Source organism: Microcaecilia unicolor, chromosome 3, assembly GCF_901765095.1.
Source record: "Microcaecilia unicolor chromosome 3, aMicUni1.1, whole genome shotgun sequence".
In the NCBI taxonomy this organism is placed as follows: domain Eukaryota; kingdom Metazoa; phylum Chordata; class Amphibia; order Gymnophiona; family Siphonopidae; genus Microcaecilia; species Microcaecilia unicolor.
In genome coordinates, this window is record NC_044033.1 from 129521467 (window position 1) to 129593555 (window position 72089).

General features: G+C 43.0%; 1 long non-coding RNA gene across 1 annotated transcript; it reads left to right on the forward strand.

Annotated features, from left to right (window-relative positions):
- The first annotated feature begins 23168 nt into the window (after window positions 1-23168).
- Window positions 23169-39919, forward strand: LOC115465279. Its single transcript, XR_003941381.1, has 3 exons — window positions 23169-23181; window positions 39109-39112; window positions 39828-39919. It is a non-coding gene; the product is annotated as an uncharacterized LOC115465279 (long non-coding RNA).
- The last annotated feature ends 32170 nt before the right edge of the window (window positions 39920-72089 follow it).

Consider the following 72089-nt stretch of genomic DNA (forward strand, 5'->3'; position numbering starts at 1 on the left):
GCTAGTTGGTATGGGATGGATAGATTTAGGTGTTTGCTTGACCTTAGGTTCTTATACACTGGTAATTTGAGAAGAAGTGAGTTGTGAGTATTATGTCTTGGAGAGGGGTTTCATAACAGAGGTACAAAGTTCGACATGTACTCTGGAGCTTCCCTGTTGAGTGTTTTGACGGTGGCGATACCCCCTTTAAACTGTATTTTTTCTCTGATAGGTAGCCAGTGGAGTTTAGAAAGGTAAGGTTGAAGTGATAACCCAAATATTAGTCTGACTACAGAGTTATATACTTGTTGCAGACACTGAATCACTGATTTGGAACATACAGCTAGCACTAGGTTACAGTAGTTCAGTTTGGGGAGGATTAGGGATTGGACCAAAAGTCGGAAAGTTTCTAGAGTGAAATATTTTTTGAGGGTCTGCCATTTTCTCAGAGTAATGAAGGATTGTTTAATAGTTGACTGGGTGTGGTTTTGCATGGTTAGTAGATAATTCAACTCTACTCCCAAGATTTTTGAATGGAGTTCCAGAAAGAATTTGTTTCCATCCAGTGTTAGAGACTTGACGTATCTGGGGTCTGATTTGGAGCCTAGTCATAGGAATTTGGTTTTACTCTTGTTTAGTTTAAGCTGTGGAATGTGTCCAGTTTTCTATCTCGCTGACACAGGTTCTGATGGCATCTATTGTATCGGACCACATTTGGGAAACAGGGATGATCACGGTGATGTTGTCTGCGTAGATAAAATGTTTTATCTTAGGTAGTTGGAGGGTAAGGTCTAGGGACTGCATTAGTAGGTTAAAGAGTGAGGGGGAGAATGTGGAAACCTAGGGGACCCCACTGGCAGGGCTCAATTTGTCAGAGAGCATCTTGTCTTTCTTGACAATGTAGTGTCGGTTTGTTAGGAAACCATAGAACCAGGCTAGGACCCGGCTGTGAATGCCGAAGTGATTCAGAATTTGTATCATCAGTTCAAAATCTACTAAATTGAAAGTGCTACTTAAGCCAAATTGAATGATGATTGCGCATTGGCCAGTACAAGGTTATCAGGGCTGACACCACAGTTTTGGTGCTATAATTTTTTCTGAAACTGGATTGTCATGGGTGTAAGATATCAAATTTATGGAGGTAGTGGGCCAGTTGTTTGGTCACACAGCCCTCCATAATCTTGACAAATAGTGGAGTGAATGCAAATAGAAATAAAACAAAACAAGGAAAGGAAGACACTGTTGGTACTGAGAAATCCACCAACTGGGATCCTTTGAATGATATCTTGTGAGTGAGACTGTGAAATTTATGTGATGGAGGTGACATTACAGATGTGCTGAGACATCTTAAAAGTGTGCTTTGACTACAGCCAGTTAGGAGAGAAAAGGACACTGCAGATACTGAGAGATCCACCAACCAGACTCGTTTGAATAATATCTTGTGAGTAAGATTATGAGATTCGTGTCACAGAAGTGACATCTTGAGACATACCAGGACATGCTTTGACTGTGGTGTGTGGCCTTTGGAGCCCCTTCAGAGCCCATGGGGAGCCAAGGAGCCTGGAGACTTTATAAAGTCAGTTGATTTGGTGAACTAGCCGAATTGTGAGTACCCATGTGACTTTTCTTTTTTTTTCCCTTGGCTGCTGATTAATTATGAGAAAATGTAAAATTAAGAGTAAAGTGCCAGTTGCCTCTTCTCCAGTTATAGCTGGCCTTATGTATAAACATCTAATACCTGCTAGATTATAAGCCTCTGAAGCTGTTCCACCAAGAGTTGATTTGACTGTGGGTCCATCACTCAGTTCAGGTGGATGTACTCACCCACCTCTGCCTGTTTCAGCTAATGATGTAGATCTTCCTATAAACTTAGCCCCTCTAAGCTGGGTGAGTTAAATTCACCTGTGAAGGGAAAGGCTTCTATTCCAAAAGTTGTCTTGATGCCTGAATTTTAAGTTGCATTAGATTCTGTTTCTTCATCTGAAATTACTTTGTTGGATGTCTAGAAAGTGATTACATGAACTGAGAATTTATTGAAGAATATAGTTCAGCAACTGTTCACTCATACCGAAAAAGCAATGACTAAATTTCAAGAGCTGGATTCAGAGAGTGATTTAACTTCCAAAAAGATAAATATTTTGGATCCTCAAGTTCAATCTTTGTATGCAGTTGGAGTCTTTGGTATTAAATATAGCCTTAATATGCATTCTGAGCTTGAAAGATTAGAGAATGCTATGAGAGGGGAAAATTTGCGTTTTCTGAATTTTCCTGTGACATGGTTGATAGCGCCTCAGATGCTTTTACCTATATATTTTACAGAGATTGTACAGCTTCCTAAACTAGACACTATTGCTATTCAAAATTTATGTTATATTTCTAGGAGGCCTTGAGTAGAGTTGGGAAAGGGGGGGTGGTTGGATAGACTCGAAGTAGTAGACAGTTTGGATCTTTCAAGATTCTTGGAAGATTTGCAGGATACAATTAACACTTGATCCACCCTCCTTGTGTCTTTTTCCTCTGAAAAAGATAAGAACTCTATGCTTCAAAATAAAACAAAAGGAAAAAAAAAGATGATGTTGTTTATTGGACTAACTTATTGTCGACTAGCTTTTGAAGGCCAGAGCTTTCTTCCTCAGGTCAGGCCAATGACTTTTTTTTTTGTCTTATTTCCAGTTATTAACCTTTAAATGGACTAACATGGCAACCACACTACTTTCTTATGTTGTAATTTCCTCCTGCAATATTGTAAACACCTCTGAAACCTGGGCTGTAGAGGGTGCTGGGAGAACTCTTCTGCCTTACACTGGTATCTGTCTAGGGTTTTCTTGGCTGCTAGGCCCTCTTTCTCTGATGTAGAGCAACTGGTCTGCATAGATTCTTAGTGCCTCTACTAAAACCAGTGTAATTTAACCTTTGTCTAACATCAGTTTTATTCAGGCAGATCTCTGTGTTCTACACTTGGACATTCTGACTTCTTCAAAAAAGAGGGATTGGCCAGGAGTGCAGTATTATAATCAGAGGGAGGTAGCTGTGTTCAGAAGGAAAATTCCTCTGAATATAAAATACTGACACGCCTGTGACTAACTGTCTTTGGCTTTTACCTTCCCAATCTCTGATCATATACATTAGGGAAGAACCATCGAGCCTTAGTCTTATAGGCCAGAAATTGTACAAACTGTATACTGTGCTGCTCAAGGAGTGAACCAGAAGTGTAAAAGTGGCAGTAGCCACTTAAGAACTGCTCTATTGGTTGTTTGAGGGATCAGGAAACACTCTGGATTCCTCCTGAGATACTGAGGAGAGGGGAGAGACTGACCTATATGTGTATTTCTTCCAGCAAGGTGACCTGGATTTCATGGTAATCCAGCAACATCCACAGGGCTAAAGAAGAAACTTTATCATCTATAGCTACAGTGTTCCCAAGGAGCAAATAACATCCCAGTGGGACCTGCATTAAAAGATCTGCAACTGAGCCTCAAAGCCCCTGAGTCTTATTGCAGATTCCAGTTTCAGCCCTAGTCTCAACCTATAAATATTGGGCCCAATACTCATCAGATGGGAACCTAATTATTTGATATTCTGGAAATACCTTAAAACCTGTCTGTTTAAGCAATTTCTCATGGATGATCATAATTAATTTAAACCCCTAATTGTATAATTATTCAATTTCTCAGTTCTATTCTAATTGTTCTTATACATGGATGACTATAAATTGTTACCTTTTTGCATCTACCGAGGTGGAAAAGGTGTCCCATGATAATCACAGAAGCAGATAAAGGAGTGGGAACAGAACCAGGCTCTTCAGAAAATAGACCGGAGATGTCCGATATTAGAAGTACACTTTATTAAGAGGAGACTCAACAACGCGGGGTACAAATGTAACAAAAATAAAAAAAATAAAATAAAATAAACAAGGTACCCTGTTTCGGCACTGGAGTGCCTTCTTCAGGAGTCTACATGAATATGAAATATATATATAAACATATGACCAATGGGTATAAACAATAAGTAAAAACATAAAGTGAAACAATAAAAGGGTGAGTTGAATATTTACAAGCTTATGAACAAAAATACAAAGTAAAACAATGATTGAGAAAGTCAAAATTAACATTAGACAAATGTAAAATACAATGAAAGAAAGGACGATTTTGTACGAATGGCTTTTAACGTAAATGAATGAACAAGTGCTTATGATGTGTAGGTTGTGTTTACCAATCCAGAAATATTGTATTGCAAAAATTTGAACATTGAGACATATTGAGTAATAAAAAGGTGAGCTGAATAATAAACTATGGAGATATACAAAATGATGAGTAAAAGTGAAGAACACTGTCAAGATGACCTTAAATTTGTGGTGTAAATACTAACCTGAATACTTTGTCGTAAAAAGTTAATGGACAAAGCTTACAGGATGAAGTCTTTTGTTAGTGACGTGTTGGTCTGAAAACAGTGTAGGTAAATGACTGTTAGAAAAGGTAGGAAGCAGGACCTTACAGTGAAGAGGTGATATTTTGGTGTGTATAAAGTGGAAGGAAAAAAGAATATGAAATAAAAGGAAATAAAGGAAAAAATAATAAGGAGGGGTCCAACATAATGGAAATAAATTAAACAAGTGGGTACTATGATGCAAAGAACATGTGCACTGCAGACAACTCAAAACAGAGAAAACAATGGCATAAAGTACGGTGGGATTAGAAATTACTGCACAGTGTAATATGGTTTAAAAATATATGAATAGGGGAAAAGCCGGCAGAGTGAGATAACGAGAAAAACAGCAGGAAAAGCAGCGATGTGGCAAATTGTGAGAAAAACTCAGGTGTGCAAATGAAGCATAAGTGAAGTTGGGGTAGGGGAGAATAAACATGCCTAATTGAAACATCCTTACCTTAAGAAAGTCTTTTGTAATGTTGTAGAGAGTATGGCTGCAATGCGCCGCTAGTATGCTATGAAAAAGCCGAGTGCTGTGTGGAGAGGGCCAAAAAAAGGCGCCAAAAGGGAGGAACATGTGCCGTGAAGTATGTTGTGGACAGCACAGTTGATAGCGGTGGAAATACAGCATAAACAATGGAGTGAGGCCAACATTTGGGTGAAGGATAATGTAAAGGAACAATAAGAATGTGGGGAAGGATTATGTGGATGGTGCGATAAGATAATATGTGCATTATAATACAAAAATATAGAATACTTAGGTCGAATCGTGAACTGAAACAGTACTTTTCAATATTATGTGGAAAGGGTAAACAATATAATGATAGGACTAAGAGTAACTCCATGTCTGGGTGATTAATGGGTATGTCTCCGGATTATTTTCTGAAGAGCCTGGTTCTGTTCGCACTCCTTTATCTGCACCTTTTTACATCTAGCGTTCATTTTCATATTACATATTGTAATTACTCAGTTATTTAATATATACTATCCTACATCACTTTTTGTACTGTTAATTACAATAAGTTGCTAGCCACATTGAACCTGATCTTTTGGGATAATGTGGGATATAAATGAAATAAATAAATAAATATGCAAAATGATTTAAATAGTCAGGAGAGGCTCCTGGCTGTTTAAATAGCCTATCGGGGCTAACTGGGCATTTTCAGGTGCACTTAACTGGATAGTGCCACTGAAAACACCCAGTTAGCGCCTAAGCTGAAACTGGTGATTTTGGTGGTTTTCCAGGGGTGAAGTCGGCACTTAGCCAGTTAAGTGCCAATTTTAAGCACTGAACCAGCTAAGACAGCTGCATAACTAGGACCACGTAAAACTCAGTCCTGTCTTTTTGTGTTTCTTCATAGCTAGTTAAGTGCCAAATATTGCACTTAACTGGCTATGTTTTCATTGGCTTTGCATACTCAGAAATTTAATGCAGGAACCCAGACATGGCCCAGCATTGAATTTCTGGGTATAATGCCAAATGCTGATCCCCACCGGCTGAATATTGGGCCTATTATTTATATACAGGGGTATATGGCATTCAAAATTGTCTGTGCAAATTTGGGTGTGTGCAATTTAATTGAGTAATGAGCCAATGAGTGCCGATAATTGGGAGCTAGCAATCAATTATTGGCGCTAATTGGTATCAATTTGAATTTACATGAGCATCTTACAAGGCACTATTCTATGTGAGCACATACATTTTTCAGCATGCAACTAACAAGGGGGCGTGGCTATAGGAGGGGCATGGGTAGGTCAGGGGCATTCACTACAGATGTGTACAGTATTATGGAATATGGGAGATCTGCATCTAATTTAGGCATGAGGATCTACAAGAGGTTTCAGCTGGTATAAATCCTCATGCCCAAAATTGGGCATGGAACCTGGCGCTGAGCACTAGTTTATAAATGGCACACGACTCGGAGCGCTCTTTACAGAATAGTTCTCGGTGCTCATTTTTTTGACACCATTTATTGAATGTAGTCCTTGGGGACCATCTAGGACAAAACTACCCCCCTCCCCCATTACACTGAGACCTGGCCTGCCCTGCTCTTCTATCTGCAGCTGCAGCTTCCCATTCTCCAAGTACAGATTTCTTAGGGGGTAAAACCAGGACTTAATTAGCCTGCTTCATTTAACATAGAATCACCTGGCAAACCTGCTGTGATCCTGAGCATAACAGTAGGTTATGAGAAGGCACGCAGCCAGACCTCAATTTATTTATTTTTTGGTGAAGGAGCCAGGGCCGTGCCTAGGGTCTCTGGCGCCCCCCTGCAGACTATCAGTTGGCGCCCCCCTGCAAAACACTATACACAAACTTGTGCAAAAACACACTCATAACCTCACCAAACCATAACAGCACTAATTCCAAGGATAGGACGAGCTACAACCTTATGCGTGAAAAGGCAGAACTGTAATTACACCGGGCTCTAAAACACGAGTACACAACCTAGTGAAACAAAAAAAAAAAAAAAAAACCAACACCAAAAAGGGCTGAAAATGCTACACGCTAGCAGAATACTGCACCTTGATCGCACATGAAAAACACATGACACAACAGATATGAACGCAAAATACAGACTCAGCATGCAGCAATACTAGAAAAATTGAAACTTACATGCAAAATATCACAGATGCACATTTCCAAAAGCTGACATATTCCAATTAATAAATTCTGAATAAAATACTTTTTTCTACCTTTGTTGTCTGATTATTCAGTTTTTCTATTCGCTTTGGTCCCAGTGTCTTCTGTTTTATGCAGTGTCTTCTTTCCATTTGATATTTTTTCTCTCACCATGTCCATCATCCTCCTGTGTCCTTATGCGTACTGCCTACCATCTGTAGCCCTGTCCCTATCCTTCATTGTCCCGATCCAGCTCTTAAATTCAGCAGTTTTCCCTCCATCCATATCCAGCATTTCTCCTCACTCCCCTCCATCCATGTGCATATACTTCCCTCCCCTCCATCCATGTCCAGCACCGTCCCTGTTTCTCTCCTACCCTTCCATCCAGTGTCATCCCTCTTTCTCTCTCCATCCTTCCACCCACTACCCTCTCCCAATCCTTCCGTCCATTGTCTCCCTCTATCTTAACCCTTTTCCATTCAGCATGTCTCTCTCACCCCATCCTTCCAGTGTCTATCCTCTTTCCCTCCCTACCAGCATCTTCCCTCATTCTGCCCCCTCCTTCCAGCATTTTGCAAATCCAATACACTGTAGTTAAGCTTCTACATGCCTGTAGGAAATTTGATCACGTTACCCCTCTTTTGATTTCAGAACATATGCTCCCAATATCTTATAGGATCTCTTTTAAACTTAATATTCTCTTAATCTTCGGGCCTGCCCTCTTTCTTAGCTAGTCTGTTGGTTCCCTTTCTCCTGCAAGGGCCCTGCAGTCTGCTGCCCAAGGACTTCTGACAGTTCCATCCTTCTGTAAGGTTGAGCTCCACTCATCCATTACCAGCAGCAAGCATTTTTTTTCACTGCAGTTCTCATTCAAAACCTTCAAAATCAGTTACAACATCCATCAGTCACCACTCCCACCTTCCTTTAATCGCTGTCCATTGCAATGATTCTGTTAGGAATTACCACTAATGGAACCTAAATGCTAAACAAATGAAACAATACATTTTACACTGCAAAAACTGATTTACCTGACACCACCAGACCCTTGTGTTTTACGGTAGCTGGTCCAAATCTCTGGAAATCGTGTCAGAGGGGCACTACCTGGCAGAGGAAGGCGCTAGCATAAGAAGAAAAAGCAGCGCGGGGCCGCAGCAGCCTTCAGACATGCGCTGTCGGCTCTGCCGATCCTCTGCTCCGAAACAGGAAATTGACGTCAGGGGGCAGAGAACCGGCAGAGCATGTCTGAAGGCTGCTGCGGGCGGCCCCGCGCTTCTTTTTCTTCTTTTGCTGGCTGTGGGAAGAAGCGGCGCCGGCGGCAGCAGTGGCTCAGCATAGGTCAACAGCAGCGGCGGCGGCAGATTTCGTCGGGAGTCTAGTGCTAACATGGTAAGCGGGGTAAGCGCGGCGCCCTTGAAGGCAGGCGCCCCCCTGCGGCGCTTACCTCGCTTACCGTGTTAGCACGGCCCTGGAAGGAGCTGAGTCCAAAGTGTGAGGGCATATTTTGACCCACCTCCCCACTGCTCTCCACCCCCCCTGCAACTGGTTATGAGTGCATGGAAGAACTAAATCACTCTGCACTTACAGAATGCAAAGTGGCCTCTCCTACTTATGACTTCTGTGTGGGATGCAGGACCTGTGAGTATGTGCTTACTCAGGGGCCAATGTACAAAGCTTATTGAACTTTCAATGTTTGCTTTAGACCCATTGTAGTCAGTCTAAATCAATTGTTATTTAGCAAGTAAAGTACAAAGGGGTTTTCCAAGGCTCTAACATGTGACTTTAGCAGGTACTCAGAACCCTTTGCAAATGCATTGCAACAAGCTCATTGGTATTAAAATAAGCATTCCAAGCAATGCATAGACCATAAGCACCTACCTTTAATGTGCAAAATTTTACAGCAGGTCTGGAGGAGTAGCCTAGTGGTTAGAGCACTAGGCTGACAACCAGAGCCTGCTGCTCCTTGTGATTTTGGGCAAGTTACTTAACCTTCCATTGCCTGAGGCATGATTAAATTGTAAACCCTCTGCGGATAAAGAAATATCTAAAGTTTCTGAATGTAACACTCATTGAGCTATTACTGAAAAAAGTGTGAGATAAAACTAAATACACATAGGCGGTGGCCCAACTGTTTGGGGAGGCTAAAGGGGGCGGGGTTAGGGGGTGGGGCCAGGGGTGGAGCTTAAATCCATAATTGTCTGATAACACAGAAAAAAAAATAAATAAAAATAAAAATCACAATTAATACCTTTTATTAAATTTAGATATTAGATATGCTGTAATTGCCTATTGCTCATGTTTGTTCTATTCTTACTGTACACCGCCTTGAGTGAATTCCTTCAAAAAGGCAGTAAATAAATCCTAATTAATCAATAAATAGGTTTCAGACCTTATCCCTAAGACATCCTACTACAGAGCACACTCCACTCCTCCTGGTGTCCATATTAGGAAGAGTGATTAATTCAGGAAATAAGCGAATATTGCAGGTAACAGAAGGAAGTGAAATGTGGGAGTTTTATTTCACTGAACTCTAATTTTATTTATTACTAGTAAAAAAGGCCCATTTCTGACACAAATGAAACGGGCGCTAGCAAGGTTTTCCTCGGAGTGTGTATGTTTGAGAGAGTGTATGTGAGAGTGACTGTGTGTGAGAGAGAGTGAATGTGCGAGTGTGTGTGTGTGTGAGAGAGAGAGAGTGAGTCTGGGTGCGAGTGTGTCTGTGAGAGAGAGAGTGTGTGTGTGAGAATGAGAGTGTGTGCAAGTGTGTATGTGAGACACAGTGTGTGAGAGAGAGAGTGTGTTTCACACAGATACAGTGTGTGCGAGAGAGAGAGAGTGTGTGTGAGACACAGACTCTCTGTGAGACTGAGTGTATGAGACCAAGAGAGTATGTGAGTGACTGTGTGACACATAGAGAGTGAATGTGATATAGTGTGAGACATAGAGTGTGTGAGAGACAGTGTGTGAGAGTGAGAGAAAGACATTGACTGTGTGAGAGAGAGAGAGAGTGTGTAAGAGAGAGAGTGTGTGTGTGTGTGACAGAGATACCTCCCCCCCTCTCTGGTGTCAGGCCCCCCCTCTCTCTCTGGTGTCTGAGCGTTACTGTGCAGGACGCTGAGCTCTGGCTGTGCTTCAAGGAACTGACCAATCCTATTTAATAGGATGCACTTCCAACATTCTGAAGCCGAGAAACCTCGTGTGGTTGGTCACTTCTGCTTGTGACGAACCCGGAAGTATATGATGTCAATTCAGGAGATGGATACAGAGAGCAGGAATGCCTCAGCCATGCAGTCAGCTTCAGAATGTTGGAGGTGTGTTTTATTATATAGGATATGTGATCAACAATAAAAGAATTTGCAGGCTCAATGTGGCTTACATAGTTTAACATTGTCATTACAGGATATCAGGTATAATTAGTAATGTGTAACGATTAAGTAAGGGAAGAAAGAAGAAGGAAGGGAGTGAGTGATTAGGGTAGTTCTAGAAGGTGGGTGTTCATAATTGAGTGGGTTGGTGAGGTGGCACAGTGAGGCTTTAGGTTCTAATTGTAGGCCTTGTTGAAGAAAAATGTCTTAAGAGATTTTTGAAAGATAGTTGTTTCGTTGATTGCTTTTAAGTCTGTAGGTAATGCAATCCAAAACTGTGTGCTCATGTAAGAGAAGGTAGTGGCATGCATCAGCTTGTATTTAAGTCCTTTTACTGGGATCTATATAGCAAAAGGAAAATTCTATCTATATACCAAAGGAAAATCCTGCCAAACAAATCTTATTGACTTTTTTGAATGGGTGACCAAAGAAGGTGCGCTAGATGTAATCAACTTGGACTTCAGCAAAGCCTTTGATACGGTCCCCCACAAAAGACTCGTGAATAAGCTGAAAGGGTTGAACTTAGGACCGAAAGTGGTGAACTGGAGAAGAAACTGGTTGACCGACAGGTGGCAGAGGGGAAGGTGGTAGAACTAGAGGACATGAATTGAGGTTGAAGGGGGGCAGACTACTAATGTCAGGAAGTATTTTTTCATGGAGAGGGTGGTGGGTATGTGGAATGCCCTCCCGTGGGAGATGGTGGAGATGAAAACGGTAATGGAATTCAAACATGCGTGGGATGAACACAAAGGAACCCTGTTTAGAAGGAATGGTTCCATGGAATCTTAGTGGAGATTGGGTGGCGACGCCGCTAATTGGAAACAAAACGGGAGCTGGGCAGACTTCTATGGTCTACGCCCTGATCATGACTGAATAGATAGGGATGGGCTGGAGTGTAAATTTTAAGGGGCTTCGATGTTAGCTTCAGAACTTAGTACAAGAACAGTACTGGGCAGACTTCTACGGTCTGTGCCCTGAGAAAGGCAAGCACAAATCAAACTCGGGTATACATATAAAGTATCACATCCATGTAAAATGAGTTTATCTTGTTGGGCAGACTGGATGGACTGTACAGGTCTTTATCTGCCGTCATTTACTGTGTTAATCCTTCAGCAATCCTAAAACAATCTTTTATTTGGAAACATATTGCTCCTGAAAGGAGACACCCAAGTAAGACCAAAGAAGGCACTACAAGAGCAAAAAAAAAAAAAAAAAAAAGCCAAACACGTATTTTAGAGTTTAGCATGAGTTCCTTTCACTGAAGTTCTGAGTCAGACCCTTCACAGTTAAGAAGCTTCACAAACCGATTTGGCATGGAGAATTAGAAACAGAGAGGAAGCTTCAGGACGTTAGTAAGGAGCAGTGGCGTTCCTAGGGGGGGCGGTGGGTGCGGTCCGCCCCAGGTGCACGCCGCTGGGGGGGTGCCACGCGCGCCTGTCCTTCCTTCGTTCCATGCTCCCTCTGCCCCGGAACAGGCTACTTCCTGTTCCAGGGCAGAGGCAGCATGGAACGAAGGAAGGACAGGCGTGCGCGGCACCCCCCCCAGCGGCGTGCACCCGGGGGGGGGGTGTTTTTTCGTGGGGGGGGGGGGGTGTCCTTTCACCGGGGGGGGGGGGGGGGGTCGCGCTGCACCCGGGGGGTGGGGCGCATCGGAGATCCGCCCCGGGTGTCAGCTCCCCTAGGAACGCCACTGGTAAGGAGGGAAAGCAAAAGAACCATTAGAGGGTGAGATTGCAAAAATTCATTACACTGTACCTTTGATGCTTCATTTCCTGAAACCGCTGTGATGATCCTTGTTAGAAAATCAGAATAAAGCTTTCTCTTCGCTTCTATCCCCTCTAGTGGCCTGACCCTGAGACTCCCAAGAGCAGCTGGGCAACTGGATTGCTCGCAGTCGCATTCAAAAGCACAGCTGCAGTTCTCAATCTCTGCACTCACTCAGCCACAGTTTCTTCACATGGCTGAGTTGCTAAGGAAGCGCAGCTGTGATTGGTCAGGGAATCCTGTTTGGCATCTAAAAAGGTGCTCCTGATTGGTCGGACACCACGAGTAATTCAGAGAACTCTGAGAATTACTCCCAGCATCCTCCAGACAGGGAAGGACTTGTTTGCTGCTTACTGAGGGAACAGGCGAGGCAAAGTGGGACGGGTTACATTTACATTCCGAGGTGGGTTTGGCATGACGAGAGACACATAATTATGCTGATGCTGACTGCATCCGGGGCCACATTTGGAGAAGGAGGCAGGCGGCGAAGGTCACAGCTGGGCTGGGGAGGCTTAGCCTCCCCAAGCCTCTTATACGGGGCGCCTATGTAAATACATTTATAGTCCCTGATTCTACCCCAGTGAAATCAGTGCTACCTGTTCCATAATGCATAAAATATAGCAAAAAGCACCAAGAGCTTATTGATCAAACACTGGATCAATAAAGAACTGTGTCCTGTCTCTGAAGGCTCTTGGTGCTTTTTGCTATATTTTGGACTTGGTTCTGTAGTCTGGACCCTCTCTGTATTGCTACTTGGTCATAATGCATAAAATCCAGCACTGAGTAACTTGAGGCCTCTAAGCATCAAGTCACTCCAAATCCAGTGCTTATTCACAAATTGCAGTCACAGAAAAAAACAAAAGACAAACTAAAAATCTTCCACAAAAACCTGCAAGCACAAGCCAAAAAAGGGGTGGAAGCCCCCAAAACCACGTTCAAAGATTACAAATTCCGAGGACATATAATTTAATGTTTTCGAGCATTTGTGATGTGAAACTGTTTGCAGTGTGTCCATTGTTATCGAAGTGCTTTAGGATTAAGCATTCTGTATCTGTTTTACAACAGAGGAGTGTGTTCAGTGATTCAGCTGTGTTTATACTGGTTCCATACAGGACCCCTGATGAAGGCCCACTGTGCCGAAACATGGCCCGTGTAAGGTTTACTTGTATGCACATTGATAAATAAACAATTTGGAACAATAAATTACATGTCCTCGGAAATTGTGATCTTTTGGACTTGTGGTTTTGGTGCCTTCCACCCCTTTTTTGGCTCGTGCATTCACAAATTACTACAGCTACAGTAGGCTCTGTACTTTTTTTTTTTTTATTGCTATTTCTGGAGAAGTGAAATGGGAGAAGGCCATGAATGAAGGTGGGGGGGGGGGGGGGGGGGAGAGAAGGGGAAAGTGAATACAACTTGGGGGGGGGGCATTCAGAAGGAAGAAATAGGACTTCATGGCAGGGGGCCCACAAATGGATGTTTGTATAGGGCCTAATGGTGTTACTCCAGCCCTGGGAGTGGCCCAGTCTAAAGCTTTTCCTATGAAAAGGAGCTAAAGCCTATTTAACTCTGCTCTGTACTAAACATCAGTGGATGTGCATGAAACCACTGAACACAATTCATAAGGAACTCCTCTGATGCTTCTTGGGTACCCTCATACTTTTTAGAAGGCTCCCCAAAGGTTACTAGAGGTTTCCAGGCACCAAGGTTAATTGCAACCTTTATTTCAGAGGTGCCAAGTTGCTCAGGTCTAGGCTAGAGATTTAGGGATGGTCCTAGATTTCTGAGCACTCCATCCTGTTGCATTATGGGACTTGCAGCACTGATTTCAATGGGCAGAACCAGGCACTACAAATCCCACACTGCTTTGGGATATAAGTTCAAAAGCAGAACTGCCCAAAATCATCAGCCTGGAACTGGGTAACTTGGCAGCTCAGTTGTTTCTTAGACATATTTATCCAAGATTTCAGAACTGGATCACAAGCAGGATCAGGAGAAGGCTTGGTACGAGGCTCTTGGGATTTTACAAGCTATAACAAATTTTAACAGGAATTCTAAAAGTGCAGGACTAGGAACAGGACACAAAACATCTTTGGAGAGTCTCTGGTGGACGATTCAATAATGTACAAGGCTAGAAATCCAGGGAGGGCTTTTCAAAGAACTTAGAAAGAGACAGGGAAACTGAGCATAAACTCTGCAAGCCTTCTAATTAGCAATCAGGTAAGAGCAATTCTTTACATCTGTATACTGCTGGCTTTGCAGAGGGAGAGAGAGAAATAAAATCCAGAAACAGTCAACAGATGCATCTTTCCCTTTAAACTGCTCTAGGCAATCCCATTTAGCAGAGTACTTTTCAGCCTTTTATTTCAGTTGAGTGAGTCAATTTATCAGCAGTTTTATTTTGCTAGTTTATTTGAACTCAGAACTTTATGGCTTTATGGTGCTGGTACATCTCTCAGCACCTTCCTTTGGCTGGTTCATTTGTTACAACTTTCCTGGTCCAGGGGTGACTGCTACCTAATAGGGACTCCTCACTGGCTTACAGACAGACAAACAGGAATAAAGTAGTAATTCTTAAGGTAGTTTATTGTTACTGTACCTCAGAAGTGTACTCAACAACAGAGAATGACAGGGGGATGAGGACGCATGGTAAATCGATGGTAACAGTAATATTTTAATGGAATTACCATGGGGACAGAGGTTGAGTTTGTGGGGATGGGGACAAACTTTGTCTCTGTGTCATTCTCTAGTTCTTTCCTGCATGCAAAGTCACATCATCTCGCCTCACCTCTGCTTAACCTGTTTAGGTGCATGAAAATGAAAAATAAGCAAAACTGGTGGCTAAAACTAGCAAAACTTGCATGGGGGATCCGTGCATTTCTCCATGTGTTCTGAGAGGAAATTTTCTATTATGGGAAGGACTATGGAAGAAAGGAGACCTAGACCGAATCCTGAGATTGTTGATGACTTATTATTCATCCAGGGATTAAAATCATAACAGTATTTTAATTATAATTAAAAATATGTTTTAATTGATTATAGGCCTACAAAAAGCCCTACATAATATATACAACTGCAAAACATGCAGGGGCAGGGGCAGGGGCAGGGGCAGAGCTTGCGAGGATGGTGTAGGGATGGGGTCAAAGCTTGTGGGACCATGAGTGGGGAAGCGGTTTGAGTTTGCGGGGACGTGGTGGGGATGAGGTCCAAGCTTGCAGGGACGGGGTGGGGATGGAGTCTGAGGTTGTGGAGATGGGGACACCCTATGTCATCCTCTAGTCAACACAAAAGTCAACAAAAGAGCTAGAGAAGGTGCAGGAATCCAGAGGCAAGGGGAAGCAAGGAAAATACAGAACCTTAGGAAAGCAGGGAGCCCTTTTACTAAGCCATGTAAGCATCTAAGCGTGCCCAACGTGCACCAAAATGGAGTTAACTTACAGCTACCGCATGGCCCTAGAAACATAGAAACATGACGGCAGATAAAGGCCAAATGACCCATCCAGTCTGCCCATCCTCTGTAACCCCCCAATTCTACCTGTTCCTAAGCGATCCCACATGCTTATCCTACTACTACTACTAATAACATTTGTATAGCGCTACCAGGTGTACGCAGCGCTGAATATGAGACACACAGAGACAGTCCCTGCTCAAAGAGCTTACAATCTAGGTAAAAACAGACAGACAAGACATCTTTTAATTAACTTGTATTAAATTTAGCTGTTGATTATTGTCAGTCTTACTTTCATTGTCTGGCCATTTTATTTTTCTAATTATCTTTCTCCCAGTCTCTGGTTTCTGCTTTCCTTTGTCTGTCTTAACTTTCTTTCCAGGGTCTCCTGTCCATTTGTCTTTTCCATAGAGCAGAGAGGGAATAGGGAAGGTAGGCTCTTTCCAATCAGTCCTAGACTCCACCACCTCCACCGGGAGGCCATTACACGCCTCCACCACCCTTTCTGTGAAATAATACTTCTTAGGTTACTCCTAAGCCTGTTCCCTCTTAACTTTGTCATATGCCCCCTCAATCCAGAGCTCGCCTTCATTTGAAAAAGGCCCTTGCAGTAATTTCATTTTTGGTAAGCGTCCGCTACGTGGGCCCGAAAAATATTTTTAATTTTGAAGTGTCATTTGGCGCACGTAGGTCATTACCGCCTGGTTACCATGTGAGACTTTACCGCTAGGTCAATGGCTGGCGGTAAGGTCTCAGACCCAAAATGGACGCACGGCAATTTTCATTTTGTTGCACGTCCATTTTCAGAAATTTTTTTTAAAAAGGCATTTTTTACAGGCGCGCTGAAAAATGATTATGTGTGCGCCCAAAACACGCGTCTACATTACCACAGGCCATTTTTCTGCACACCTTAGTAAAAGGACCCCCAGGTGACTTGCCAGGAGTAACCCAAGCCTGGAATAATGATGAACCAGCAGAGGAGAAGCCCAGAGGCAGGGCAGAAATACCTGAATCTGACCTGGACTGGTCTCTGCTGATCCAATCAGGAAACAGAAAAATAACAGAATTACAAGACACCACTAGGTTGCAGGAGGAGGAATAGTTGCAGTTGTTTTGGATGTTTTATTCTACTTACTGCTTTAACAAAAGCTACTGTATATGGCAGAGAACATGCCTTGAATATAGGCACAATCGGTTGTATCTATTCAAGAGCTGGTGTAAACGAAGGTGCATATTTTATGCACTTCTGCCTGTTGACTAAAATAGTTCATCATCTATGTACGAATGTGCCAAATCCACCTGTGCTTTCTCTAAACTCCATCCCTGTGCATGCCCATCAGCAAAGTTTGGACCATCATATCAAGATGCATATTTTTATGCCAGTTGGTATTTTATAAGAGTTCATTTACACACTATGGGGCTACATATGTGCTGGAATGACTATATAAAATTACTTCCTGTATACTTATAGTTAGGTGCATTACTTAAAATTTTCCCTTGAATCTGTTTACTATTTGTATTGGGATAAAAAGGAACTTTAATCTGATACCCTTCTTTACCCACATATATTCAAGTTGGCAGGAGTTCAAGACTTTGTAATTCAGAAATATGTTCATGCATACTGAGTAACTCAGAATGGTGAGACACCTTAAAATGTCTTATAAAGAGATTTTGGGGCTCATTTTTGAAACATAAAAATGTCCACAAAGTGGATGATGGGTGTTTTTCTTGCAAAAACATCCAATTTGCCAATTTTGAAACACATTTTAAAGACATTTTTCTAAGTAGTTCATCTGCAGTGCATCAAAATCACAAGGGGGCAGGATATGGGCATTTCCACAACTTGGACGTTTTTCTGCCATAATGGAACAAAGCAAAAACATCCAGAGCTAAAAGTTGGGCATTTTGGTCTGGACCTATTTCAATCATGACTAAGTCATAATAAAGTGCTCTAAATGATCAGATGACTACTGGAGGAATTAAGGCATGGTTCCCCCTTACTCCTCCGGTGGTCACTGACCCCCTTCCACCCCCCCCCCCAAACATGTGAAAGAAATAGTATATTCCAGCCTCTATGGCAGTTTATGTTATGGCCAGTCCTATTAGAGCAGCAAGCAGGTCCCTGGAGTAGCCTAGTGGTCAGTGCAGTGGACTGTAAAGAAGGGGACACAAGCCCATATCATACTCAAACTGTTACATTTGTGGTAGAAAGTGTAAGCCCTTGAAAACCCACCAAAAATCTATTGTACCCACATATATGTGACAACTGCAGGCATAAGATCTATTGTAGTGGTGTATAGTTGGGTAGAGTAGGCTTTTCAGGGGTTATGAAGGGCTCACCATACAATACAAGGGGGTAATAGTGAGATGTGTACCTGGGAGCTTTTATATAAAGTCCACTGCAGTGCCCTACTGCTCTGCTGGGATGTTTGTGTGGCCAGTCTACTAAGAATGCTGGCTCCTCCCACATCCCAATGGCTTGATTTTGTGCATTTTTCCCTTGGATGTTTCGAAAATGGTCACAAAAGAAAAACGCACTGGGCACAAAATGTCTAAAAACGTCTATGAAATGGCCATTTTCATAACAAAAAGATAGATGTTTTTCAGTTTTGAAAATGGCAATTTTCACCACTTGATTTTTGTACATTTTCAGGAAACGCCCAAAGTTGGATTTAGATGTCATATCGAAAATGCCCCTTCACATATAGCATTTAGAAAATATTCACCCCAAATGTGTCTGCATTGTTTAAAGCAGATGATCTGCTTGATTTTATTTTTTAAACTCTGTAAATATGTTTTACCTGGACATTTCCTAATTCAGCTAGTTTGAGTGACTTGAGCCCTCAGTTATTATTGGAAGCTTAGCATATACTAAAAGAAGGTCTCTATTTCTGCATCAATGTAGCAAAGCTTTAGATCTGAAGAAAAACCATTTCTGCTTTTGAAGGAATGCAGCTCTGTCTTAACACTATGCACTGGAGATTTTCAGCTTGACTGATGCTGAGTTAGGCCTGAATGCTTTTAAAAATATGAGCAATTCTTGCTAACGAATGTAAGAAAAATATGATATCGTGGAGCTCATATTATCTTGAGAAAAAAATCTGTCATTTTGCAAAGACTGCACGGACATAAATAGGGGTCAATCTTCATCAGGTCTACTGCACGGCATGCTCTCCTTTATTTGAAAACATAAACGTTAGTGGCTTAAAGTGGGACATAAAGATTCAGTTGCCAGTCTGCTTCAATTAATAAACTTAAATATTTACAAGTCTAGTAAAGATCAGGAATGGTAAACTTTCTTGAGCTCAAGTGCCATGAAGTGGCAGACATTTAGAGCTGCCTGATGTGTAATTGCTCATGAATGGGATGGGAAGTCATTGGCTTTGCCTTCAGAATTCCAGTAGAGCTGGTCATTATGCTGTAAGGGCCCTTTTACTAAGGTATTTTTTTGTGGCTGAAAATGGATGTGTATCAAAATTAAAACCAGCGCGCGTACATTTTTGGCCTGAGACCTTATCGCCACCCATTGACTTGGTGGTAAGGTCTCACGCGCTAACTGGGCAGTAAGCGTCAGTGTGTGTAAACTGCCGATTACCACCGGGTAAGCGCCACGTGGTAGAAAATTTCTACCACGTATTTTGGATGCACATCAAAAGCCAGGCGGTAGTTCCAATTTGATGCGTGTTGTACGTGCATAGACACCTATGTACCTTAGTAAAAGGGACCCTGAGTTGGGTATAACTTATAGAATAGAGTGTAGTGCTGGGATCTGTGCCCAACTTTGGGCATGAGGATTTACACCAACTGAAACCTGGTGTAAATCCTCGCTTGAAAACTAGGCACAGATCCCCTGAATAGTATAATAGTGTGCACATCTTTAGTTAACGCCCCTGATCCGCCCATGCTCCTCCCATGGCCATGCTCCCTTTTCGGTTGCGTGCTAAAAGATTTACACACACATCTTTATAGAATAGAGTTTCGCAAGATGCGCATGTAAATCCGAATTGTTGCCAAGTAACACCAGTAATTAATTGTTAGTGCCCAGTTATTGGTGATAATTGGCTCGTTACTCAATTAAATTGTACATGTAAATTGGGTACATGCCCAAATTTGCACACACAATTTTGAGCCCAATATATAGAATCCAGGGGATAATGTGCACTGTTGCTTAATAGCGTACCCACATATCAAACAGTGCACACTCAGTAGTGCATCCTATTGCTCACTAGTTTGCACTATTGTGCAATAGGGCTCCTATTGATAAATAGTATGTATTGTTGAGTAATAGGGTGCACTATTGTATAACAGCATGTACTAGCAACAATTCAGCCAAAAATAAAATACAAAATTTAGATCATTTCTTGTCATTTTGGATTAAGAGCAACATGAAATGACATGGGAAATGTCATTGACATTGCCTATGTCATTTCAAATGAATAATGACTATTACAGAATAAGAAACTCACAGCCAGAACATCACAAAATATAGTTTCTGCATTCAATGTATGCGTGAACTAGCCCCAAAGGTAAAACTCTAAATTGTATCACTAAAATAAAAGTGGAGAAAAAAAGACCTTTGCTGTAATGAAATGCTATAAGCACCCAAGCTTAAGTACACAACCGTATCACAGGTCAAAAAGACTCTACTTAGCAATAATTGATCAAAAGAGAGTTCAGTTATCAAAGGGGATTAATTTGCATCACCTCCAACAAAGGAACAATACAAATATAGGTGTCCTTGTACTAAGGTGTGTTAATGATTAGCGTGTACTAAATGATAAAAAGCTCATTATGGGGCCCTTTTACTAAGCCGTGGTAGGCTCTACACGCATATAGTGCACACCCAAATGAGACAACCGCCAGACCGGCACACCCCCTGGTGGTAATTTCAGATTTAGTGTGTGCCCATGACGCCTGGATGATTTATTTATTTCCTCCCACGCGCACTGTTTCCAGCGGTAATCGGCTTTCGGTGCGTGCTGACCGGTTACCATGTGTGTAGGGCGTGAGCCCTAACCGCTAGATCAATGGGTGGTGTTAAGGGCTTAGGCCAGTTTTAGACATGCACTGGTTTCAGTTTTACTGCATGCCCTTTTCCTGTCACACAGAAAAAACTGGGCACGCCTCATACACACGCCTACACTGTCTCAGGCCACTTCTTATTGTGGCTTAGTAAAATGGCCCTTATATTCCTATGGGCATCTTATCATTTAGAGCTGCAGTAAAAAGTGGCCTTGCTAGTTTGGACAAGCGAAATTGGCGCACGCTAGGCTATTTTGTTTTTACTGCGGCAGGTAAAAAGGCCTTTTTAAAAAAAAAGGGCCAGTAAATGGACTTGCGTTAATATTAAAAGTAGCGCATGGCTATTTACGGTCTGAGTCCTTACCATCACCTATTTACTTGGCGGTAAGGACTCGAGCGCTACTTGTGGGGTAATTGGACTACTTGTGGCAATGTGGCCCTGCTGCTGATTACCGTCGTAAATGCCTCCCCTCTGTGGTAGAAAACTGAAAATTATTTTCTACTACAGGAAACAGGGCTTGCCAACTTCAGAACTACCACTGGGTGCCTGCGCTACCCTGGTAGTAGGGTCGATTTGGCATGCACTACCAGTGCAGTAGCCCTCCCGCAGCTTGGTAAAAGGGGTTCTATATTTGGCTTGGACTATTATGTACTGCAAACTAAAACCCTTTGACAATTGTAACTCTTTTTGATCAATTATTGGTAGGTAGAGTTTGTTTTGACCTGTGATATGGTTGTATGCTTAAGCTTGCGTGCTTGTAGGGTTACAGCTGAGGTCTTTTTTTCTCCACTTTTAGTGATAAAGTTTGGAATTTATCTTTGGGGCTAGCTCACGCATACATTGAATCCAGAAACTATATGATGTGATATGATTTCAAAAGAATGCACATCCCTATGATACAGAGGATAATAATGTTATGCGTATCTGTTTACATGATTAATATTAAGGGTTTTTGTTTTAATTAGTGAACTGTCACATTGAATCTCAACCAGTTTGCTGAATCCCAGCATACCAGTGTAGGCCAGTTGTGATCACCTTTCTGTTTATAACACAGAAAGCTGCTGCTGAGTTCTATAGCCAGAGCAGCAAAGCAAAAGCATAAGAGTCATTGAGAGAACAGGGAGTGACTTCGGATAATTAGCCTAATCACTCCATGACATAGGGAAATTAAGGTTGTCAGATCTAATTATGCTAAACTGCCTTTATCATAGAGGGTCATGTGACAGACAGACAGGAGAAGACTGAGCAATTAAGGGAAAAAATACAAGCCTGTGCATAGCATCTATCCTATAGCAATCTTACTCTATACAGCTCAAAATACAATACCAGCCTGAGCATAGCATCTATATTATAGCAATACAGCTATATACCAGTTCAAAATATAATACCAGCCTGTGCATTTCATCTATATTATAACAATCCTGCTCTGTACCACTTCAAACTACAATGCTATCCTGTTCATAGCACCTATACTATAGCAATCCTACTCTATACGAGTTCAAAATACAATACCAACCTGAGCATAACATCTATTATATAAGTACGTAAGTATTGCTAAACTGGGACAGAGCAAAGGTCCATTAAGCCCAGCATCCTGTTTCCAACAGTGGCCAGTCCAGGTCACAAATACCTGGCAAGATTCTGAAAAAGTTCAATACATTTTATGCTGCTTATCCCAGAAATAGCAGTGGATTTTCCCCAAGTCAATTTAATAATGGTCTATGGACTTTTACTTTAGGAAGCTGTCCAGACCTTTTTAAAACGCCGCTAAGCTAACCGCCTTCAACACATTCTCTGGCAATGAATTCCAGAGTTTAATTACACGTTGAGTGAAGAAACATTTTCTCCAATTCGTATTACATTTACTACTTTGTAGCTTCATCGCATGCCCCCTAATCCTAGTATTTTTGGAAAGAGTAAACAAACAATTCACGTCTACCTGTTCCACTCCACTCATTATTTTATAGACCTCTATCATATCTCCCCTCAGCCGTCTTTTCTCCAAGCTGAAGAGCCCTAGATGGTTCAGCCTTTCCTCATAGGGAAGTCGTCCCATCCCCTTTATCATGTTCATCGCCCTTCTCTGTACCTTTTCTAATTCCACTATATCTTTTTTGAGATGCAGAATTGAACACAATATTCAAGGTGTGGTCGCACCATGGACTGATACAAAGGCATTATAACATCCTCACTTTTGTTTTCCATTCCTTTCCTAATAATAATAATATTATTATGCTATTATCTATATTAGTTCAAAATACCTTTTGCAACTCTACAGATTAACACACAGTGCCCTACTTTTGCTTCAGTTTTGCCAATGCAGAATCCTTTAAAGTTTGGGCTTTTAGTTTCATTGTAATTTCTAATTTTACATCTCTCTGCTGTCCAGGAGTTTATAAATATTTGTACATTACAAATCATTCAGAAAGCCTGGCTGCAGTATTACATAACAGCTGAATGATGCATTTCTTATAATTTAGCAGTAAACTATTAAGGTCCTAGTTACTAAAGAGTGATAAAATTTTGTACTTACAATCTTCCGGATTTTATATAGGTCGCTCACAATTGATACAAGATCTGTGTGCAATTCAATTGATTGATAGGTGCTAACAAGTATCAATTAGGCACTTAATTGTTGTTAACAAGCACTTAATTGGAGTTGCGGGCAGATCTCCTCTGCTCGCTTTTCAATAACATGGCACCTAACAGGCTTATTTTCGAAAGAGAAGGGCGCCCATCTTTCGACACAAATCGGGAGATGGGTGTCCTTCTCTCAGGGTCGCCCAAATCGGCATAATCGAAAGTTGATTTTGGGCGTCCCCAACTGCTTCCCGTCACGGGGATGACCAATGTTCCCGGGGGCGTGTCGGAGGCATAGCCATTTCTGGTGCTACAAAAATATTTTCTATTTTTCTAGTGACAGCCACCCAATTTAAAACACAAGCTAGTGAGAAGCAAGCTCTCAACAGAAACCCAAAAAGAAGAGAATGACACACATCCTTGCAATATATCCAGCTGCAAACTATGCCAAACATTTCACAAGACCCCACAGTCACTCACAAAGGAAAAATATTCAACATAAAGGAATCCTTCACATGCTCCTCTTCCAATGTAGTATATGTCATCCAGCGTAAAAATGTGACGAAGGGTGCTATATTGGAGAAACAAGCCAGATGCTGAAGAAGAGATTTAATTTACATCATATGAAAAATGCCAGTGCCAACCAAGATGTTACCCCTGTGGGACAGCACTTTACAAAACGAGAACACTGTACTAACGATTTTATAGTGAGAATACTTAAAGAAAACTTTAAAACAATACAGGAACGCAAGACCTTTGAAGTCAAAATGATTAAATATTTTGACACCCACCAGACAGGACTTAACAAGGATCTGGGTTTTCTAGCCTATTATAAACCAAGAAATTTCACTGCTTTGTCACCCTCTGATCACCATGCATATCTCCCTTTCTTTCATCCTCTCAGCCCTCTCTGTTTCTCACCTAGCCCACCCCTCCCTCATCCTTTCAGACTGTCACTGAAATACTTTGACACGTCACTTATATATGCCGTTACTTATCAAAATTTGCTTATTTCTGATCTGATGAAGAAGGGCCACCTTCGAAAGCTAATCAAAAAATGTATTAAGTTAGTCCAATAAAAAAGGTATCATCTTATTTTCTTTTCTCTGTTTTATTTTATTCTATTTCTATTGACTCGCTTTAGAAGTGGACTAACAAGGCTACAACACATCTCTCTACTTAAAAAAAAACCCAGAAAACAAAGAGACAGCCTTTTTTACTCGCTGTGGTAAAAGGGGGCCTCAGTGTGCGCCAAAACATGAGCTGACACTAGCGCAGGCTCCCTTTTACCGCAGCTCAGTAAAAGGATCCCAAAGTAAGGTGCCATCTGCATGCTATAATAGTAATCTATAAAGGTCATGCACCCTTTATAGAATATGGACATCACATGGATCTTCCTGGTGCCTTACTTTCAGCATCATATACAGAATCCAGCCCTATATATTAACTTACAAAATGTATATGTGTTATTGCCCAAACCCCTACAATAACTGCTAGGAGTGCTCCCCGCAGTCTTCCATTTAATTAATGCAGAGGAAATGCCATTTCTGCACGTTAACTGCTTTCCAGGTGATGTGATATAGACCTATTCAGGTAGCATTAACTGCACTGTGCTAACCGCACAACATTATGTACTGCAAACATGCATGATAACTATCCCTGTGTTAACAGTGAGGCACAGTCCCTGCCCTGTAGTTAAATTAGAAGTTACCACATGCTAGGTGCCAAAGTGCCACATTAACTGTTAATGCATTAATTTTTTGTATGTGTTAATTGTCACATTAAAGGTGACACAACTTAGCAACTAGGGCCCATAGGGCTTGAAGTATTAAAGTGCCCTTCCATATTAATGCATGCTAATGCTATTAATGTAGATCAGCATTTTTCAACCGGTGCGCAGCGGCACATTGGCGTTCCAGGGCTGCTCCCCAGGTGTGCTGCGGTCCCGTCCCCAGCCAGCTACCCAGCATGTAAAGTTTTCTTTTATAGCGGTCGGCGGCAGCGGGCAGCGATTCAAACAGCCTCTGGCGCCAACCCCCAAGTCTAGTCTCTTCCGTAACTTCCCACTTCCACATAGGGGGGAAGCGCCAGAGAGAGGGCTCGGGTTGGTGTGAGCAGGCTGTCTGAATTGCTGCCTGCTGCTGCTGCCGCCACTGACCCTAGCAGAAAAAAAGGTGAGCCATATGCCAGCACTGTAGAGATGTACTGACTGCAAATACTGAGGCTGCACACAATGCTGGTCTGTTCCCTACAGGCAAGATCGACTGGTGAGCCTTATTTAGGGCTCCTTTTACTAAGCGGCGGTAAGCCCAACGGGGGCTTATCGCTCGCTATACAGGAAGTACTGCCGGGCTACTGTAGCAGCCTGGTGGTACTTCCCACCCCTAGCGTGCTGTCATTTCCGGCGCTACAAATATGTATTTTTGTAGTGCCGGAGTGTACCCAGCAGTAATCGGGCAGTGCCGTGAGCTGCTCGGTTATCAGCAAGTTAGTGCCACAACGAACTCCACGGGACTTTGCTTTCTCGAAAACAAGAGCAGGACTAAATAGATCATAGAAGCCAGTCAATACTGGAAGGAGAAGAAGCTAAACAAACAAAAAAAAAAGCCATAGAAAGAGTGAAGAGATCAAAAATTTGCTCAGAAACACTCACCAGAAAGGAGCTGTTCTATAGCAGCAACAGTACAAGAAGGATGCATAGGTTTTGTGTGAATGTGCTGGGCATGTACCCCTCCTCCCTTTACTTCTCAATGCTCAGCACTAACAGCACACCTAAGATTTGCATACCGTTAGTGCTGAGCATTGGGAAGTCCTTCGGCGGTATTTTCCAGCACTGTTTTGTACGGCGCTGGAGTTTTGAGCTCAGTGACTACCAGCCATTGTCCAGATAGCGGTGACATTCAGTCATTATCCAGATAATCTATTCTGAATAGCAGCATTAATGTAAATGCAGATTATCTGGATAGCGACTGAATTGTACCACTATCCGGATCATTTTTACTCCTCCCCACAGCTCCATTTTATTTAGATCGTGTGGGGTATGTCATTCCACACACTATCTGTATAAATTTTGAAAAATCAACTGAAAGGGGATTTATGTGGATATCAGAGCAAGTGGCCATATAAAACCTCATGAATATTGACCTAAAAAAGTCTCCTCAATCACAGGTTTTACCTTCCCTTCTCTACAGCTGAGGCAATTTTTCCTAGCCTGTAGTTCAATGATCTAACCACTAGGTGACACCTGAGACAGAGGGAGGCAATATCTAAACAGTAATATATCATTTCTTTCTCACAACAACCGCTGGTTATTCCAAGGCAGACGTAAGAAAGACAGACTTGGAAACTCAATGTTTACACCATTTTATAATGAAGATTTTGTTAAAAAAAATCAATATCTAATTTTTCTATTACATTTCAGTGTTTCCTCTTCCTGTCCCTTCTGAATAACATTTTATTGATTCTGTCCTTAACGACTTAGAAATTTTTGTGATTTGTCAGTGGGAAATACTCTGTCTTGTATGGATTTCCTCCTGTTGGTTAAACGCCGATGGTGTACTTGGTGAATTAATAAAATGGCTTTGTCAATAAGCAAAAGTGAAGGCACTTTCAACATTTGTTTTGTAACCATTGCTTTCTAGTGCCTACACAAAATTAGTTGGCAGGATTAAAGAATATATTCAGCTTTTATCCTGTGTCTGAGTACTTGATCACAGAGGCATAGTTTAATCCAAACATCAATAGCTCGTCATCAATTCAGTCAGATGCAGCTGTCAAAATGGACTTTTGGCTTGTTTAGTGCTTTATGTTTTATCCTTTTTAGGGTCAGAGTATTTTCTTTGATTTTTTTTTTAAATGCTGAACACTTTCTTAATCTTTTAGACTTCAGAAACATCTGTTACAATTAAGTGAGGGAGGGGGAACTTTTGATTTCAGAGTGAAGTTCTTTCAAATCCTTTGTACTAACAAAATGAGAAATGGGCTAATGTATACAGTATGTGTTATCAATTCTAAAGTCTCCTGGCGAAAGTTATCAAACACAATAGAAGCCATTCTTAACTACTTCAGTATTCAGTTTGCATTTAAGGTTCAGCGTGTAGGCTCTTATTAACAAACTACTGTGTATGTGGAGATCAAACATGAGCAATTGGCAATTACAGAAGTAAAAATATTCAAATAACAATAAAAAGTATGGCCTAGTATACTGCTTACAATGTCAACACAATACGTAATAGAACATTTTAAATGATAGTGAAGGGTAAAGCAAAGATGGAACATATAGATAGGTATGAAGAATTAGAAAGTAAGGAGATTAATTTAAAGAAAGTTGCACATGAGGTCAGAGATGGTTTAATATTATCTCAGCAAGGGTAGGTGTGAATAAACATGTCCTGCTGCAGTATGTGCAGCCCGTGTCACTCCTTGTGTGTGTGTGAGTGAAACTAACAAGTTAGTTACTTCTTCCATTAAAGGCCTGGTTGAAGAGCCAAGCTTTCACCTTCTTCCTGAAGTAGAGATAGTCTTGGTGTTAAGTGGAGACTTTCAGGCAGTGCATTCCAGAGTGTGGGGGCTACTCTGGAGAAGGCTTGCTTGCGGGTATCACATCATGTAATGTCTTTTGGAGAGGATGTGGTTAGTGATAGTCCTTGAGAGGCCCTTAGTGTCATTGGCAGTGTGTAGAGGATCATCCTATTCAGGTGTAGATTAAACTACTGTGCAATAGCAGTACAGAAGTAGGAGATGTGGGTGACACATAGGCATATTTTCAAAGCACTTAGGGGGTCTATTACTAAGCTGCGATAGCGTTTTTAGTTTGTGGTAGAAATCAGCTGGCAGTAAACGTTGAGACGCCCATTATTTCCTATGGGCATCTTGGCATTTACCGCTAGTTGATTTCTACTGCTAGCTAAAAAACGCTACCGTGGCTTAGTAAAAGACCCCCTTAGATTTACAAAGTTATGTGGAGGGGCATAATCGAACGGAGACGACCATCTCTAAGGGCGCCCATGTCTAAGGACATCCCGGCAAAAGGGTGGGGCAACCCGTATTATTGAAACAAGATGGGCGTCCATCTTTCGTTTCGATAATCCGGTCGGGGACACTCAAATCATGAAATTTAGGTCGACCTTAGAGATGGTTGTCCCCGGTTTTCGGCGATAATGGAAACCAAGGACGCCCATCTCAAAAGCGACCAAATCCAGGCCATTTGGTCGTGGGAGGAGCCAGCATTCGTAGTGCACTGGTCCCCCTGACATGCCAGGACACCAACCGGGCACCCTAGGGGGCACTGCAGTGGACTTCAGAAAAAGATCCTCCCTTACCTTGGGTGATGAGTCCCCCAACCCCCCTAAAACCCAAAACCCACAACTGTACACCACTACGATAGCCCTTAGGGATGATGGGGGGCACCTACATGTGGGTACAGTGAGTTTGTGGTGGGTTTTGGAGGACTCACATTTACCACCACAAGTGTAACAGATGGGGGGGGGGGATGGGCCTGGGTCTGCCTGCCTGAAATACACTGCAACCACTACAACTGCTCCAGGGACCTGCATATTGCTGCGATGGACCTGAGTATGGCATTTGAGGCTGGCAAAGAGGCTGGCAAAAAATTTTTAAAACTTTTTTTTTATGGTGGGAGGGGGTTAGTGACGAATTGGGGAGTAAGGGGAGGTAATCCCCAATTCCCTCCGGTGGTCATCTGGTCAGTTTGGGCACCTTTTGATGCTTGGTCGTGAAAAAAAAGGGACCAAGTAACGTCGCCCAAGTGTTCGTCAGGGACGCCCTTCTTTTTTCCATTATCAGCCGAGAACACCCATCTCCTAAGCACGCCCCAGTCTCACCTTTACTACAATGCCGACACGCCCCTGTGAACTTTGGTCGTCCCCACGACGGAAAGCAGTTGAGGGCGCCCAAAATCAGCTTTCGATTATGCCAATTTGGGCAACCATACACCTGCTCCACGCCTAACTTAGGTGCTGGTATTTATGCCAAGTTTTCTAGTGTGTAGAGTTAGGCACAGGCATGGCTGCTAGGCATACAATAAACCCGCCTAGGCATATTCTATAAACCATGGGTGCAGTTTATAGAATACACCTAGGCGGAAATATTTTTTGAACCGATTTTTCAGGCGTTGGAGCGGGTCTGGGGTGGAGAGTGGGTGTATTGTGCACTAATCAGTTAGCATGTGGGCACTACCATTAGTACAGGTTTCAGAAAAATAGGAACAAAAGAGACTGTGATGTGAAAGCAAGAAACAAAGAGGAGAGAATAAAAGGAACCAGAGGCATCAGATGTTAATCAGTAGCCTTGAGCTTCCTGAATGTCAATAATCATGTGCCATACTGGGACCAAAACCTCCAAATTTTATTGATAAGAAACTTAAAAATATCTTGTAATTTTAATAATTTCTAAATACAAACAATTATATATATATATATATATATATATATATATATAAAAAGCAAAAGTTCCAAAATGTGAATTGCACCACTACTGGATGTCAACTGTCATCACACTTTTGAGCCAACAACCCAAAATAAATTTTGTGTGTAAAAAATATAACACATAATTGGTGACTACTTATCTGCATTTGCAGTGTCAGCGCTGTACAATCTCTATTGCCCAACGCTGATATCGCCACTAGAAACAGCGTTTTGGTTAAAAGACCTGCTTCTGGGGGCTATTGAATATCGCAATCACTCATACTTGCGGCTGGGTCACTGGCTCCAACCAAATGAAGTGAAATGGGTTGTTGGCTCAAAAGTGTTTCGGCACAGAGCCTTCCTCAGGGATCGTAGCAATTTTTTTTTTCACAGAGAGGACTGGTTGTTATGCATTGCAGTGCATACTGCTCAAGCATATTATTGATGCTTTTCAATTTGCAACTCTGTGAAGCTGACTTTGCTTTGAATTGCTACGACTCCTGATGAAGGCTTTTTGCCGAAACACGGCCCGTGTAGGTTCTTTGAGTCGGTAGTTTTTGGCAAATAAACTTTTTGATGCTTTTATTGTTTGTTTGCCTTGATCATTTGGAACTTTCCTCACTCTCACCCCTGTTGGTGCTGCTTGACTCTCCTGTAAGATTCATGAGGACCCCTCCTTGTGTTTGAAGGGGAGGTGATACCTGTGCATTTAGGGCTGGATTCAGTAAATGAGGTCTAAAATGTAGGCATATTGGAATAATGCACGTAGCAATATTCTATAAAAATTGCATCTACAGTAAGATATGGTTTAGGCCATGGGAGCATGCATACATTTAGGCGCAGCCATTTTTGCCACTAAAAACCTGGTGCAAATACCTGCGCCTAAATGTACGCGTGCTCCCCTGAATTCTATAACAGCGCACATAAATTTGATTGATGCCCCGACATGCATACACTCCTATGGCCGCACACCCTTTTCAGCTACACGTGTTGGAATTTATGCAAGCCTCTTTTTAGAACATTCCTAAACAGAACTGCGTGCAAATTCCAATTTTTGCCAATTAGTGATAATATTTGGCTGTTATCGACCAATTATTATCACTAATTGACTCATTACTCAGTTGAGTAGCATGCGTAAGTTGGCTATACGCACAATTTAACATGTGCTACTCGCTGTGCCTTATACAGAACCTAGCCCTTATTGTGTTTTCTGCTCTGTAAGTAGCTTTCAGGAGAATGAAAATGTTGTTTTTGTGGTAAATATTTGTGACTACCTCTTTTTATGACTGTTGCAATTTGAAAATATTCAAAATGTGTCCTATTTGGCCTCCAGAGGACAAAATGAATTTGGGTGAATCAAGTGCAGAGACTGTTCCAAGAGATGCTCACAGCCAAAGATGGTGATATGATTTCTCTGAGGTATTTAGCAGTGTTTTCATTGCTGTTTGCCATAAATTATTCTAGGTCCTGTGAACTTCTTAAGTGCCATAAAAAGTATCATATTTTCCCTGAATTCTTAAGGAAATTGTTCCATATACAACACCAGAGCTTGGCTGGGAGACAGTTCCCCCCACCCATTCTGTTTCTCTTTCTGCCTTCCTCTTCCCTTCTCCCAGCTAGGTTGATGTTGATAACTTTGTGGATCACTACGGTGTGTCTATCTTGAATGATGCTTATATCAAATATATTAAACTTAAACTAAGAGACAGTGTGTCATTTTCATGCCATGACTAGGCCATAAAGCAAATCTCTGGTGGCTATCTTCTCCAGTTTTCAATCTTTTGGGAACCATCTGGGGTCATTTCTCAGGTTAGGTTTGTTTAGTCTGTTTTGTAATGGTGTAACGTGGTCTTGAATGTTTAGCCTGCTTAAATAATACACAAGTTGATTCATGTTTAAACATTCCTGTAAAGGCTAGCTATATGTTACTTTTCCTAACCTCTGCAGGCTCTCCTGTTTCTTAATTTATGACAGGATGGTCTCTAACATTCTGACTAGCAGATAATGAACAGTTAGAAATCATAGTCGCCTATTTGCTAAGTTGAGTTAAGGCGATAATGCACGTCGGGCCAGATTCAGTAAATAGTGCCCAAATTTAGGGCCCTGTTTACTAAGTCGCGCTAAAGGCATGCTAGCGTTTTTAGTGCATGCTAACACTAAAGACACCCATAGGAGTATATGGGTGTTTCTAGCAATAATGCACACTAATTTTTAGCATGCACTAAAAACGCTAGTGCACCTTATTAAAGAGGGCCCTAAGAAACTGGAAAAAATCAGGGTTTTGCACTATTCTATTTAGGGCACCCCAAGTTCAGTTCTCAAGCCCATTCTCATGCCCAAATTTGGATGTCGGTATTTATGCCAACTGAAACCTGGTATAAATGCCGGTGCCCAGCTCTTGGCATTTGGGTGCAGAGATGCCACTATATTATAACTCTATGCACAATTTTTTGGAATGCTTCTGCCCTGCCCCTAGCCAGCCTCTTTTTGAGTTGCATACTAAGGGATTTAGGCATGTGTGGTTATAAAATAGCACCCAGGAAGATGCAATATTAGCATCCGTTGATTGCAATTAATTGGCTTGTAAGCCAATTAATTTGCACGCACATCTTCCAGTTTGGGGTGCTGTATATAGAATCTAAGGGAAGCAGAATTATTTTAGCCAATGCACGTTAAATAAAAATGAGCTATGAAGCATGCATGCAAAGGAGCTCATTACTGTGTACAATGAATAACACAGGTGATGTTAACATTCCCTTGGAAGCACTGGCCTGCTAACACATAAGCTGCTGTTCCCGGGAGCAACAGAAGGGGGCAAGCACAGTAAATCAATTTGCCCCAAACCCCCTTGGTGCCTTATTAAAATAAAGTGCACTCCACCATCATTTTCCCCCACTCAGATCCTTTTTCAAAATATGTTGGTAGCACCCATTCTCACCCAATACAGCCACCTCGATCCTTTTTCAAATATTTGTGCCAATTAGACCTTCTATCCACTGGAAATCCCCAGATCTAGTGGAAGGCAGGAGCAATCCTTGGTTGCTTCTGCCCTGGTGGCTACTTCCTCCAAAATGATGTCACGTGAGTCCTTAGCAGTAGCTTTGTGTCTGGCAATAGTAAAGTGAGAGAACAGCTAGGGACTCAGATGGTGCCATTTTGGGGAAGACATGACCAACTGGGGCAGGATGGGGAGGGAAGCCTACATAAGTACATAAGTGTTGCCATACTGGGACAGGCCGAAGGTCCATCAAGCCCAGTATCCTGTTCCCAACAGAGGCCAATCCAGGTCAGAAGTACAGTACAATACATTTTATGCTGCATATCCCAGAAATAAGCAGTGGATTTTCCCAAGGGAATTTTAATAATGGCTTACGGACTTTACTTTTAGGAAGCTATCCAAACCTTTTTTTAAATCCCGCTAAGCTAGCTGCTTTTACCACATTCTCTGGCAACAAATTCCAGAGTTTAATTACACATTGAGTGTACCACCAACATTTTTTGACCTAAGGCGATAGGGAGCCAGGAGGCCAGTAACATTTTTCTTCTAAAGGAATCAAGGGGTGGGACTGTTGGGAGGGGGGGTGGGGTTTATGTTTTTAGAAAGGCATAAACAGTAGGGACCCTTAACAAATTGAGGCTAACTTGGGGCAAGCTATCTTTGCTGTGCAGCAGCCTGTAACATGCAATATTCCTGATCACAGCAACACAAAAATATATTTGCTAATAATCTGTAGTATTGAGGTACAGCAGTTTAGTGACTCTTGCTTGAAATTTCCTGTAGTAAAGTAATGCACAAGTACGCTACTTTCTCTTAGGTTAGTTTATAAATAAATAAATACATAATAGGCTCTACAGCTTTTTTGTTTTAAAGGACAGATACTCATACAAAGAATAAAACTGGTATTTGTTATGTAGTTGTTATTATTATTTTTTTTTTACAGTTTTAAAGATTGAACGCGATTATATATTCCTATCTTGCAGTTTCTTTGCAGCTCCATCTTCAGCCTCTGAATGTTTTCTACGGCAAATTCTTGTTTCTGCTCTCTGTCTTCCAAGATGCAAACCATGAATCAACTGAGTTTCCATCTTGTGTCTCTATCTTTGACATGCTGTAGCTTGAGGGAACTATGACTGAGAGCAACCATATCCCTTCAGAATTAGAGAAGAATGAAGACCTGTCTGCAGTTTTTTTTTATTTTTCATATAAATTCTAAGAAGGAATTTTCATATTTGCAGCCATCAACATCTTTTTCATACTGCTGTTTTTTTTAACTTTTCATGTCACTTAACACAAATTTTATTAGATTAACATAAAGTGACATAAAATTATATAGCTTGATGTTAAACCTATTACAAGAAAAAAATGTTTTACTGCCTTTTTATAGCTTTCCCAATTAGCTATTAAGTTTCCCCTGTTTTTTTTATTCACACACAAATTCTAGGCTGCCTGTTTTTCCTTCCCTTACTTTTGCTTATCTCTTGATCAATATCCCTTGTAAAATTATAATAGCTGTGTCTGATTTCTTTATACATTATTCCGTAAAGCAATTGCTCTGGAAAAATAGAAGTCACTGGAGATTTATATGACTCTTTCCATAGCTGGCAGAAATCAGAGTTTCTGGTAACTTTAAAAACATTCCTGTGGAGTGAGAATGCCAGTGATAGCTATCTGCCAGGGTTTACCCATGCACATGTGAAATATAGCTTAGCGTATAGATTGTTTTATAATGTGGTCACTTGAGAGCAGAGGGCAAGGATGCCAGAAGCTGAATCCTTGTTGTAAAAAAGTCTAGACCATTGCAATTTAATTCATATAAGGGAATTGTGTTCTGTTTTTGGCTCTGGCCTTGTTTTTGTGTTTGAGAGCACATGATGTCATACTATGAAACATGTCACACCAAAAGGCATTCTTGCATTTATGTTGGCCAAAGTTTAGCCAAGTGTAGATGGCAGGCTGGATTTATAGGTACTTTGTGTTTAGGAACTCCAAACCTTTAGCTATGCTAGTAAATTTGAACAATGGCCAACAATGACCACACAACGAAGAGAAGTACAAGATTCATTATCAATAAATCACTCTAACGTTGAGTTCCTTTAATTAAAAGAGCTAAATGCAATTAATCTAATGGCATGAGTAAGAAACCAAGCAGTGGAATGGACTTATTAACTGGCATATCAGTTCGCTAGGAAGGGGGTTAATAATGTTCCTGGCTAAAAAAAAAAGCTGAATTACAATAGAAAAATAACTCAGTCTAAATAAAGCAAGACATGGGTGTGATTTTTTTAAAAGAACTAGGGGACCCTTTTACAAAGGCACAGTAGGATCGCCGTGTGTTCAGTGTGAGCCAAAATGAGACTACCACCAGGCTAGCGCATCCCCTGGCAGTAACTTTGGATTTGGTGCATGCCCATACCATCGGGACAAATTATTTTTTTAATTTCCTACCGCACACATGGTTTCCGGCGTTAATTGGCAGTTGGTGCGTGCTGACTGGTCACCGCACTTGTAGCGCATGAGCCCTTACTGCTAGATCAATGGGTGGCGTTAAGGGCTCAGGCCGTAAATAGGCACACGCTAGTTTAAATTTTACCGCAAGCCCTTTTCCTGGCCCATTGAAAAAAAAGCCCTTTTTCCCAGACGCGGTAAAAACTGGCCTGGTGAAAGCCAAAAACACGCATCAACTTTTTGCTGTGGCTTACTAAAAGGACCCCTTGGTGTCTAAATGGAAAACATAAAATACAATGTCTTTGTATATTTTAGGACATGGTTCCCAAACTTTTTCAGTTCATGGCACCCTTACAGGCTCATTTTCGAGAGAGAAGGATGCCCATCTTTCGACACAAATCGGAAGATGGGCGTCCTTCTCACAGGGTCGTCCAAATTGGTATAATCAAAAACCGATTTTGGACGTCCCCAACTGTTTTCCATCGCAGGGATGGCCAAAGTTCAAGGGGGCGTATCGGAGGCGTAGCAAAGGCAGGACTTGGGAGTGCCTAACACATGGACGTCCTCGACCCATAATGGAAAAAAAGGGCGTCCCTGATGAGCACTTGGACGACTTTACCTCTTCCTGTTTTTCTTATGACTAAGGCACAAAAAGGTGGCCTAAATGACCAGATGACCACCGGAGAGAATCAAGAATGACCTCCCCTTACTCCCCTAGTGGTCACTAACCCCCTCCCACCCTCAAAAAACATCTTTAAAAATATTTTTTGCCAGCCTCAGATGTCATACTCAGGTCCGTGTCAGCAGTATGCAGGTCCCTGGAGCAGTTTTAGTGGGTGCAGTGCACTTCAGGCAGGCGGGCCCAGGCCCATCCCCCTCCCTACCTGTTACGTTTGTGGAGGAAACAGTGAGCCCTCCAAAACCCACCAGGAACCCACTGTACCCACATCTAAGTGCCCCCTTCACCCTAAGGGCTATGGTAGTGGTGTACAGTTGTGGGTAGTGGGTTTTAGGGGGGGTTTGGGGGGCTCAGCACACAAGGTAAGGGAGCTATGTTCCTGGGAGCATTTTATGAAGTCCACTGCAGTGCCCCCTAGGGTGCCCGGTTGGTGTCCTGGCATGTCAGGGGGACCAGTGCACTATGAATGCTGGCTCCTCCCATGACCAAAGGGCTTGGATTTGGTAGTTTCTGAGATGGGCGTCCTTGGTTTCCATTATCGCTGAAAATCAGAAATGACCAAGTCTAGGGATGACCATCTCTAAGGATGGCCTAAACAGTGGCGTAGGAAGGGGGGGGGGCGGTCCGCCCTGGGTGCACGCCGCTGGGGGGGAGTGTCGGCTCCGCTGGTTCACTGCTCTCTCTGCCCCTGAACAGGTTACTTCCTGTTCCGGGGCAGAGAGAGCAAGGAACCAGCGGAGCCAACGCAGCTCCCAGCGACGACGTGCACTCGGGGCAGAGCGCCAGTGTTAAGAATGCGCTCCGAGGGGGGGTGCGCGCGCCAAGGGGGGGTGCGTCATGCTGCACCCGGGGGGGGGCTGCGCAGCGGCGACCCGCCCTGGGTGTCAGCCGCCCTCGCTACGCCACTGGGCCTAAATTTCAAGATTTGGGCATCCCCGACCATATTATCAAAACGGACATCCATCTTGTTGTGATAATACGGGTTTTCCCGCCCCTCCATTGGGACGTTTTACGAGGACGTCCTCAACAAAACTTGGGCGTCCCTTTCGATTATGCCCCTCTTAGTGTCTGAGTATATTTTCGCAGCACACTCCTGGCCACACAGGTCTTCCCCTCCTGTCACACAGGTCTCCACCCCCCTCAGCCAAACATGTCTCTACCGCCCTCCCTGCCACACATCAAGGGGAGATTCTATATATGGCGCCTAAAAAAAAATCAGCACTCAAATTAGTGCTGACTAAGCATAGTGAATAAGTGGTGCCTAGATTTAGGCGCTACCGCTGATTATAGAATATGCTTAGTTGATATTTCAGCACCTAAATCTACGAGCATCCATTCACACCAAAAAAAATGTGGCGTAAATCCCAGCATGTAGATTTAGGCACACTGGGCTATGTTCTATAACTAGGCACGTAAATTTCAGAAAGCTCACAAAATGCCCATTTCCCTGCCTATAACCACGCCCCCTTTTGCCTGCATGCATTAGATGTTGGAAGTACATCGTTACAGAATATGCTTAGCGAGTTGTGCGCCTAAATTTTAATCAGTGCCAATTAGTGCTCATTATTGCTTGTTAAGTGCTGTTATCAGTGCTTATTAGCTTGTTAAGTTATGCGCATTGTTATAGAATCCGCGCCAATTTTGGCATGGATCTCTAGGCGCACTATATAGAATCCTGGGGATCATGTCTAATATTTGTCCCTCCTTGCACTATCTCTCCCTTCCATTCACTCCTATGTTCAACATTTCTCCCTATTTGGCCTCTCTCCTCTCTCCATGCAGCATCTCCCCCTCTCCTCAACCCCCATATACAAGATTGTACCTGTTTGCTGTATCTCTCCCTTCCTCCTCCTCCAACTCATTTCCAACAATTATGCCCCTCATTACTCCTGCAGCATTTCTCCTTTCCTCCCCCACCACATCCACAATTCTCCCTTTGCTTCAATGGGTTCCCGACAGCGATAGCGATTCCCATACGGTGCCTGTCTCTAACCCAGAAGCTTCCCATTTGCCAAGTCCTGCCCCCAGGTTAGAAGCAGGCATCATATGGGAATCGCTGCCTCAGACCTGTTGAAGCAGAAGTGGCGCTGTTAAGGGTGCAGTGCAATACCTTTCTCAGCAGCAGTGGCAGTGGTGGGCAAGATTCACTGCTCTTGCAGTCTCTTGCAGGGCATGGAATTCATTTTGGCGTGCATGTGTCCTTATCCCATCTCTCTCCACAGCACCCCAGTGAGTTCACCACGGCGCACCAGGGTGCTGTGGTGCACAGTTTGGGAAACGCTGTTTTAGGGGGTTTTATAAGCTAGCACCGGAAGCACAATGGAAACATAAGCTTCTGATACTGCATGCTGATTTGATAAGCATTAATATATAAAATGGCTGGATATGCTTACATTCTTGAAAAGGTACGGAAGTCAAGCTATTATGTGTAGTTCCATTATTGCATTCTAGTGACTTGCTGAAACTCAGTGGAGGGGCTGAATGTACATTAAGGGGGCAGGGTGTGTATGTGTGCATGGGTGCAGGATACATATGTAAACAGAGTAAACATAGTAGACGACGGCAGAAAAAGACCTGCACGGTCCATCCAGTCTGTCCAACAAGATAAACTCATATGTGCTACTTTTTGTGTATACCTTACCTTGATTTGTATCAGTCATTTTCAGGGCACAGACCGTATAAATCTGCCCAGCACTATCCCCGCCTCCCAACCACCAGCCCTGCCTCCCACCACCGGCTCTGCCACCCAATCTCAGCTAAGCTGTGAGGGGGGATGTTGTATAGTTATATGTGGTGTAGTCATATTATATATGTCAGAAGTAGTGGGGGGAGGGCAAGGGGTATGTGTGAGGGGTTTGGGTGGGTACTGTGGATTTATTAGGGTGTGGGTTGGGGTAGCATGTGTGTGTGAATACGCCAGTATGTGGGGGCATATGTGTGGAGTAGTGTTGAGTTCAAGTTCAAGTTTATTTTGATATACTACAAAGTCATTATAAAATATCTGAGTGATTCACAATATCAGTTAAAATTGGGTAATACGTTTAATAAAATAACAAGACAAAATAAGAACAAGCAAATGGAAATAGAAGGAAAAACACTAGGAAAAAAACAGGAGTTAAAATATACAATAGCACAGGGGATTAGGAGCAAAAGGGATGGAAAGTACAAAAGAGGCAGGGGTGTACTGTTTAAGTAAATTACAGAAAAGGGCCAAAGGGACTCATTTTTGTTGAAAGGCTTGAATAAACAGATACGCCTTGAGGTTGTTTTTAAAGATTTGATAGGTGGGTTCTTTCTTAAAAGAGAGGAGAAGGGCATTCCAGAGAAAAGGTGCAACAATATCAAAACAAGTATTGTGAAGAGAATCTAGCCAGATACAGTGGAAAAAAAGAACTATTAGCAATTGTCTATGTGAAGAACATAAGGTATGTTATGGAGCATAAGGTATGAGAAGATCTGATAAGAATAACGGAAAGCCAGATTGTAATATCTGATAAATAATGGTAAGATATTTAAAGGTGATCCTAGAGGAGACCAGGAGCTAGTGTTCTGAAATATGCAAAGGGGTAACATGATCATATTTCTTATTACCAAGGAGTAATTTGATAGCAATATTTGAGAAAGTGGTAAACCATAGTATAAAGTGTTACAGTAGTCCAATTTGTGATGACAAGCACTAGAAGTAGAATTCTAAGAGAAGAAATCTCTAGCATTGAACAAACACAATGGAACTGCCTTAAAGTAAAGAAGCTACATTGAATAATTGTTGAAATTTGCTTTCCAAAATAAAGAAAGCTGTCTAGATAGAGCCCAAGAACCTTTACTGAGTCTTTGAGGGGAACTGCAGTTCCATGAATGAGAGGGGGAGAAGGAAAGGACATAGAGGGACCTGAAGAACCTGAGAAAAAAAATGATTGCTTCTGATTTAGCAGGGTTAAGTTTCATATGGTTTTCAGCAATGCCATAGTGTCCAATTATGATGTAATTAAAGGCATGGACTGAAAGGAGGAAGAGTCAAGATGGGAAATAATCTGAATATCATCTGCATATATATAAAAGGAAAGGTTAAGTGATTTAAATTACCCAAATATTGACTGGATAAATGTTACATCACAGAGAGGCAGGGATGTAAAATTCCTAGACGTAATAAATTACTGCTTCTTGGAGCAAGTGGTCTAGAAACTGATAAGAGGAGGAGCTATGTTAGAACTAGTCCTTAGTGGAATGCAGGGCATAGTACAAGAGGTAACAGTATTGGATACACTGGGAAACAGTGATCATAACATGATCAAATTTGACTTAGTATCTGGAGTGAAGTCACAAAGAAAATCTACTGTAGCACCATTTAATTTTTGAAAGGATAACTATGATAAAATGAGGAAAATGGTTAAAAAGAAGCTAAAAGAATCCACTGCAAAGGATAGGATTTCAAAAAAGGCATGCATGTTGTTTAAAAATAACATTTTGGAAGCCCAGAGCAGATGTATTTGACATATTTACAAAGGTGGGGGGAAAAAAAAAAGCAAACAACAGGCAGCATAGTTAAAAGGTGAAGTGAAAGAAGCTATTAGAGTCAAAAGAACATCTTTCAAAGGATGGAAAAAGGACCTGAATTAAGAAAATAAGAAGCAACATAAGCACTGGCAAGTTAGATGCAAAGCATTGATAAAAAAGGCTAAAAGAATATATAAAGAGAAACTTGAAACAAAGGCAAAAACTCGCAGTAACAACTTTTTCAGGTACATCAGAAGCAGAAAGCCTGTGAAGGAATCTGTGGGACCGTTAGATCATGAAGGAGCAAAAGAGGTACTAAGGGAGGACAAGGCTATAGTGAAGAGACTGAATGAATTCTTTGCTTCAGTCTTTACAGAAGAAGATGTAAGAAATCTGCCTGTTTCTTCCTTGTATGCAGCTCATTTTTTATCTGTCCCATATATGAGAATGATTGCTGTTCCTTACAATTTGTCACCAGGGGCCCACAAACTTGTGATCTGTCTCTGATAAAATGTCAATGACAAATAAATGACATAAGCAGAAGTAGGTTGCATAGAAAATGAAACGTAGTCCATGTAGATATTGGTAGATGGAAGAAAAGAAAATATTTTGCTTGGTCAAGTTACTGTTAGTGTTATGAGCATGAGATGAAGACTGTCAGAATTTAAGAAAGAATAGGACAAGCATATAGGATCCCTTAGGAAAAGGAGGAGTTAGTGGTTTCTGAGGAAGGCCCTTATCTGCTGTCAAGTTTCTATTGCCTCCTATCCCATGAATTTCTACTTTCGTCAGGAGTATTTCATGAGGTACTTTGTCAAATGCCTTTTGAAAATCCAGATACACAATATCGACCAGCTCATCTTTATTCACATGCTTATTCACCCTTTCAAAGAAATGTAGTAGATTGATGAGGCAAGATTTTCCTTCTCTAAATCTATGTTGGCTTTGTTTCATTAATCTGTGCTTATGTATAATCTCTGTCATTTTGTTCTTTATAGTAGTCTCTATCATTTTGTCCGACACTGATGTCAGGCTTGCTGGTCTATAATTTCCCGGATCATCTCTGGAACCCTTTAAAAAAATTGGCGTTACATTGGCCACCCTCCAATCTTCCGGTACCATGCTTGATTTTAAAGAAAATTACATATTAATAACAATAGCTCCGCAAGTTCATTTTTCAATTCTATCAGTACTCTGGGATGTATACTGTCAGGTCCAGGCGATTTGCTACTCTTCAATTTGTCAAATTTCTCCATTACATCTTCCGTGTTTACAGAGATTTTTTTCAGTTTCTCTGACTCATCAGAATTGAATACCATTTCTGGCACTGGTATCTCTCCAACATCTTCCTTAGTGAAGACTGAAGCAAAGAATTCATTTATTTTTTTTCACTATGGCCTTGTCTTTCCTGATTGCCCCTTTTATCCCTTGGTCATCTAGTGGTCCAACTGATTCTTTTACAGGCTTCATGCTTCTAATAACCAATATTCTATGTTTTTGCCTCCAACACAATCTTCTTTGCAAAGTCTCTCGTTGCCTTCCTTATCAGCACTTTGTATTTGACTTGCCATTCCTTATGTTGTGTCCTATTACTTTCAGTTGGATCCTTCCATTTTTTGAAGGATTTTCTTTTAGCTCTAATAGATTCCTTCATCTCACTTTTTAACCATGCAGGCTGTCATTTGCCCTTCCTTCCTCCTTTTTAATACATGGAATATATCTGGTTTGGGCTTCCAGGACGGTATTTTTGAACAGCATCCATGCCTGATTAAAATTTTTTGACCTTTGCGCACTTCTGAGATGCATGCACATCTTAGTTGGCCAATGAACTCTTAACCATTAATAATTGAATGCTAATAACTAATTATTGATGTTAATTTCCGACAATTAAAAGTTGAACATGATTTTATAAAGATGTGTGCCTATCTCTCATAGCATACAAACCAAATGGGAGCGTGGCCATAGGAGGGGCATGGGTGTTCCAAAGACATGCACACCTTATTATAAAGTACTAGATATCCATGCCCAACTTGGGCGCCGGAACTTACACCCCATTTTAGCATGTATAAGTCTGCTGTCTAGAGTAGGGTGCAGGAATTGTCGCTATGTGCTATTCTATAAAGGGTGCTTACCCTTTATAGAATTGCACGCAGCATGGATCTTTTTCAGTGCTCCAATTTTGCCGCCATTTATATAATTTCCCCCATAGCTTATATGTTTGACTTAGACACCTCAGGTTCCTTCTTGTCCCCTCCCCCCCAAGGCCAGCATCTCTCCCTTTTTCTTCCATCCCTCCTAATCCATTCTATGGGGGTCTATCAAATGTCCATCTCTCTTCCCTGTCTCCGTTCTGCACCCCCCAGGTCTAGTATTGCTCCCTGTGCCTCCTTCCCTCACAAATCTTGGCATGTCTTCCTCTCCCTCTCCCCCCAACACTATGAGTCTCACATCTCTGTCTTTCTCCCTTATTTTCAGCACTTACAAAATCTATTAGAGACTGTAAGTGCTGAAAATAAGGGAGAAAGAGAGAGATGTGAGGCTCACGGTGCCTGCAGACCCTTAAAATCGGTAACAGAAAAAGCCAGTTTTTTGTTACTGATATCATAACTTGAAGGTAGGATCCTGAGAGCCATCATTTCTCTCTCTCTCTCTTTCTCTCCCTTTCTTTTCCCAGTCTTGCAGTCCAGCATCTCTCACTTCCACTCCCCCTTGGCCCAGCATCTCTCACTCCCTCCCTTCGGACTTCCAACTTTGCTTTTATGGGCAGTAGCACTGAAATAAGCTGCCTTCAACCAGGATAAGGCCTTTCCTCTGTCTTGTCATGCTCACTGGAAACAAGAAGTTGTATCAGAGAATGCAGGACTTAACAGAGTAAAGCAGTGGCCTAGCCAGCCCCAGTATTTTGTATGGGCCCAGAGTTAATTTAGATGGGCCCTTCCACAACATGCTACCTCCCCCCCCCAAGATCTAAAAAAAAATGTAGGGTTTTTTTCCACCTACCCCATCAACATCTCTCCTTCATGGCATCTCGGCATCTGCCCACCAGTCCCTGAACCCCATCTCTCCACAGTGTACCTTACAGGCATCCTCGGTGCCTGCAGTGATCCATTATTGCTGCCTGTGCTGGCCCCACAGGCTTCCATCAGCTGGATCTCGCTAGACAGGAAGCAGAAAATGACATCAGCAAGGGCAGGACCCGGCCGATGGAAGCCTGCAGGGCTGGCATAGGCAGCAATAATGGATCACTGCAGTTGCTGGGGGTGCCTGTAAGGTACACCGAGGAGGGACGGGGTTCAGCGATGGGTTGGCAGATGCTGGGGTACCACAGAGGAGGAGAGATGTTGATGTGGGGTTCCGCCACTGGGTGGGCCTAAGCCAAGAATGGGTGGGCTACGCCACTGGAGGAAAGGCCTTCCATAAGCCAGAGGCAGCATGTTTCAGCACTGCTGCCCTCAAGAGCAAGGTTGGCAGGCTGTGAAAGGGAATGGCAGCGAGAGATGCTGGTCTGTGGGAGGAGGGAAGGAAAGGGTAGGGGGAGGGGGAGAGAGAGAGAGAATGAGAGAGAGAATATAATGCCAGACTACAGGAACAGGGACTCAGGAGCTGTCAGTGACAAAAAACTGGCTTTTCTATTACCAATTTTAAGGATCTGCCGACAGCCTGCCTGGTCTTTGAAAAACCAGCCATTTGATAACCTGTCACGATTGTGACTGTATTCCATGCTTACACTTACCTTACCCCCGAGTGACTGGGCCCTGTGGTTGCCGTGGACTGTCTTTTCCTGTTTCCCAGACATCCTCCAGGTTCAATTCTGGTCCTGATGTTCCAGCACTCCAGACTTGCCCCGGTGTTTCTGCTGCCAAGCCTCACCTGTGACCTCATCTGTAATTGCCTTTATTAAGCTCCTGAGAATTGTCAGACTTGCCTTTGCAACAGAGGTCTTCAGATGAGCTTCGTCTGTGAGTGCTTGTTGCAGTTCTAGCCTTGCTAGTTCTGGTCTTGTTTGTCTTACTCTAGCTCCCTTCTGGTTGTATCTGCCCTGTTTGTTTTCAGCTTTAGTTCCTTCCTGTTTATAGCTGCCCTGTTCGTCTTTAGCTTTAGTTCCCTTCCTGCTTGTTCCTACCCTGTTTGTCCTTAGCTTCAGCCCAACCCTGCTTGTGTCTGTTTTGTTTGAGAATCCTGAAGCCTGCTCTAGTCAAGCTTGCTCGAGTATCCTGTATCCTGTTTCTGCCAAGCTTGTTTGGAAATCCTGGATCCTGCTTGAGTACCCTAAATCTAGTCCCAGTCAAGCCAAGTCCATCTCTGCTTCAGCTTCCTGCCAAGCCAAGGCCGTGCTAGCATTTGTTTCCAGTCCAGCCAAGCCAAGTCTGTTCCAGCATTTTTTTCCAGTCCAACCAAGCCAAGTCCATTCCAGCATTTGTTTCCAGTCCAGCCAAGCCAAGTCTGTGCCAGCATTTGGTTCCAGTCCAGCCAAGCCAAGTCCGCTCCAGCATTTGTTTCCAGTCCAGTCAAACCGGTTCGAGACTCCTGTACCTGGTACCAGCCTGGTGGTGTTTGGCCTCGCTTCCAGTTTGGGTGGTTCATCTGCTGTTGCCAGTGTCTGGCAGCAGCCCAAGGGCTCACTACTCCGGATCATCTGTAGTGGCATGACATAATCCTACCTTGAAGAAGCTTATAAAGAGACTTACTCAGAGGCTTTCTCTCTGGGGAGAGGTGTCCCAGAAAGAGCAGTATTGTAAAAGACTTTAGCAGAAATCTGAGACTGTAAGTGATAAAAATAATGTTTCTATTTTACCCTTTCCTTATATAGTTGCTTTAAGCATTGTCCTATGTTCTTTGCTTGAAGAATCCAAATTTAAGTAAACCCTTTTGTTCAAATCTGAAATTCTGGCCTGGAAAGTCTCATTGAGTGTGGAGTGAATGGATTATTGTTTCGTTAGTTTCCCAGTTCAAGCTGGTCCTAGTCCTGATCTCCCTACTAAAAATTATTTAAAGTAACATGCTTGATGCTCACTTGGCAAAAGAGAGGTTAACTAAGGTTTGATACTAATTTTTAACATTTATTTTGTGATGAGTTGTATTTATAAATATTGTGCTAATAAATTGCCTATGGTAGTGGGGAGCCCATGATGGGAGAACTTTTTTTTATAGGGGGCTTGATTTTGTGGCAATTTCATGGCATAGCTGTGACTTTGGGCTAGGCTTTGAAGCCTGATGCTCCCATGGTGAAACTAATAATGCTTATGAAGTTGAATGCAAGTTGTGTTATTGTTATATCTCAGAAGTCAATAAACTGTGGTATTGAGCTGACGCAGGTTGGTGACTCCTTCGGTAAATTAAGGTGTGATAAAAGTCCAATTTTTAGTGCACCTTGATAACCTTCCCTCTTTATATTCTGGATTAGATTCATCTAGGGTTTATATATTTTTATTGACAGCTTGTGTTTTCTGGTGTTTAAATGTACCGTAGTTTGTTTTATATTATTACTCACTAAAAGATTCTTTTACTAAAGATTAGCTCAAGTTATGTGCATCGGGGCCCATAGAAATAAAATGGGGCCTGCTGCATATAACTCAAGCTAACCTTTAGTAAAAGACCCCCTAAACGATTTTGCCATAGATTGGCAGGTTATATGTTTTTTAAATAAAGAGGGGAATAAATTATTTTATTATATAACTACAAGAATTACCATTTCTACTAGATGGCATCAGAAGTTTATAAAGATTTTGATTGGGTATTAGCAATACTAGTTCACTAGGGACCCTTTTACTAAGCTGCGTAGGCACCTACGCACACCCAAATTGGAGTTACTGCCCGGTTACTGCGTCACCCTTGCAGTAATTTCAATTTTGGCGCACATCCGCTATGCGTGTCTGAAAAATATTTTTTATTTTCTGATGTGCGGCAGCTACGCGCGTCAACTGGAATTTGACACGCGTAGACCATTACCGCCCAGTTATGTGAGACTTTACTGCTAGGTCAATGGCTTGCGGTAAGGTCTCAGACCCAAAATGGATGCACGGCAATTTTCATTTTGCCGCATGTCCATTTTAGACAAAAAAAAGGCATTTTTTGTAGGTGCGCTAAAAAATAATTCTACGTGTCTACACTACCGCAGGCCATTTTTCAGCACACCTTAGTAAAAGGACCCCCAAGCTTGCTATGGCTATGGTTTTCTATTATATTACTCTGCTACTGATCAGTACCACATAGTGCTGAAAAACTGAAATATTTCATTGTAACATAAAGTAACCCTTTGTAAAAGAAGAAATTGCTTTGTATTTATTATTTTCTTCTTCTCAAGAACCATATATGAGCAGACCTCTTCTTGTAAGACTTGAGCAGTCATATTTCCAAATTCATTATATACATCTGATCTGTTAGTCTTGGTTTTCCTTTACAAGTCTCTGTGTCTTTCCTATGTTGGCTTTCATCATTTTTTCCCCCTACTGATTGGTGTCACCTCACATGCTTAGAATGTCTGCCTGGTTCTTCAGAGTGTGAACGCATTCCCCAGATTGCTGATTTGCTCGTTTCACACCAGTGTCAAAATTGTTTATTAAATTTGGCACCTCCTAATACTCAGTCACTATTCAAACTCTAAATGGTAAATAAGAATGTGCAGCTAATAGGCCTAGCAAACTCATTTAGGGGAGGTCTTTCTTACTAGATTGCAAGCATCGTGAAGCAGGGACTGTCTATTATGTTGTCTGTAAGCACTGCATACACCTGATAAAGACAATAATAATACACTTAAAGTTCCCCCTCCCCCTATTTTGTGTATATGGTAAATATGTTGGTAAATAGGGCCCTATTGAGTTTGATCAAAATGTCAAGGCAAGATTCTTTAAAATCACCATCACCTCTTTGCTATAAACCTTTTTCTTATGTTTAATACAAGTGCTAGGTTATGATTCTTTCTAGAGCCTGATTAACATGAAAAATAAAACTGCAGAAATCCTTTTCAATGGCAGCACTGTTTCATCAAGAGATGGATTTTGCTCTTAATTAGCCAGCAGGCCACAAGGGATGTGTCGAGAGTCATGGGTGTGAAAGAGCCTCCAGCAGGAAGAGATCAATCTGTGGGAAAAAAAATGGTGACTTGGGGAATAATTGGCAGCTCCGGTGAACGTGGGCTGGCTGTAATACTGAAAATATGTTCCCGTGTAGGAAGGGAACCTGCTTCATTCTCTTGTCGAGGTGGCACATTTCAAACTAAAGAAAAGCAGAGTTATATATAGCGAGCTATTCAATGGGCCTATATTTCTTTCTTTTATAATCCCAGTTTCATTAGCTCTGTTTGAATTTTGTGTGTTTCATAACAGTGTTTCACTTATGGAAGTAGAATGGTTGGCTTCATTAATTGGGCTTTGGTGTTTGAAATACCTCAGAAGGTGCTGCATACCAATTAAAAATGCTTTGGCATGTGACATAGCACACATCCAACTTGCTTTATTTTATACCTACTATGTAGCTGTATAGCTTGACAATTCAAAATAAAAATAAATGATTAAAATATTTTTTTCTTTTTCATAGTAAATGATGGTGGGGCTTGTATTTTGGACTCTTGCTGCACAATGCCATGCTCAACATTTTTTCAGCCATTATTTTTTTTTTATTCTACCTTTTAAAACTATTGCAGACTTCTTAGATATATCTCCATATTTGATATGAGCTCTCTCTCTCTATCTCTCGCACATTCTGCTCAATCAACTTTCTTTTCCCATGTTCTGTTTGGTCATAATTTTAATCCTGTTGCAAGCAGTCACATAGCCAGACCTTCTGTTGTGTGGAGGGCTGAGCCCAAAGTGGGGGGAACAAAATTATGTTCTGAGCCCCCACTCTCTGCCCTCTCCCCCAAGATCTCCAAATACTCAGAGGTAGTGGAGATCTCCAACCCTTGCCAGCAGAACAGGTCCTCCATCGGTGGTCTGACAGTCATAAGAACATAAGTATTGCCATACTGGGACAGACCAAAGGTCCGTCAAGCCCAGCATCTTGTTTCCAACAGTGGCCAATCCAGGTTACAAGTACCTGGCAAGATCCTAAAACAGTACAATATATTGTATGCTGCTTATCCTAGAAATAAGCAGTGGATTTCCCCAAGTCCATTTTAATAATGGCACATGAACCTTTCTTTTAGGAAGCTAGCCAAACTTTTTTTAAATGCTGCTAAGCTAACTGCTTTACTACAGTCTCTGGCAACGACTTCCAGAGTTTAGTAACATATTGAGTGAAGAAATATTTTCTCCGATTCCTTTTAAATGTACTACTTTGTAGCTTCATTGTGTGCCCCCTGGTCCTCGTATTTTTGGAAAGAGTAAACAATCCACTCCACTCATTATTTTATAGACCTCTACCATATCTCCCCTCAGCCATCTTTTCTCCAAGCTGAAGAGCTCTAGCCACTTTAACATTTCCTCATAGGGAAGTTGTCCCATCAATGGCACTTTCCATGGGCTGCCAACATGTCAGCCCTCGCTTAGCTAGGGAGGTATGGTTCAGCCAGGGGAAATAAAAGCTCAGGGCTGGGGAAAGACAGAGAGGTGCGGACTCGGAGCAGGAAGAAGCAGACCTCCAAAGTACTCCTACAAAACATATGTCTGAAGGATGAGACAGGTAGCCATGAAGTAGGGAAAGGTATCCATTTTTACTTTTTTTTTTATTAAGCATTTGTTATAAACCCGATTAACTGGTCATATCATGACAGTTTATAGAGCAGAGTATATATAAACTCTACAGTAAATTTAAGACAGGTATAAATCCTTTAAAATATACAATTAATAAAATAGGGAAGAAGACACATAAGGATTAGGAAGAATAACATGAAAAATTTCCAGGTTTTCACAATATGGATAAAGACGGAAAACAAAAGGTTATATACATATGATTTCATCAACCCCATCCGACTTGAGGCCTTAATAAATTCAGGGTCCTTTAACTAAAATGCATTCAGATTTGTCATTAACACAGGATTTTCCCATTCATTAACTACAAATCTAATGCAGCACTTTTTAGGGCATTTTCACTTTTATTAAAATTTAGGTTGCGTACTAATGTTGTCATTAGCAAGCGGTACCTGCTAGGAATTACTGTGGAGCACTTACTGCCTAATATAACCCTGGATAATATATATCATGCTGAGATTTCTTTGTGGAAATCAAAGCATATTCCATAACAATGCGCATAACCTGATTGGTTAATAAGCCAATCAGTGCTGATAATTGTCAATTAACAAGCAGTTGATTGACAACTGGATTGGTCGTTGTCGAGGACAGGATGCTGGGCTCGATGGACCCTCGGTCTTTTCCCAGTGTGGCATTACTTATGTACTAATTGACATTAATTAGAATTTACGCATAGAACTGTCTAAGCGTATTCTATAACATTCTGCACATAAAATGTAAGTTGCACAGTTGAACAGGGGTGTGGCCATGGGAATGGAATGGGCGGGTTGTGGGCATTTCTAAAATCTATACATGATGTTATAGAGTACACCTGGTCTGAGCCTAATTTAGGTATTGGCATTTACACCAGGATTTACTTGGCGTAACTCCCCTTGACTAAATTTAGTTGCAGGGACTGGTGCTCAGGCACGTTCTATAAACCGTGCAGAAATTTAGGCTTATTCTATACAGTACACCTAAATTAGGGCATACATTGTAGAATGCGCTTAGGCAAATTTCCTTTCACTGCTGAATTTTTAGGCGTGATATATGGAATCTAGTCTATAATGTGCTAGCTGAATAATGCTTCCATGCCCATTCCTTGCCCATGACCCCCAGAAAAATTCTTTAAAAATTGCTAATACCACACACCAAAAAGCAAAGTACCACAAAATGTTTTAATGCATTTCTGTGGTTGCCTGTTTGCGTACAATAACTGTGTGTTAAGGGCTTAACGCCCTTTAGTAAAAGAGCCTCTTAAACAATTAAATATTATAGGAGTGCTGTAATAGCCATTATTTGAGCACACATTTAAATTTCCTATGATTATGATCATAAAGTTATTGGTAAGGAATTCAAAATAAATGGAGCTACATAGCAGAATGTTCATTATGAGAATGATCTAATCTTCATCTGTGTAAAGAGGGAATAACTAATAAATATACATTCCAGGATCTAAGAAATCTAGAGGGGAAGTACAGGATAAAACATGATGCTAAATGAACTGAGGTATCATTGTAGCAGGCACAATAAGCTAAAATTAATATTTTATATTAAAATAGTAGATGACGGCAGATAAGGCGGTAGAATGAGAGGGCATAAAATGAGATTGAAGGGGGTAGACTCAAGAAAAATGTCAGGAAGTATTTTTTCACGGAGAGGGTGGTGGATGCTTGGAATGCCCTCCCACGGGAGGTGGTGGAGATGAAAACGGTAACGGAATTCAAACATGCATGGGATAAACATAAAGGAATCCTGTTCAGAAGGAAGGGATCGTCAGGAGCTTAGCCTAGAATGGGTGGCAGAGCCGGTGGTTGGGAGGCGGGGCTAGTGCTGGGCAGAATTATACGGTCTGTGCCGGGGCTGGTTGGTGGGAGGCGGGGATAGTGCTGGGTAGACTTATACGGTCTGTGCCAGAGCCGGTGGTGGGAGGCGGGGCTGGTGGTTGGGAGGCGGGGATAGTACTGGGCGGACTTATACGGTCTGTGCCCTGAAAAAGACAGGTACAAATCAAGGTAAGGTATACACAAAAACTAGCACATATGAGTTTATCTTGTTGGGCAGACTGGATGGACCGTGAAGGTCTTTTTCTGCCGTCATCTACTACTATGTATGGTCTATCCAGTCTGTCCAACAAGATAAACTCACAGCCTAAGGTATGATGGGACACTACATACGCATACTTATCTTGATTTGTCCTTGCCATTTTCAGTGCACAGACCGAAGAAGTCTGTCTGGCACTGGCCTTGTTCTCCCACTACTGAAGCTGTCATCAAAGCCCTACTCCTGCCCATCCAAATCTGTCCAGCCATGATCAGGACACAGACCATAAAAGTCTGCCCAGCACTGGCTTTGCTTCCAATTACTGGAATTGCCAACCAAGCTTTGCTAAGTTTGTTTGGTTTCATTTCTTCCATATTTATTTATTTATTTATTGCATTTGTATCCCACATTTTCCCACCTCTTTGCAGGCTCAATGTGGCTTACAATACATCATGAATAGTGGAAGCATATAAGAAGATATACATTTAGCATTATAGAAGGATCTTGGGTAACATGATAATGATAGAACATAGTAGTAGTTTAACAAGAAAACTTGATAATGATAGAACATACTAATAGTTAACAAGCAAATTTTGCAAGGCAGTTCTGGATATTTGTATTGGAGTTCATATTTGTTGGTCTTGTGGTATGTCTTGTTAAAGAGATGGGTCTTCAGTATTTTGCGGAAGTTGTTTAGTTCATAGAGCGTTTTTAAGTTGCGCGGCAGCGTGTTCCAGAATTGTGTGCTCAGGTAGGAAAAGGTTGACGCATGCATTGGTTTGTATTTTAGACCTTTACAGTTGGGGAAGTGAAGCTTAAGGAATGTGTGGGATGATTTTTTGGCATTCCTGCGTGGTAGGTCTATAAGGTCTGACATGTAGGCTGGGGCGTCTCCGTGGATGATTTTGTGAACTAGGGTGCATATTTTGAACGTGATGCGTTCTTTGAGTGGGAGCCAATGTAGCTTTTCTCGTAGGGGTTTAGCACTTTCATATTTTGATTTGCCGAATATGAGTCTAGCTGCAGTATTCTGAGCTGTCTGAAGTTTCTTGATTATTTGCTCTTTGCAGCCAGCGTAGAGTGCATTGCAGTAGTCTAGATGACTGAGTACCATTGATTGTACCAGGTTGCGGAAGACGGTCCTTGGGAAGAAAGGTCTTACTCTTTTTAATTTCCACATTGAGTGGAACATCTTCTTGGTTGTGTTTTTCACGTGATTCTCAAGTGTTAGGTGTCGGTCAATGGTAACTCCAAGAATTTTTAGGGTGTCCGAGATTGGAAGATTCAATTTTGGTGTGTTAATGGTGGTGAATTTGTTCGTGTTATGTTGCGAGGTGAGTATTAGGCACTGGGTTTTTTCTGCATTGAGTTTCAGTTGAAATGCGTCCGCCCATGTGTGCATGATATGTAGGCTTTGGTTGATGTCATTGGAAATTTCCTTTAGATCTTGTTTGAATGGGATGTAGATAGTTACATCGTCTGCATATATGTATGGGTTGAGGTTTTTATTTGATAGTAGTTTCGCCAATGATATCATCATTAGGTTGAATAAGGTCGGTGTCTTGTCCACAAGGAGGGTGAGCCCTTAGATTCCGTAAGGCCCAGAAGGACCTCAAAGGACAGCCGTGCAACCCCAAGTCTTCACCCGCGGCGACCGCCGTTCACCAAGGGTTGAGCCCCCAGCTGCAGGCGGCCAACGGGACTTCAGGAACCGCGGGGTTGCCGGACTGACCTGGACTGGAACCGGGAGAGAAGCGGGCAGGTGGAATAGAAAAGTCCAAAAACTGGCAGCAGATCAGGACAGGCAGCTAACAGCGTAGTCGGAGTCAGGCCAGAGGTCAAGGCAGGCGGCTAGTAGAGAAGTCAAAGTCAGGCTGGAGGTCTAGACAGGCAGCTAGGCAGAGATACCAGGAAACAGTCCAAAGTCCAGAATCAGCAAAACCAGGAAAACGACGAAACACAGGAACCACGGAGATTGGCCTCGGGAACAGAACCTGAAGCAAAGTGCCAGCTCAGTTCCCTTCCTTTAAATACAGTACAACCTCAGCCGCCCCGCCCCCGTAGGGACAGCCAACCAATCCGGCCCTGGGCATCGGCAGAGCCCCTCTGATTGGCTCTGTCCGACTCCCCAGGCGGAACCACCACTTGGCCTCCCAATCCGGCCCCTCAGAGACGGAGCTCTGGGCCCTCCCACCCGGGAGGGAAGAAATCGCCGGCCATCGCGCCTTAACGCCGCCTCCTTCGGCGGCGCATATCCCCCACAGCCGGTGACCGAGAGACCGGCGGACGCAGTCGCCGGCCTCCGGCCTCGGTCCCGGTCGGAATGGCCATCCCCGCGGCGGCCCCTGGCTCCCCGCCGAGGCCTCCGGACCGCTACCCCTCGCCGCGGAGGACGCCGGCTCCCGCCCCCCATGGCGGAGCAGGAGGACGGGGCAATGGACGCGACAGTATCCCTCCCGGATGCCCCCCTCCTCCTGGGGCCAGGTTTTTGAGGATATCGATCATGGAAGGACCTTACCAACTCCGGAGCATGTATATTGGTAGCCGGTTCCCAGGAATTGTCTTCGGGACCGAAATGCTTCCAAGATAGCAGGTAGTTCAGCTTCCCCCGCCGCTTCTTGGAGTGAATGATTTCTTCAACCTGATACTCGGGATCGGGGTCAGCCTCCGGAACGACAGATTCTTTATTCTGTGGATGCCATTTGGACCCCCGGAAACTCTTCAGCAGAGAAATATGAAAGGCATTATGAACCCGCAGAGTACTAGGTAGCCGCAGGCGGTATGTCACCGCTCCAATCCGAGACTGGATAGCAAACGGCCCGATGTACCGTGGTCCCAACCTCCGAGAGGGTACCCGGAACCTTAGGTATTTAGTGTTTAGCCATACCTTTTGCCCCGGCTGCAACACCGGGGCGGGACGCCGGTGTCGGTCAGCAAACGACTTGTACTTGACGGCCACTCTTTGTAGTTGTTCACGGGCCATAGTCCAGACTTCTTGCAGGTCCGCCAGGGTTTGATTGACCATGGGCATAGAGGAGTCAGAAGGAATGGGTGATGGAAGCCGCGGGTGTTGTCCATATACCATGAAAAACGGAGATTGCCCCGAAGCGGAATGTTCACTGTGGTTATAGGCAAACTCGGCCCACGGAAGAAGGGATGCCCAGTTGTCTTGCCGCTTGTTGACAAAGGCCCGCAAGAACCCTTTCAATGTTTGGTTAATCCGTTCAACCATATCGTTGGTCTGCGGATGATAGGCCGAGGAGAAATGGGTAACAACCCCAGAGCGGAACACAGGGCTCTCCAGAATCGTGAAGTGAACTGGGTTCCACTGTCACTGATGATCCTGACAGGTAGCCCATGGAGCTGGAAAATATGCTGGATGAACTGCTGGGCTAACAATGCTGCCGACGGAAGCCCTGGCAGGGGAACGAAATGTGCCATACGGGAGAACCGGTCTACCACAACCCAAATCACGGTGTGTCCCTGGGAGCGGGGAAGGTCCGTAATGAAATCCATAGACAATTCCTCCCAGGGAGCTGCAGGAATGGGCAACGGCTGCAGGTCTCCCCAGGGGCGCCCTACCACTGACTTAGTCCGGGCACAGGTAGGGCAGGTCGTGACAAACTGAAGGATATCTTGCCTCATGTGAGGCCACTGGTATTGTCGAGAAATCAGACGAAGGGTCTTTTGGAACCCAAAATGTCTGGCCCATATGGAAGAATGTCCCCAATGCATTACTTTTCCCCGGTCCTGTGGAGGCACAAGCTTTCGCAACGGGGCGACCCCTCCCGGGGCCGCACTGAGGCAGACTGGATCCAACATAGGATGAAGCTCTTCAATCTCCGCTGGAGCTTCAAAGGCTCGGGAGAGGGAATCCGCAGGGGTATTCTGGGCAGCTGACCGGAATACAAGTTGAAACCGGAACCTGGCGAAGAACAGTGACCAGCGGGCTTGCCGTGGATTCAGCCTTTGGACCTCCTGTAGATACAAGAGATTCTTGTGGTCCGTAATCACTGTAAACCGGTGCTCTGCCCCCTCCAGCAAATGTCTCCACTCTTGCAAAGCTAACTTCAAGGCTAGCAGTTCTCTGTCTCCCACAGTATAGTTGCGTTCCGCTGGGGAGAACTTACGGGAGAAGAAGAAGCAAGGTTGACGCCGGCCCTTGGCGTTAACTTGAGAGAGGACTGCCCCGGCGCCCAAAGCAGAAGCGTCCACCTCTACCACAAATGGCTTGTCAGGATCTGGAGCCTGAAGGATGGAAGCAGATTCAAAGGCTTTCTTCAATTGACTAAATGCTGCCTGCGCCTCAGCTGGCCAGTTTCGGACATCAGCATGCTTCTTGGTGAGCGCTGTCAAAGGAGCTGTCAGTTGCGAATAGTGAGGAATAAATTGACGGTAGTATTTCGCAAACCCCAGGAACCGTTGCAGCGCCTTCAGGCCCTGGGGTTGAGGCCACTCCCGGATAGCGCGAAGTTTATCTGGATCCATTTGCAGACGCCCTGGTAACAGAATATGTCCCAGAAAAGGCAGAGACTGCTGATGAAAAGAGCATTTGCTGAGCTTGGCAAACAAGCGGAATTGTCGTAAGCACTGAAGAACAGTTCGCACGTGGGTCACATGCTCCATGGGATCTTTGGAGAAGATCAGGATGCCATCCAAGTAAACAATTACCGTAGTATACAACAGGTCCTCGAGAGCGAAGTTTATGAACCTCTGGAACACTGCGGGAGCGTTGCACAAGCCGAAAGGCATCACCCGATACTCGAAATGCCCCTCATGTGTATTAAATGCAGTTTTCCATTCGTCCCCCTGCCGGATACGGACCAAGTTGTAGGCCCCACGGAGATCCAACTTAGTGAAGATCTGGGCCCCCTGCAACCGATCAAACAACTCTGGGATAAGGGGCAGAGGGTATCGGTCCTTCACGGTGATGGCATTTAGGCCCCGGTAGTCAATACAGGGCCTCAAGGAGCCATCTTTCTTGGTCACAAAAAAGAATCCTGCCCCGGCAGGGGACGTAGAGGGACGGATGAACCCCTTCTGGAGATTCTCCCGGATATAGGCTTGCATTACCTTAGATTCCTCCCGGGACAATGTATAGAGACGGCCCTGCGGTGGCATCTTGTCAGCCATCAACTTAATAGCACAATCAAAGGACCGATGTGGCGGTAGCACATCTGCTTCCACTGGACTAAATACATCCGCGAACTCCCGGTACTCCTCTGGCAGAGTAGCTTGACAGGCTGACACAGTTCTAGGGGTAGCTACTACCGCGGGACAGCTGGATTCCCGGCCCTTCAAACAGGCCTCAATGCAGGCGTCGCCCCAAGCCTGAATCTTCCCTAAAGTCCAATCTATTACTGGGGTATGGCGCCGTAACCAGGGCAGGCCCAGAACCACAGGATGAATGGTGCGGGGTAAGATCAGAAATTGAGCCTCCTCACGGTGATCCTCCCCCACCTGAAGCCCCAAAAATGGAGTTACCTCTGTGATAGGCTGGGGTAACGCAGTACCCTGGATGGATGTCACTTGCAGCGCAGGTCAATAGGGCAGTGTGGGCCATGCCATCTGCTGCAAGAGTTCCTGGCAAATGAAATTTCCCCCGGCCCCGGAGTCCAAGAGGGCATGGGTGTGAACCATTGTCTCCTGCCACCGCAGAGTTACCGGAAGTGTTATCAGATGATCAGGTAGGGGAGTAGAGTGCCCCAAGACCCCTCCCCTCAGGGCGCCTTGGGAGTGGCGTTTCCCGGCCGTGCGGGGCAAGTGCGAATGAAATGACCCGCCTCGCCGCAATACAGGCAAAGACCGCCCCGCAACCGTTGAGTCCTCTCCGACGGAGTCAATCCCTGGCGGCCGATAACCATTGGTTCTTCGGAGGTCTCCCTAAGATCTCGGGGGCCACGGCGGGGGGACGGTCCCTGACCAGACCGAGACACACCCCTGGGTCCCTTCCGCCAGTCCGCTCGAGCTCTACCCCTCTCCTTGAAACGGGTATCCACCCGGACACAGAGCGAGATCAGGGCATCCAATTGCCCCGGGACCTCCCGGCCTGCCAGCTCATCCTTGATCCGATCCTGAAGACCCTCCAGGAAGATTGCAGATAAGGACTCCTGATTCCAGCGCAACTCGGTTGCCAAAGTCCGAAATCGAATAGCATAGTCTGCCACGGTCCCTTCGCCCGGTTGAATCCGCAGCAACTCGGACGCGGCAGAAGACGGCCTTCCTGGGAGGTCAAACACCATGCGGAAGCGGCGTTAGAACTCCACATAATTGTCCAAGAGCGGATCCTGTTGTTCACATAACGGGGACGCCCAGGCCAGGGCTCGTCCCGTAAGCAAGGAAATAACATAGGCCACTTTTATCTGGTCTGATGCAAAAGCTTCTGGTTGCGTCTTGAAGTATAAGTTGCACTGGTTGAGGAAACCCCGGCAGCTCCCGGGAACGCCATCAAATCGTGCAGGCTCAGGGAACCGAGGTCCCGGGAAGGACCCTCCCGGACGGGGAGCCGCTGCGGCACCCTGGACCGCAGCGGCCTGGTTCTGTACCTGGACCGAAGATAGCTGAGAGCAGACGTTCTGGAGGGCCCCCGACAGGGCATTCAACTGCTCCTGCTGCTGCTGGAGAACTTTAGCCAGGTCCCGCAGGTCAGGTTGCGTAGGCGAGCTCATGGCTTCAGGTTCCTGTCTTGTCCACAAGGAGGGTGAGCCCTTAGGTCCCATAAGGCCCAGAAGGACCTCAAAGGACAGCCGTGCAACCCCAAGTCTTCACCAGCGGCAACCGCCGTTCACCAAGGGTTGAGCCCCCAGCTGCAGGTGGCCAACGGGACTTCAGGAACCGCGGGGTTGCCGGACTGACCTGGACTGGAACCGGGAGAGAAGCGGGCAGGTGGAATAGAAAAGTCCAAAAACTGGCAGCAGATCAGGACAGGCAGCTAACAGCGTAGTCGGAGTCAGGCCAGAGGTCAAGCAGGCGGCTAGTAGAGAAGTCAAAGTCAGGCTGGAGGTCTAGGCAGGCAGCTAGGCAGAGATACCAGGAAACAGTCCAAAGTCCAGAATCAGCAAAACCAGGAAAACGACGAAACACAGGAACCACGGAGATTGGCCTCGGGAACAGAACCTGAAGCAAAGTGCCAGCTCAGTTCCCTTCCTTTAAATACAGTACAACCTCAGCCGCTCCGCCCCCGTAGGGACAGCCGACCAATCCGGCCCTGGGCATCGGCAGAGCCCCTCTGATTAGCTCTGTCCGACTCCCCAGGCGGAACCACCACTTGGCCTCCCAATCCGACCCCTCAGAGGCGGAGCTCCGGGCCCTCCCGCCCGGGAGGGAAGAAATCGCCGGCCATCGCGCCTTGACACCGCCTCCTTCGGCGGCGCAAACATAGCCCCCACAGCCGGCCTCGGTCCCGGTCGGAATGGCCATCCCCGCGGCGGCCCTCGGCTCCCCGCCGAGGCCTCCGGACCGCTACCCCTCGCCGCGGAGGATGCCGGCTCCCGCCCCCCACGGCGGAGCAGGAGGACGGGGCGATGGATGCGACAGTCGGTGAGAGGGGGGATCCCTGTGGGACTCCGCATTCAGGTATCCATGTAGCTGAAGCAGTTGAATTAGATGTCACTTGGTACGATCGTGTGGTTAGGAACCCCTTGAACCAATTGAGAACGTTACCTCCAATTCCGAAATACTCGAGAATATGTAGTAATATTCCGCGATCAACCATGTCGAAGGTGCTAGACATGTCAAATTGTAGAAGTAGTATGTTTTTGCCAGTTGCAATCGTTTGTTTAAATTTGTTCATAAGAGTAACTAGTACCGTTTCCGTACTGTGGTTAGAACGGAATCCTGACTGGGAGTCGTGTAAAATTGAGAATTTGTTTAGTTTGTGAGTTGTTTGGTTACCATCCCTTCCATTAGTTTGGCTAGTAAGGGAATAGGTGCTACTGGCCTGTAGTTGGTTAGTTCGCTAGCACTCTTCTTTGCGTCTTTGGGTATGGGGGTGAGTAGGATGTTTCCTTTCTCCTTCGGGAAAAGTCCAATTTGTAACATATAATTCATGTGACTCGTGAGGTCCATTATGAATTGTTGAGGGCATATGTCATAAGGTTGTTTGGGCATATGTCTAATTTGCAATGAGATTTTGCGAATCTTTTGAGCGTTTGTGAGATAAGATCCTCCGATAATATCTCGAAGTTGGTCCAGGTTCTGTCTGCTGGGTATACACCAGGGTCTGGATCTAGGCAGTGTCACGTTTACAAAGCTAGAACTGGGTTTGTGAGCCCTTGGGCCACTGCCAAGGAGCGGCAGTGGCAGGGAAAACCACCCCACACTAGAGACAGGGCAGATCTCTGACAAACAGTTAGGCTTCACCTGCACCTGGCCGCTTTTCACCAGAAGTTGAGCTCCTGGCTTCAGGTGGCTGGCAGGACTTACTGGACAGGGCTGGGACCGGATATCAGCTAGGCAGGAGAGGGACTGAGGGTCAGAGGGAAAAGGAATAAACAGGGACAGCAAGGCAGGGAAAGGATAGGCTAAAGGACAGGACTGAAAGCTGCGAGCAGCCACTGAAACAGGGAACGAACACAATTAGACAGGAGACTGAACTGAAAGCTGCAAGCAGCCACTGAAGCAGGTAACAATCACAGATAAACCCAGAACTAGACAAAGACATACAAACAAGACACAAGACTGGGAAACAAGCAATACAGTAAACAAGCAATACCCTAAACTAAACAAAGACTAACTAGAACAGGCAAGACTTCAGGCAAGAACTAGAGCAAGGAAACAGACTCAGGCTGAAGTGCAACAAGCACCAACATACCAGGGCCTTAGACGCAATGCAAAGGCCAAGCAGAGAGTCTCCAAATGACTTATAAGCCCACCAGCAGTTGAGATTCAGCTGCAACAATCACCAGGCAACTAAGGGTGCTGATCAGGGACAAACAAGAGTAAGTCTAGCAGTCTGGAAGATCCGGACCGGACTTGCCTGAAGTCTGGAACGGGTAGGAACAGCAAGACAGTCTATAGCAGTTCATAGCAGCCACCGGTTCTGGCCACCAGAGGGCGAGGTGAGCACAGACGTAACAGGCAGTCAAGCAGTGCGGCACAGTCGGTGGTACTGACTGGTATTTTAAGTCGCAATTGTATGATTTTCTCATTAAAGTTATCTCGCGAGTTCATCTGCTCCTGGTGTATCTATGCTATGGTTGTGATTGGTGTGATATCTAGTAATTTATTCATGAGTTGGAAGAGTTTATGTGTGTCTTTGTAGTTTGGTCCAATTTCCGTTTTATAAAATAATCTTTTAGTTTGTCTTATGGTATATTTATATTTTCTTTGAAGTTGTTTCCAGGCGTTGAGTGTGGTGTCGTCTTTCTTTTTATTCCACACACGTTCTAACCTTCTGACTTGTGTTTTAAGTTTTTTCAGTTCTTCATTGAACCATGGTGTTGAATTCTTCCTATATGAGGATCTGGTTTGGATTGGGGCAATGTTGTCTAATATTGTTCTGCATCTTTCGTCCCATTCTAGGAGGAATTGGATTGTGTCTGCCTTCATTGTCGTAGATTCCTTTGTGTTTATTCCAATTCTATTACTATTCTCATCTCCACCACCTTCTGTGGGAGGACATTCCAGGTATCCACCTTCTCCATGAAAAAGTACTTCCTGATATTATTCCTGAGTTGACCCCTCCCCTGCAACCTTAATTCATGCCCTCTATTTCTATTACCTTCCCGTCTCTGGAAAAGGTTTGTTTTTAGATTAATACCTTTCAAATATTTGAATATCTCTATCATATTGCCCCTTTCTTTCGCTTTCTTTCCTCCAGGGTATACATCTTCAGGTCATGTGGAGGGGCATAATTGAACGTGGTGCCCAAGTTTTCCTGAGGGCGTCCCTATGAAGGGGCAGGGAAACCGCTATTATCGAAACAAGATTGGCGTCCATCTTTCGTTTCGATAATACGGTTGGGGACACCCAAATCTCAACATTTAGGTCGACCTTAGAGATGATTGACCTAAATGTTGAGATGGTCGACCTTAGAGATGGTCATTCCCAGTTTTCGGCAATAATGGAAACTGAGTACGCCCATCTTAAAAACGACCAAATCCAAGCCATTTGGTCGTGGGAGGAGCCAACATGTGCAGTGCACTGGTCCCCTTGACATGCCAGGACACCAACCGGGCACCCTAGGGGGCACTGCAGTGGACTTCACAAATTGCTTCCAGGTGCATAGCTCCCTTACCTTCGGTGCTGAGCCCCACAAACCCCACTCCCCACAACTGTACACCACTACCATAGCCCTAAGGGGTGAAGGGGGGCACCTAGATGTGGGTACAGTGGGTTTCAGGTGGGTTTTGAAGGGCTCACATTTACCAGCACAAGTGCAACAGGTAGGGGGGGGGATGGGCCTGAGTCCGCCTGCCTGAAGTGCACTGCACCCACTAAAACTGCTCCAGGGACCTGCATACTGCTGTCATGGAGCTGGATATGACATTTGAGGCTGGCAAAAAAATTAAAAAAAATTTTTTTTGAGGGTGGGAGGGGGTTGGTGACCACTGGGGGAGTAAGGGGAGGTCATCCCTGATTCCCTCCGGTGGTCATCTGGTCAGTTCGGGCACCTTTTTGAGGCTTGGTCGTGAAAAAAAATTGACTAAGTAAAGCCGACCACATGCTCGTCAGGGACGCTCTTCTTTTTTCCATTATCGGCCGAGGACACCCATCTCTTAAGCACGCCTCAGTCCCACCTTCACTACGCCTCTGACACGCCCCCGTGAACTTTGGTCATCCCTGCGACAGACTGCAGTTAAGGGCGCCCAAAATTGGCTTTCGATTATGCCGATTTGGGCGACCCTGAGAGAAGGATGCCCATCTCCCGATTTATGTCAGGAGATGTGCGCCCTTCTCTTTCGAAAATGCCTCTGCAAGTCTCTCTAAATATGTCTTGTGGCACAAACCCGATGCCATTTTTGTCACTTTTCTGTGAACCATGTCAAATCTTTTTAAATCCTTTGCAAGATACAGCCTCCAAAACTGAATATAATACTCCAAGTGGGGCCTCATCAATGACTTGTACAGGGGCATCAATGCCTCCTTTCTTCTGCTGGTTATACCCGTCTCCATGCAGTCTAGCACCCTTCTGGCTGTGGCACCACCTTGTCACATTGTATTATCATCTTGAGATCCTTAGACACTGTCACCTCAAGGTCCCTCTCTTGAGCTGTGCTTATCGATCTCTCTCCTCCTATCTTGTACATCTCCTTTCGATTTTTGTACTCCAAGTGCATCACTCTGCACTTCACATGAAATTTTAACTGCCAAACCTGTGACTATTCTTCAAATTTTTGCAGATCTCTTCTCATGGCTTCTACTCTCTCTGGGGTATCCACGCTATTGGCTATCTGCCTGTATTTACAAGGCTTCAATCAGATTCTAAGTGAGTAATTTGTCTATAACACTGTAACCAAAGAGACACCTTAAAACACAGCTTTTTGGAACCCCAGAGCCAGGCATATTTTCAGGATAATTTCAGAGATAGTGCACTAGTTAAATTTGTATGCTGAGTCTCCAGTGCATGCAGATTTCTTTCATACATATTCATTGTGGCTATCCTGAAAACCTGATTGGCTTTGGAGTCCTGAGGACAGGTTTGGGAAGCCCTGGCATAAAGTATTTTTAAAAGAAATATGTGAAGTTATTATAATTCAGAGCTAGCTTCAAGCATGAAAATATCATTATACTATATTTTATGTTTATTAGAATTATTAGTGTTAACAATAAAATATTCAGCTATTGATGTGAACATATGTCACCTTGAAGCACAAGATTACACATAGCTGGAATAAATATAACCTCTTCTATAGTCATAGCTAAAAATTAGCATTTGTGTCATTAATTAGGGAGATATACTATCCCTATATATCTTTTTTTCCAGCATTAATGTAACCCTTAATCCTCCCTGTCTGTGCCTTAAAAAATAAGTTAATAGGAAAACAAAAAATCTGCTCTAACCAAAACTATGAGGCAGCTACAGTAGAGCCAGCAAATATTGCATTGTGCTATAGATGTGTGCTTGGGAAAAATGGCATGCTGTTTTGGATCATTACTTATTTTTTCATTTTGGGATTTGTCTCTCCGTTTTGATTTATTTTGTTTTTTTGTTTAGCACATGCTCAGTGATCATTATATTAGCACTCTCTAAACTAGAAATGGCACTGGGAATGTGTACTCCTGGGGCCACCACCATACTTGTTACAGGAGTCAGTTCTGAGTCTGAAATTCGTCCTTCTGTAATCATAGGGGCCCCCACAAGTAAAGTAAATGGCTGTCCCTTTTGTCCCTTGTCCTCTATCTTGAGAAATGTACAAAAATTTAAGCTATGCCACTTAAACGCTGCCACCATCTAAAAAGTTCAACATTGGCCCCCTGCCTGTAGCAGTAAATGCTCCCTTACCTTAAATTGAAGGTCTGTGGCTCTCCTCAGAGCAGACGCAATCTCTAGTCTAGTGGCTCTTGCTCCATTGGGGCCATTATTCAACATGGTGCTGCTTACCATAGGCCTTTTGAACCTCTGGTCAGCAGGTGCCATTTTGGATGATGGTGCTGGTGAGACAGGAGTTTGTTTTAAAGTAACAGGGATCTAATTTTGGTCTTTGGTTAGGGGAGGACTTAAATTAGGACATTTCCCAGGGGTATGGAGAACGGAAGACAGGCTATTTACTTACAAGAAGATTTGTGGGAAGGAAGGGGCTTTATTTATGCAAAACGTAATATACCACTCATCCAAACATTGTGCTCTCTCAGCAGTATACAATTAAGCAAACATAAAACAGACCTAGGTATTCAAGGATGGGAGTTCTTTTCTCAGGACTTTTTGTCTCTTTAACCTTCATAGCTTCATGCTTTGTTATGTTTGATTTTATCATTGGAACCAGAGGTTAAAATTAGAATAAAATATTTACCTGGACCTTGAGGTGCTGGGTTTTGTCCCGGGCCACTGGAAGCGTTCGATTGGCTGGTGAAGGTCAGCTGTCTCCAGCTGAGTCACCGTTGCTAAGGAGACAGTTTGGCTGACAGTTGGACAGAAGAGGTCTGACACTGAGAGCTGACAGACATGCTGGTGTGGGTCTCTGTGTGAAGAAAACTAATTATTTTAGAAGTTTAATGAAAGAGTAAAGGCTGTACTGGTGTTTGTGAAAAGTGACAGGATTGTATGGGCTTGCAAGAAATTTGCTGTGAAAATGTTTTTTTTTTTTTTTTTAAAGAGGTGCCTTTAGTGGTTACTGGAGTTTAACTGGGTTGATTCTGGAATGAACATGTGTATTTGGGCTGTTAGCGAGTTGTAAGGGGTTTTATCTTAATTGATACTTTGTAAAAGAGTCTAATATCCTGGCTAAATGGTGACTGGAAGAATGAGATGTACAGGAATTTAGTGTGTTTCATTTGAGGAAAATGGAAAGTCATGGGATAGGAGGTAGTGTTCTATTGTGGATTAAGAACTGGTTAAAAGAGAGAGAACAGAAAATAGGGTTAAATGGTAAATATTCGCAATGGAGAAGGGTAGACAATGAGGTTCTCCAGAGGTCTGTGCTGGGACTGCTGCTTTTTAACATACTTTTAAATGATCTAGAGAGATGGGAATAACTTGTGAGGTAATCAAATTTGCTGATGACAGAAAGTTATTTAAAGTTGTTAAATGACAAGAGGATTGTGAAAAATTGCAAGATGATCTTAAGAGTCTGGGAGATTGGGCATTCAAATGGCAGACAACATTTAATGTGAGCAAGTGCACAGTGATACATATAGGAAAGAGGAACCTAAAATATAGTTACGTGATGCAAGGTTCCACATTAAGAGTCACTGCGCAGGAAAAGAATTTGCTCTAACCTGTTCTGCAGTTTTCAAACCAGCATTCGTTTAAGTCTCAGTCAGGACCACTGTTCCTGCAGCTTCCAAAACAGTTTCTTGCTGCTCCTGCATTTGAAGCTCAACTAGTTCTTCCTGAGCACTGTTTGCTGTTACCTCTCTGTGTCCGATGGGACTCACATGTAGCTGGGGTGGAGAGGGTCTTCCGCCAGTTCTCAGAGAAACATTAAACTCCTCTGGGAGCTGCTCCTCATCTTTCCGTCTCATGGTTAATTGAGCTTCAGTGCGGGGCTTAAAATATTTATCTATAGGGCCCACTGCAAGCGTTATGGCAAGTGCTTCACTTGCCACATGGCCATTTTTTAAAAAACAAGCAGCCTTTTACCTGTTGCGGTAAAAGGGGGCTTCGGCGCATGTCAAAAACATGTGCTGATGCCAGCGCAGGCCCCCTTTTGTCGCAGCTTAATAAAAGGATCCCTTAAATTCTTAACAAGTTTTGATATTTTTAAAAAAGCAATCAAAACAATTTTATTTCATAAATATGTTTTGTCTAGATAGTTGTATTATCAGTTTTATAAGCAAAGTCATCCATAATTCCTTTTTTGTGATGTTCTAGATTGGTAATCTAGCTTCTTTACTTGTGATCTGCTGAGGACTATAGTTGGTTAAAGCGGAATATAAAAGCAATATCTGTAACTGTATACAATCCACCCGATAGCTCCTGGCCAGTTAAATAGCCTTAAGTCAGTTAAGCGCTAATATTCAGCAGGATATAGCTGGCTATTTTGGCAGAATATTAGCACTTTGCGGCTAGTCCAATCACTGGCTGTGTTGCGTGACATAGCTGGTTAGTGCCAATATTCATTGGCTGACCAGCTAAGTATAGCAGCCAGATAGACCTGCATAAATAGCAGGTCTGTTGTTGGCCGCTATAACTTAGCTAGTCAGCCGATAAATAATGGCTTAACCGGCTATGTGCATAACAACCAAAAACCCCCCGGAAATTCAATGCTGGTCACCAGATATTTTCTGGCATTTAATTTCTGGGTTTGCCAGCGACTGCAGAAAGCAGCCTGGCCAACTCCCATGGTTTGAATATCGGCCCCAATGTACCCAAACACTCATCTGGCACATACATTCGTGCATGCACGCACACACAACCAATGTTTTCTCTAAGCTGTGTGTGAGTCCTCCAGCTACATTCCTGCTAGTGGTGGTGCTGTTTCAATATCACATTTTCAATACTGATGGACAAAGACCAGTTCTGCAGGACTCCAGAAGGCCTGCCTGTTCCTAGTGATTGACAGGCAGATGATCAAAAGCAAATGTCGGCGCTAGAGGCTGTTAGCGCCATACTAGCACCGGCGTTTGCTACCACCCCATGATCAGAGCCCTCGAGAGCGTGAAACAACGCGCTTGAGGGCTCTTAGCACAAGTAGCATGCAAATGCAGGCTAAACAGGGCTCTTAGCGCAAGTAGCTTGCAAATGCATGCTAATCAACGCTTAATGCATTCATCCCCAATGATGAGTGACCAGTGCGCCAAAGATTAGGTCGCTGGCCACAACAATCCCTACACCAGCGCCGAGCTGGCGTTAGGGTTTGCAGATCATTGGGGAGGAATGGTGAGCCCTGTCCAACATCCATTTGCATGCTGGCAGGCCCCCATTCCCCCCTACAGCAAACCTGCCAGCGAGGGCAGTTGAGGACATCCAAAATTTGGACGTTTCTGCAATGGGCAGTTAAGGATGTCCAAAATTGGATGTTTCTATGAGAAGTCTTTCTCATAGAAACATCCAATTTTGGTCGTCCCTAAATGCCCATTGCAGAAACGTCCAAAATTTGGACGTCCTCAACTGCCCCGTCACTATACCTCCGACACCCCCTTGAAATTTGGCCATCCCTGCAACAGGGCAGTTGAGGACATCCATCTTCCGATTTAAAGATGGGCGTCTTTCTCTTTTCATTGGTCTCCAGTCCAGACCTGTCAAACAAGTGTGGGAGGATTGTGCTGAGTGCATGCTCAGGCACAATTCTACCGCACTTCTACCCCATGATCAGAGATAATTGCGCCGCTTAAATTTGCATGCATTATCTCTGATCATAGGTCTAATAGCGCCCCGCGCTGTTCCAGCGCTATTTTAGAGTGCTGTTTGGAACAGCGCGGGGCTTTTGATCATCTGCTTGTGAAAGCTTAATACTAAAACATCAACTTCCCACAGGCAGGAGTGTGGTTGGAGGACTCCTGCACAGCTTAGAGGAAACATTGCACCCAACCACACTGTAGGGAGGGAGAGATTCACAGAAATGATTAGGTAATGATTCACAGAGCTACTTTAGTTAAGCCCTTCCAGAGTTGTTCATGACCGAAAGCATCTCACTTAAGCCAATCAGACAGAGACATGAACTTTTAAAACTAATCTAGAGATCATAACCCACCCCCAGGAGTGCTGAGCTGTACCTCAGACTCGCAAAGGAGTGCCAGGACCAAAATGATCATTGCTTTGGGGACCAAGAGACACACTCCTGGTCATGGGGCTTCCCTAGTTGATTATGTATGCAAGAGATGTCTGCATTTATGCTACTAAACAAAGCTAAATAAACCACCTTATTACCCCCATAATTTTATTGTACATGGTTTTGTTGTTTTCTTTCTTTCTTTCTGGGGTGGCTAAGTGAAAGGTTTGTGTTGTTACCTGCTGAGTTTATATGTATACTTGGAGTCACTGCATAATTCCTTTGTTCCTTTCTTTTTCAGCCCTTTCACTCACATACATACATACACATATAGGGCTCAATTTAGTAAAAGGAGATCAAAATTCAGCACCAAAAATATCAGCATTAAGAGTGATTCCATAAAGAGTGCATAACATTAATAGAATTGCGCTTAGCGCTGATTGCCATGCTTAACTTTGGTCACCAAACTTACGCCTGCTGAAACCTGCTGTAAATGCTGGCACCCAAGTTAGGCATGCTCAGGCTGTATTCTATAAATTTGCATGCAACTTTTCAGAACACTCCGAAACGCCCATGGACATGCCCTCTTACATGCTAGTATAGTTAGATGCCATGCCTTATAGAATAGTGCTCATTCAGATGCACATGCAAATTTTAATGAGTGCCAATTAACATCAATAATTGGTTGTTAATGCTCAATTATTGATTGTTAAGGGATTGTTATTAAATTAATTTGTGTACTCATCTTGGGTGCGCAAATGTGAGCACCATTTATAGAATCTGAGGGATAGTGCACTCAATCACTCAGATAATTACTTTAAAAAAACATATACTTATATATTTATATGTTTCTCTTTATGTTGGTTGAGTGATAATTTGATTTGGATACTAGTTGGGGTCACAAGTTTTTTCAGCTCCTACAATGGAAAAAAAATTGGGAAGCACTGGCTTATGGACTTTTTCTTTCTGAAGAGGCCCTGGAAGTAATTATGGAATCAAAAAAGGAAGAATTTGTGGAAGTCTCATTAGTATCTTAATTTAGGGTAGAAGCCTAAATTTAGGGCCCAAAACATGATCTGCCAGTGAGACAGGAGCGAATGAGCTTGTGTCTGACCCTGAAGCCATCTGATGGGTTAGGCAGCGATGGGGGAGTGCCTAGGGCAGGAGGGGGTCATCTTGCCTCAGAGCCCCCTGTGAATTTTTGGGGATGCATATGGGGCTTCAGACCTGCATCACCTTGGGGAAGGGGAGGAGGGGAGCTCCATAGAGTGCAGTAGGCCCTTTCTTTATCTAGAGGGGCGGGATATCAGAACACAGACAAAAGACAGGAGAGTGATGCTGTATTCCTCTGTATCACCATACAAACATAATCCAAAACATGATTCAAAATAGTATTTTAAAAATTGATTAAGGGAAAAAAAATCATTCTTTCTCTTAGGCAATGAAAAGCCTTAGATCCCAGACAAGTCCTGAGCTGGGTTTCCTTCTCCCAGTTCCTTATACCTACTGTCAAAACACTAATGGGTTCTTAATTGCCTACTAAAGGAACTGCCACTCTGCTCAAGAAGTAGCTTTTTCTCTTTAATTAATAATTGTCTATTGACTGAATCCTTGTATTTTCAGGGAGCACCATGGCTATAGTAATCTTAGTGAAAATCAGAACAAAATGCCTTTTTATTATGCTGTCTTATTTTGAAGAAAGCTGACAACAGCCATAAGTGAAATATAGTGAATTCTTTCTTATTATTGGTAGGCATCTATTATCATCCAACTTTTTAATCTGTTATTATAAGGGATAGGTGAATAAAGGATTGCACAATCTTGTATTTAATTTAGCACTTTTGTTAAATTAGCTAGTTTAATAGATTCCTACAGAGAAATTCTCTGTGTTGTGTTAACAGTAGCTTGCCAGAAAAGACTATTTTTCCTCTATTGGGATTTGAGTTAAGAGACAATGTTTATTTTTTAAGGAGAAAATTGATTGTAACTAAGAGGATTGTTGGCTTGGAAGTGGGGAATTATCATATCATATGATTAAATGAAAGCCTTACCTTGTTATAAGGTAACTAGACATATCCCAACAGAATTGAGACAATGTTTGATTAAGGCAGATTTTCCTACTTTATATTCAAGGAACAAATTAAAGAATAATTGAAATCCTTTTCAGATCTTTTATAAACTGCATATATAAAGCCTCAGCTCCAGGTGGCAAAGCAATTAGCTGATGAATAAAATCAACCTCACTGTCATTTGTCAGATGTTTAAATTTTTTAAACCAGATAAATTAATGTGTTCTTCAAGCCAAATAAACGATCATGCTCTCGGTATTGCTACAAAACCCCATGAGGATATGCTTTGGGAAAACATCACTTGAAAGGCCAGGAATCACTTAATCAGGTCAAAAGTAAGATAGCCATTTGATTTTCCTTTTTGTAATGCTGGTAAAATGATGTTTTTGAAGCTAGATCCATGCATTAAAGAGAAGGGAATTTCTCATGAACATCATTTCATTTTTCTTTGTCTTTTGCTACTGTAGCTATTTGTTTCTGGCATGTTTTCCATTGCATTATTTCCTGGAAGGGTCAATAATGCTGGCATGGTTGAAGGTTTGATTTGCATTGGCCCATCCTTGAGGGATCATTTGTTCCTTTTTCAGGTATTAAGGTGCCAAAATATGCCTGGGTGATTATTTTTATGCAATTTAATATAGTCTTTTACTTTGCTACTCATACATGTGATTCAAAGTTGTCTAAAGATAAAATAAAATGTTCTTTTACTAAGCCATGTTTATTTGGATTCTAGTGGCTCAAGGTAAGCTACAGCCAGGTACACCAGACATTTCTGTCCCTGGAGGGCTCACAATCTAATTTTATACCTGAGGCAATGACGGGTTAAGTGATTTGCCCAAGATCACAAGGAACCGCAGTGGGATTTGAACTGGGATGTCAAAATTGGTGTTCTAACCACTAAGCTACTCCTCCACTAATGTACACTTAACATGGGGAAAAAAAAGCTTACCACAAAATACGTTAAAGTAATTTACCTATCAGTGTGCATTAATCATACGCTATTTATTTTTTAAAATATTTTTGGGAGGGGGCATGCTAATGTCAAGGAATGATCCTAGATATGGTGATAATATTTCAATAGAGGGGGTATATTAGAACGTCATATACATATAACCCAGCTCATATAAATATCAATAAATTCCATTTTAATCAAAGATATTTAAAGATATCTATTCTCTAATGTAGGATCCTTCAGAATTCCCCCAGCATCACCACACAGGCTTATTTACGTGAGCCAGGCACTTTTATGGTGAGCTAGTATTCCTCATTTGATCCATAAATTTAATCAAAAAAACTTTTTTTCTTTTTTCTCTTTTCTTTCTATTCTCTCTCTTATATAGCTTAAAACATAGGCACTTAGCTCTATCCGTAGTGTCGCTCAAGAACTTTCTTTGTTGAAAGACTTAGAAGAAATATATTGTTCATTTATTCATCTCGGAGATTCTTATACCGACATGAATTCACGTTTCGCACATAAGTGCTGTATCAAGGCATATCTCCTAAAAATATATAAAATCCATTATCAACCAACATATCCTTATTTCTTTATAAATATTATTTATATAGATAATCTCCAAATACCTCTGATTTTCACGGAGAAAATTCCCCATTCTTTCATCATTCTTATTTTCTCAAAAATGGCCGCGGCGTTCATGTTGCTTAAATAGGGGAGTTCCCTGTTACTTACATCAATATTTTATAAACCAATCCCAGAGCCCATCCATCAAAACTCCTCCTCCTCTATTTAGACTACTGACATCCATTCTATCTCGCGATTTAAACCATTTGGCTGTACCGAATTTAAAGAAAAAATCCAAGACTGTTCCTTATAATTTAACAGATTTTCCATATTACCACCCTCCCACCCTACTTTAATATGGTCAATTATTCTCCATCGTATATCAGTAATCTTATGATCCAACTCCATCCAATGTTGTACAAGAGGAGCTTCCTCCTTTTTGGTGAGAATCCTAGATTTATGTTCATTTAATCGTATTCTCACCGGGCGCTTACTTCTCCCCACATATATCTTATTACATGGACACATTATTATATAAACTACCATCATTGTGGAGCAATTTGTAACTGATCTCGTTCAGTTACAAATCCATTCTGATCCAGGAATCGTTTGATCGCACCATTGGCATTTTCCACAACTATTATGTTGTGCATATCTTACTTCCTCTTGAATCCTACTTTTTTTCTTTGAAAGCAGTTCTCCTATATTTTTAGATCTAGAGAAAGTAACTAAAGGTTCTTCACAAAAAACACCATCCAGCTGTAAAACATGCCAGTTCGTTCTAATAGATTGTACCAAAAATCTTGACAAAGAAGAGAAAGGAAGAACACATACCAATCTCTCATCCTTATTAGTTTCAACCACTTGTTCTTGTAATAATAAGTTTCTTTGTGCATAACGTGCACGGAGATAAGCTCTCCTTATTGTTCTTTCCGGGTAACCCCTTGATCTAAAGCGTTCTTTTAATATCTTCGCCTGTTTTTTAAAATCCACCAATGAGGAACATAATCTTCTTAATCTCAAAAATTGTCCAATAGGTAAATTATTTTTCAAATAATGCGGATGAAAACTTGTAAAATGAAGATAATTATTACGATCCGTTTGTTTTCGAAAAATAGATGTACAAATTTTACCCGCCTTCTTTTCAATATGGATATCCAAAAAATTAATACTTTTTTGATCAAAAACAGCTGTAAATTTTAAATCTGAATTAATAGTATTTATCCAT